The sequence below is a fragment of the Grampus griseus genome, assembly GCF_964374135.1.
Source record: "Grampus griseus genome assembly, chromosome: 9".
NCBI lineage: Eukaryota > Metazoa > Chordata > Mammalia > Artiodactyla > Delphinidae > Grampus > Grampus griseus.
Genome location: NC_139003.1, coordinates 1,796,379 through 1,868,467, shown reverse-complemented (window position 1 = coordinate 1,868,467; position 72,089 = coordinate 1,796,379). Strand labels below are relative to the sequence as shown.

The window sequence follows — 72,089 nt, the reverse complement described above, 5'->3', positions numbered from 1 at the left end:
AGCTGAAAATAAATGAGGTAACATAGAGAAAGAAATAATAAAGGGCTGAAATTAATGCGATAAAAACAAACATTCAATAAAGAAGATCAGGGCTTCCCTGGTGGCGCAGTGGTTGAGAGTCCGCCTGCCGATGCAGGGGACACGGGTTCGTGCCCTGGTCTGGGAAGATCCCACATGCCGCGGAGCGGCTGGGCCCGTGAGCCATGGCCGCTGAGCCTGCGCATCCGGAGCCTGTGCTCCGCAACAGGAGAGGTCACAGCAGTGAGAGGCCCGCGTACCGCAAAAAAAAAAAAAAAAAAAAAAAGATCAAAGGCCAAAATTTGCTTTTTGAAGTAATTAGTGAAGTTGATAAGTTTCTGACCTGAGCAAGGATTTAGAGAAGATGAACAAATAGCCAATATCAGGAGTGAAAAAAGGGACATCACTAGAGACACTTCAGGAATTATAAAGATAATGTTATGAACAACTTTATGCCTATAAAATTGAAAACTTAGAACAAAGTTTTTAATTCCTTGAAAAATATAACAAACTAACTCAAGAAATAAAGCAAAGCCTAAATCATTCTATAATAATTAATGAAATTAAATCAACAGCTTTTCCCACTAAAAGAATGCCATACTCCAGTGGTTTTATAAGTGACTTTTATCAAACTTTCAAGGAACAGATCACTAATCCCTTAACAAAATAGGAATAGAGGGAGAATGTTTGTCCAGATAAGGAGTATCTACGAAAATCTGCATCAAAGTTCACTTTAGTGGTGAAACATTAGAAGCATTTCTTTTACTATCACAAATGAGACAATGACACCACAGTCTCTTACAGTCAACATTGGACAAGAGGTATAGCTTGCACAGTAAGAAAAGAAAGAAATTAAAGGCATGAGAATTGGAAAGGAATGGATTTCATTATTTACAGATGATACAACTGTCCAGAAGACCCAAAGAATATTCAGACAAATTACTGAAAACAGAGTTTATCAAAATAGCTTACCATACAATCCATATACAATAATCAATATCATTTCTTGACAGTGACAGAAAAGAAAATCAAAAAATTTTAATACCATCCAAATAGCAAAAAAACCTTTATAAATCACAAGGTATGGGTCTGACATCAGATGGGTAAAACCTGCATGGGGACATTTTATAAAGTTTTGTTGAAAGGCATTTAAAAAGAACTACAAAACAAATGCAGAGCGATTCTCTGTTTATGCACAGAAAGACTCAATATCATGCTGAGTTCTGCCCCAACCAGATGTACCAGATGACTCCACATATATCTAGAGTATTTAAGGTGGTGGCACAGCTATAGACCACAAACCAATGGAAAAGAATAGAAGTTACAGAATTAAACCCATGTATATATGGAAAGTTGATATAAAACAGAGACAGTTCTGTATACCACTGAAGAAAGGATAGCTATTTATTAAGTGGTCCTGGGAAAATTAAGTGTCTTTAGTGAAAAAATATGTGTATATATCAGACTGGATCTCTACATTACATCATACACAGAACTCAGGTCCAGGTAAATCAAAGGCAGTACAGGTGAATATGATCCGAGGGTAGAGAAATTTCTCCTAAACAGAAGACAAAAAGCACTAACTATAAAGAGAAAGCTTGATAAATTGGCTACATTAAAATTAAGAGCTTCTCTTTGTCAAAAAAGAATATAAAGGAAATGAAAAATAAGCCCCGAACTGGGATATTAGCAACACATCTAACTGACAAGGGACCTATATTCAGAATATATAAAGTACTACATATGAACAGACTAGGTAAAGGTAAATGACACTAGGTAAATAGAAAAAGACATGATCAGGGATTTCACAGAAGAGGAAATAACAGAGTTATCATACGAAAAGTTGTTCTACCTGAGTAATCAGGAAAATTCAAACTAAGACTATGATGGGGTCACACGTTACACTTACTAGACTTAAGAAGCTTAACAATGCCAAATGTTAGAGACACTGGATTGAAGAGAACTTTACACCCCACTCTTGGGAATATACATTATTGTAACCACTACGAAATCACTATCAAAAGCATTTTGACATTGTTTAACAAAGTTGGACACTTACACACCTTACCTAGGAATTTTATTATTAGGAATATACCCTAGAAAAATTCTTGTCTCTCTATACCAGGGAACCTGTGTAGAAATGTTTAGAGCAGCCCTAAGTCTAATAAAAAATAAGCTAGGAGAACCCTGAATGTCCATTGACTGGAGAATGAATAAACAAATTGAGGTATAAACATGGCACAGTAGCAGTGAAGAAAAAAAACAGATGACCTACAACTGTAGGCAACAGTGTGGGTGAATCTAAAAAACATAACATTAAATGAAGAAAAGTCCTAGAAGATAATAGTAAGTATGAGACCATCTGTATAGAGCTGAAAATAAGGGGGGAAATGTAAACATATTGTTGAGGATACGAAACATATAGAATAAAACTGTATAAACAAAAGCAAGGCAATGATAAACACCAAATTCAGAATGGTGGGTTTCCTCTGTAAGAGAATCCCTGAGATAGAATGAAAAAGGGACAGAGGTACATGCAAGGCAGTGGTGATCTTCTAGTCCCTACATTAGGGTGTGGGTTCAAATATTACCTTATTAAACTTTCACATATATTCACATATAATATATAAGAGAAAGAAACTCTACCTTATCTAATACCAAGCCCAGGCAAACAGAGTACAAGAAAACCACACAAAAATATCCCTCATGAACATAGATGCAAAAATTCCCCACAAAATATTAGCAGATTGAATCTAGCAATACAAAGAAAAGAATAATACTCCATTGTCAGGCGGGGAGGCAGGGATTATTCCAGGAATGCAAGGCTGCTTCAACATTCAAAAATCAATCGATGTAATGCATCATATAAACAGACAAAAGAAGACAAACCACATGATCATATGAATTGGTGCGGGAAAGCACTTAACAAAATTCAACATCAACTCATGACAAAATACTCAGAAAACTGGGAATAAAGAGAAACCCCTTAATCTGATGAGGGGCATCTACCAAAAAAAAACCAAAAACCTAGAACTAACATTATATAAACATCATATTGCAGGTCCTAGCCAATTCAATGTGGCAAAAAAGAAAAATAAAACGCATACAGAAATTTTCCCTGTTCTCAGATGCCGTGATTACAGAAATCCCAAAGGTTCTACAAAACAAGCTTCTAAAACTAAGTGAGCTTAGCAAGTTTGTAGGATACAAAGTCAACCCACAAAAATCATGTTTCTGTATATAAGCAATGAAGAATTAGAAACATTTTTAAATAGTAACATTTATACTAGTTCCAAAAATCATACATTTAGGTATGAAAACTGTAAAACCTGTTTAAAGAAAGGAAGGAATATCTAATTAAAAGGGGAGACAGGGCTTCCCTGGTGGCACAGTGGTTGAGAGTCCGCCTGCCGATGCAGGGGACACGGGTTCGTGCCCCGGTCCGGGAAGATCCCACATGCCGCGGAGCGGCTGGGCCCGTGAGCCATGGCCTCTGAGCCTGCGCATCCGGAGCCTGTGCTCCGCAACGGGAGAGGCCACAGCAGTGAGAGGCCCGCGTACCGCAAAAGAAAAAAAAAGTGTGGGGGTGGGGGGAGACATAACAGTGTTCATGGATTGGAAGACTCTCCAATCAACCTACAGGTTTAATGCAATTCCAATCAAAATCCCAGCAGGGCTTCCCTGGTGGCGCAGTGGTTAAGAATCCACCTGCCAATGCAGGGCACATGGGTTCTGAGCCCTGGTCCGGGAAGATCCCACACGCCGCGGAGCAGCTAAGCCCATGCGCCACAACTACTGAGCCTGCGCACTTAGAGCCCGTGCTCCACAACAAGAGAAGCCACCGCAATGAGAAGCCCGTGCACCGTGTCGAACAGTAGACCCCGCTCGCTGCAACTAGAGAAAGCCTGCGCACAGCAACAAAGACCCAATGCGGCCAAAATAAACCAAAAGTAAATAAATTTTTTAAAAATCCCAGCAAAGGGCTTCCCTGGTGGCGCAGTGGTTGAGAGTCCGCCTGCCGATTCAGGGGACACGGGTTCGTGCCCCGGTTCGGGAAGATCCCACATGCCGCGGAGCGGCTAGGCCCGTGAGCCATGGCCGCTGAGCCTGCGCTTCCGGAGCCTGTGCTCTGCAATGGGAGAGGCCACAGCAGTGAGAGGCCCGCGTACCGCAAAAAAAAAAAAAAAAAAAAAAAAAAATCCCAGCAGAACTTCTGTGTATACATTCAAGCTGATTCAAAAATTGATAGGGAAAGACAAGGATCTAAAATAGCCAAACAACTGAAAAGAAGAGCAAACTTGGAGGACCTCCACTAACCGATTTCAAGAATTATTATAAAGGTACAGCAATCAAGACAGTATGGTATCGGCAAAGGAATAGAGGAAGCATATCAGTGGAACAGAACAGAGCGTTCAAAAACAGACCCGCACAAATACGGCCATTTGATCTCTGAAAGAGAGGCAAAGGCAATTAGTAGAAAATGGATAGTCTTTTCAACAAATGCTGCTGGAATAACTGGACATCTGTATGCAAAACAAAAACAAACAAACAAAATTCACCACCATCTAAACCTCACAGCTTATATAAAAATAAACCCAAAATGCATCACAGATCTAAATTTCAAATGTTAATCTATAAAACTTTTAGAAGAAATCATAGGAGCAGTCTTTGTGACCTGGAGTTAGGTAGAGATTTTTTAGACATGACACCAAAAGCACAATCCATGGAAATAAAAATTGATGAATTGGACTTCATCCAAATTAGAAATGTTTGCTCTGCAAAGGCACTGTTAAGAAAACAAAAAGATACGCTATAGACTAGGGGGCAATATTTGTAAATCACTTATCCACCAAAAGACTTGTATCCAGAAAATACAATGAATTCAAGCAACCCTTTTTTTTTTCCAACATCTTTATTGGAGTATAATTGCTTCACAATGCTGTTAGTTTCTGCTGTATAACAAAGTGAATCAGCTATACGTATACATATATCCCCATATCCCCTCCCTCTTGTGTCTCCCTCCCACCCTCCCTATCCCACCCCTCTAGGTGGTCACAGAGCACGGAACTGATCTCCCTGTGGCAACTCTTTTTTTTAATGGGCGAAAGAACAGACACTTCACCAAAGAGAATATGCAGATGGAAAATAAGCACCCGAAAAGATTCTCAACACCGTTCTCCATTTGGGGAAATTCAAACCACGATGAAGTGGTACCACCTGCATTATGAGGATGGCTACTAGGAGGAGGGGAAACTGACAGCAGCCCGGGCTGAAGAGGACGCGAAGCAACACGCCGACGGCATCGTGTGAAGTTAAACACACTTACATGGCACCCCCCACTCCTAGATACCTATCCAAGAAAAATGAAAACATATGATCACACAAAAACCAGTATATGAACGTTTATAGTGGCTTTATCCATAGTTGCCGGAAACGGAAATCAACCCAAATGCCCGTTAACCCGTGAATGGATTAACAAAGTGAGACACACCCACAAATCGGTACCTGTCTCAGCAATAAAAAGGAACTTGGGATGCATGTCACAACACGAACGAACCTCAACTGCATTATGTAAGGGGGAAAGCCAGACTCAAAAGGTCACATACGGCGTGATTTCATGTATATGACATTCCGGAGTAGGCAAAGCTGGGGGGACAGAAAGTAGATGAGTGGCTGCCAGGGGCTGGGGACAAAGGGAAGGGATTGATGACAAATGGACAGAAGGAAACATTCTGTGATGATAGGTGTGTTGTCCATCTTGATTTGGGTGGTGGTTACATGATTGTGTTTGTCAAAATGCACGGCACTGTACAGTCAAAAAGGGGTGTGAATTCTTTACTTCAATATACTTGACTTTAAAAATATTCTAGGTATAGAAATAGAAACGTAAAGGAAATTTATTGCTTCCAACAGGAAACAAAGGGGATGCCGATAAATAAAGGTATGCCTGGATAAACTCTGGTACCCCCATACCATGTATTATTTTGCAGCTATTAATAATATTTGTAATACGCAAGCTTGAATTTCCTACCAATCATTAAGTCTACAGATGCAGATTGAGCAGCAGAGCTGAACTTCTTTTAAGAGAATCTTAATGTAGGAGAGGGTTAAGTGCATCCAAATGTCCTACATCCCAAACCTCTTTCTTTTACCTTTTTATTGATCTGAGCCATTGCTCGTTAAAACCAGAGAGGAAATGGAAGTACAGAGCATCCCGGAAAACAATTAATTTACCTCCCAGTATAATCAACCCAAGCTCAATAAAAAGAATCTGAAACCAAATGTTCAGATGAAGATTATATGCCTTTGTTTTCCATCCAGTTTTTATGGTGTTTGAACAAGGATTTTTTTTTAAAGCCTTGACTTTCAAAAGGTCACATGCGCAACATTTCCCTAAATCTTTGTCTAGTCTCACAACAAGGCGAGTTTCCTTAATGCTGCCGCCAATCAGGTAAAAGCCACGCCGAGGGGAAAGTTAAATAAAAAGCTATCTCAAATAGCATTTTTAAAAGGCAAACATCAACCTTGTAAGTATTAAAAGCACGTTCTAAAATCCGCTCTGATGACAGTTTAAGAAAGCCGCTTTTATGTGCGGGGAGCCCTGCGGTGCAAGGTCTTTTAAATGCGAGTGTTTACCTAAAATACCGGCAAGGGCCAGATCTGTCCTTGAAGAGGCGCCTTCAGATGGCACCCAGGGAGCTCAGCCTTGAACTAATAAACTGTCCCACACCTTTGTCTCGCCCGAGAAAGACCCAGGTCTGCTCTCTCACAAGAACGTACAAGCCTCTTTAAAGGACTTGGGTTTTTCACTCTGCGTCTCTGTACTTGTTGATTTAGAGTTTCTATGAGTGACAATGCACATCACTGGAGTTTTTTTTAACTGTCATCTGTGCTACTGAGTGTACTTTGACTCAGATCAAAGTTGAAAGCTTCTAGAAAGATACACAAACCACAGTGTGACAAATAGCATGCTGTGTTTGACCCAGCAAACAATAAATTACTTTCATCAATCCAGGTAAAGAATCCCATGTTTTCAATGCTAATTCTGAGGTCTGAAATGATAGAACTCTACTACATTCTCCAAGCGCGAAGAGCTTTAAATAATAAGGAAAAGACATAAATAAAACTCACATACTACAAGCACTGAAATTTCCATTGTTCAGAGAACTGTGATTTCAATCTGCTGTTGTCTGAAACCCAGTTGTAAAGTTTAAACGAAGTAGCATAAGTTCAAATAAAACAAGTTAATTTGCCTCTATTTTCATAGTTGAAAAATAATTTGTAGTGTATCTGTGCCCAACCAGACGGTATAGAAGCAAGACTTCCATACGTCGGCAACACTACACAGCCTAGCTCTCTCCCGCGTGGACTTTTACCACAAGGGACGCTTTGATAAGGACCGGCCATCAAATTCATCGGGACAGAAACACCAGCTTTGCCTGGTTGTACATTACACCACCTGTAACCACTACTAATAGCAAAAACGCCAACCGTTTCCAAGCACATGCTACCTACTAGGCACCGGGTAAGTGCTTTACATGTATTTCCTCACTTAATCCTACAAAATCACCTAATTTAATTTACGTATACTACCTAACTTAATCCTACAAAAATCCCCGGAGGCAGATATTATTACTCCCATTTTCCAGGTGAGGAAACTAAGGCACAAAGAAGATCTTGGGCAGCTTGGCTAGATCTTGCCCAAGATCACACACACACCTAGTAAGAGACAGAGCCTGGATTTGAACCTGTCTTTTTACTTCTAAAACCCAAGCTTTATTGCACTGTGTTAAGAACAGTTTATCCTAATAAACATAGCAACTATAATGGTTTAAGAACTGACACACTGACCTTTTACTTCAAAACCCTTCCGGAATCAAAGAAAAAAAGTCCTCCTTTTTTATCCCTAACGGAGGGTTGGAGGGTTTAAATCATATGGGTATTCCAACACAGAAAAGGATGAATTCCACAAACGTTCGCTGGGTGTCTCCTATTGTTGGGGGTGGGCTGCAGAGCTGTGTGCTGGGAACACCGCAAATAAGAAAAACAAGCAAAACTATGTTCAATTCCATGAGACTGCTGGTTTTCATTTTTTTAGTATATTTTTGGATTCAGATGTCCTGCCAGAACCTGAAAATCAGTCAATTCAAAACTGAGCTAACATTTCAAAATCTGACTAATCCCTTCCCCCCACATAACGACCCAGAAAAATTAGGTGACGCAATTTGGGCAACAACTGATAGTCACAGAACAAAAATAGGGAAATTGCAGACTGCTGAATGAAAGCCGTGGGCCTTCCTCTGTGAGACCAGAGGTGACAAAATGGGCAAGAAGCACTGAGCTACGGCAACACCAGAAGTGACAGCAAAAGCTCCAGCGAAGGCTACCTGTACTCACGGGAAGGCCTTAGTGATGCTTAGTTTCATGGCTGTCGACATCTTTTTTTTAAGTTATTATGGAAATTCCTGCAGGGAAAAAAAAGTCTCAATTAGGAACCTAAAGCTTTCTTCTTTGCCACATTGAAACTATTTTTAATGAGTTGTGATTGTTTGAGGCCACTGAAACTATTTTTTTAACATCTTTATTGGAGTATAATTGCTTTACAATGGTGTGTTAGTTTCTGCTTTATAACAAAGTGAATCAGTTATACATATACGTATGTTCCCATATCTCTTTCCTCTTGCATCCCCCTCCCTCCCACCCTCCCTATCCCACCCCTCTAGGTGGTCACAAAGCACCGAGCTGATCTCCCTGTGCTATATTTTTGATGAGTTGTGATTGTTTGAGGCCACGTAGGTAAGTGCTGGCTCCGTGCACAGAACACTGTCTCCTGCGGCCTCCGAGCACCTGGTCCCCGAGTTCCGGGGCACCCTGACCGCGCCCCTGCCCGACCACCGGCCACCCCCTGCCCGCCCCCTTGCCCGCCCCCCCCTGCCCGCCCCCCCTGCCCGCCCTCCTGCCCGCCCTCCTGCCCGCCCGCATCCCTAATGCTGCTCCACCCCTCCCGGAAAGCTCTTCTGGCCCAGACTCTCCTCTCTCGGCTAGACTCCTGCCAGGTCAGGCTCCTCACAGCACAGTCCCGATGAGTCCTGCCCTCACTCAGCACCCCTGGTCCTTCCCACTTCCCACCGGCTCTCTGCAAACCTGTCCCCTCTCCCCTCCTTCCGCAGCCAAACCTGCTGTCACCTGGCCCCGAACACAGCTTCCCCACCTGCTCACCTGTGTGGCTCCTTCCAGGACACTTGCTCTGCGCCTCGTGCCCAGATCTCTTGGGCTCTCATGGTCCACCTTCTCCCGCAAGGCTTCTCTGATTCCAGCCTGTCACCCCAAAGCCAGAGGGCCGTCTCTCCCCCCACCTCACCCCCAGCTTACCCACGCTTCTCCACGAGTGGAGGGAAGCTCTTTTTACCTTAACTTCAGTTCTTCACACACTCGTTCTTCTCCTCCTTCGAAACTAAAGTCTCCTTGAGGGCAGGGAGGGCTCTGAACTGACTTAACTGTAACGTCTGTAGAGTTCTTGGCATCATACTTTCATAGAATAGACATTTAATAAATATGAGTTTAATGAATAAACAAATCAAACATATATTTAAAGATGTGGCCACATAAAGTAGTTATGCCGAGAATAACACAGAAACAAACTTCAATTAAAATATACATGAGAATATCCCAAACCAAGCCACTGAGAGAAGTATAACGTAATAGAACAGCTTGAGAAAAAGAGGACTAATATTTCATGTGTTATCTTTCATTTAGCAGTTTCTTTTTGTGTTCCTACTTACATAAAACTACCTCTTTTTCTGTTAAAGAAGTTTAAGCTTCGTAAAAGTTCTTAACGTGACATTTGTTCCAGTGCGGTGTTTATTTCCTATTCGACACCGTCACAACTGAGGCAGCTGGAGCCTTTCAGTATTCAACTTCATGCATTGCTGTGTACACAAAACGTGATGATTTCTTACAAAATTCACACACCTGCTGTACTTAAATATACTCCAAACTCACTTTCTTTATGAATCATTTTAAGGGTAATAAAGAGATAGTGACAGTTATTATAATAGGATTTAATATGAATGGAAAGTACAACCTATGTAAAAGACTGTTGCTACCTAAAGGCTCAGAGCTAAGAAACTGAGTGCAATTAAAAAAAAAAAAAATGGATACTTCATATGGAAACTTCTAGAGGATTTCAGTAACAGTGAAAATAAATACCATATGAATGACACGTATGACACAAAATTTTCACACATTTACTTCCAACTTACCTTTGAGCTGTGAAAAAAATACATAGGCAACTGCATAAAAGTAGTTTAATGGCCTCATTTTAAACAGTGTCTGGATGAGTTAATAAATTCTGGACCCATGAGCTAAGATCTCACTTAAAACGTAGTGATGATATGTTTCATATGTCAATGAAGTTGTCTTCTCATACCTGACAACTTCAGTTGTCCAGACAAAGCACGCGATGTGGCCACGCCCAGGCGCGAGGGGTGAACAAACACAAAGTCACAGGCCAAGAGCTCGCACGCCAGCTGGACCTGCCCCTTCTTCCTGTACCCAGACGCTCTCCGGTCCTTTGCGGTGCCGCCCCTCTGATTTGGGCTTCGCCCTGTGACTTGCGTTGACTGTCAGTATAGTAACACACGTGCCAACAAAGGCCAGAGTGGCCCCCTTGCACTTGGCCAGCCAGCCTGGAAATGCAAAGCTTGTGGGGCGCGACTGAGTGACCCCAGCTGCCCCAGCTAGCCCAGGTCCGCCGACGGCCTGCCAATGCCATTTGAATGATAGCTCTTTTTGGTTTCTTCCTTAGGGAGTTGGCTGTTCGTGTGAGAAGTCATCCCAGATGAGGCGAGAATAGCCTCCAGCTAAGCCCAGCCAAAATCGCCAACAGGTAGGCTCACGCATAAGTCAGATGAATCTTATGGTTTGCAACCCCCTGAGTCTGGGGTGGAGAGGGGCTGTAATAGGGCATTATTGTGACAACAGGCAACTGACACGGCATGGAAACATGGAGGGACTAAGTATACAAATGGACAACAGCCAGACCGTACGTGACAACAGAACGCTGACCCACAGTCTCTGCAGCAACCAGCCCAGGAAGCCAGACCACAGCCTACTGCAGCCATCGGCCAGGCAGTCAGGATTGGTCCATGCCAGCTTCCGTGTGTTTCACCCCTACTGTCAACTCAGGGCAAAGCAGAAGAGCTAAGTTGCCACCAGCCAGTCGTATAAGATGTCCCACTTCTGTTTAGCCCACCTCCAGCTTCCCTGTGCCGACAGCCTCCAGCAGGGCACACCTGAGCCTTCCCCTTTTTCACTGTGCAGCCCCCCACTCCCCTGCCTGCCTCCAAGGCTCTGCTGAAAACAAGTGCTGGTGGCCGACTCCCTTGCGATAGCAAGCCCTGAATCAACAGCCTGTGTGTTCTTGGCCGGTCTTTCTTTATTTCCACAACATGAAGGGAGTAGAGAACTGTAGACATCATTACAAGCTGTGACAGATGTATAACCAGAAGCCAAATGGATGGGTCATAATATGAATAAATAGTGCCAGATCTAAAAACTGCACTGCAACATCCCTTCACTTCAACTTCGCCTTTTAAAGCAGAGTCTCTTGTCACAGATGATTCAAGACATTCTTCAATGTGTTCCCAAGAGCTTCTCTTAATCCTTCCACCTCTAAACCTTTCTCTTTTGAAGCTCCTTCCTGGCCATCATCCTTGTCCTTTTCTCCTCTGAAATCACTACCTGGTCTAAATCTACCAGATCTTCAATCAGTGATAGCTTTACCTGTGAGGCTACCGTGTCATTTTCATCAACAACATTGTCTTGATTCTTTCACAAGATTTGTAATTTTAGCTTTGCGACTTCTTTGTCTCATATTCTTAAAAGTTCAGAGTGTCCTCTGTCTGTGAGAGACGGACAGAGAAGCTGAGGCATAGCTGATAGTGGAAGGTAGAAGGGATATTTCCAGAGAGCAAATTTTATAAATGTTTTGGTAGATAAATTTGATCATGAAACTGGATAGCACTATTTCACTGTTTTCATATATTTTAGAAAGATCTTTTAGAAACAAAATTATTGTAGTAAAATATTTTATCTAAAAATAACCTCAATACTTTATATTTTTAAAAAAGCATGTATAGTGGGATTCTCTTTATCTCAAATTTGCTTTCGTAATCTGTCTCTCTGTATATATGCATTGGAAATATGGCTAAATGATGTTCACCAAATGTTCATGATAATTACTCCTTGGTGGTGGGATTTTAAGTATGTCCGAATATGTTTATATGTGTGTGTATATGTTTACTTTCTTCTTTGTACAGTTATATATTGTAGAAATTTTATAACAAGGCTCTATGATTTTACAAAAACAGTAAAGGTTTTCTTTTTAAAACCCAACACTTGAAAATAAACAAATAAAGATCCAAATCTATTCATTCAGTAACTTACCAACAACTTATGAAAGTAAAAAAAATCTGGGAAAAGTTTAGAAATAATATATGCACCAAATAAAAAGTAGGTACTAGACAGCTAAAGGAATAAGTAAACAAAATTCTAGGATCATATAAAATAAAAATTTGAAAAACTAGAAGGACTGATAATGAGGGAGAAAGAAAAAATATGCAATGAAAGGGAATGAAAGGAAGTAACACAACAAGAAGACAGTTACAGAAAAAAAAAACTTATCTAGATTCACAAATTCTGCTTTTACTTTGATGTATAAATAGCTTGCAGCCATCACTCCCATCCTCACAACAAGAAAAAAGCTGAAAAAAATCAACAACTTTTCTTAGAATGACCAGAAGATTGAGGCCAGAGGGCCAACCATCACCAGAAAACCAGAGAGAAGTGAATGCAGAGACTCCCGGCTCACTGGCTGGGAAGCCTCTGCTCCAGCAGCAGCTGGCAGGCTCATTTAGAGGGTAATGGAGAATCTCTGGAGCCTGGGTGTGGACTAGCTTAAGATTTAAAAACCACTGGGGGCGGGTCTTCTGTGCGTTTTACCTACAGGAGCCTGAGCATGTTCTCATGGTGAATCTTGCAGGAAGACCTCCGGTGTCTGTGGCAGTGGGAGGGGACAGGCAAGGGAGGAGGTATTTTGAAATATACTCAGAGCTTTCCCTTCTTTGCCCAAGAACCAGCTCTCAGGAGAAACTTTCTTGTTGGAGACAGTGTGACCTGGGGAGAGGACAACTGGGTGAATCGAGCCCCCGCTGGTCTTCCTGTCTCACATGAGGGGATGGGGAGAAGGCTGAGGGACTCTTCTAAAGGTCACAGCCCAAGGACGCCAGCCCACTTAATTGTAAGATTATAGAATGCTTCTCCTCCCCAATACCTTGCTACACATCAGCAGGGCTCCAGGAGAATCAGAGTGGTTATAACTAAGAGCTGAAACACAGCATCTACCTAAGAGAGAGTTTCAGGGGAAATCCAAAGGCAGTAGAGGAGAGAAAAACAAAGACATCAGGGGAAATGGAAGCTTTGATACCTCCAGCTGCAGCAAAGATTAAACACAGCACAACTCCTTGCCAGATAAACATAAAACTTTACACTAAAGGCCTATTTACCTCAGTTCCTATTACCCAATACATACGCCTGACTTTCACCAAAAATAATGAGACATACAAAAGGCATTAAAAAACTGCTGTCTGAAGAAACAAAGCAAGCATGAGAACCAGACTCCAATATGGCAGAGATCTGAAATTATCAAATGGGGATTTTTTTAACTATGATTAATATAGTAATAGCGCCAATGGAAAAAGTGAACAACATGCAGGAACAGATGGGTAATGTAAGCAGAGATGGAAACTCCAAGGAAGATTCAGAAGGAAATGCTAGAAATCAAAAACGCTGTACAGAAATGAGTGCCTTTGAGGGCTCATCAGTGAACTGCATATAACTAAGGAAAGACTCAGTGAGCTTGAAGTGCAAACAAATTGAAGTGCAAAGAGAAAAAAGAATGAAAGAAAAGAAAAGAAAAGAAGCAAAGAGAATATCCAGGAATTGTGGGACAATTACTGAAGATTTAACATCCATGTAATGAGAATACCAGAGGAGAAGGAAAGAGAGAAGCAGAAGAAATATTTGAAATAATAATGGATAAGAATTTCCAAAATTAATGACAGACAGCAAACCACAGATCCAGGAGGCTCAGAGAACATGATGCAAGATAAACACCAAAAAGTGTACACCTGGGCATATCAAATACAAACTACAGAAAACCAAAGAAAAAGAGAAAATCTTGAAAGAAGTCAGAGAAGAAAAACACCCTACCTATAAAGGAATAAGGATAAGGTTTACATCAGACTTCTCCTCAGAAATCACACAAGCAAGAAGAGAGTGGAGTAAAATATTTAATGTGATGAAAGAAAAAACAACCCACTCACCTAGAATTCCGCATCTGGTGAAATTATCCTTCCAAAGTGAAAAAGACACTGGCAATGAACAATCTGAAAAGGAAATTAAGAAAACAATTCCATTTACAACAGCATCAAAAAGAATAAAGTATTTAGGAATAAATTTATCCAAGAAAGTGTAAGACTTTTACACTGAAAACTACAAAATGTTGCTGAAAGCAATGAAAGACCTTAGTAAATGGAAATCATCTTGTGTTCTTGGATTGGAAGGCTTAATACTGTTAAAATGACAGTGTTACCCAAAGCAGTACACAGATTCATTGCAATGAATCCCCTATCAAAATCCCAATGGCGTTTTTGAAGCAATGAAAAAATAAATTCTAAAATTCATATGGAATTTCAATCAAGGGACCCAGAATACCTAAAACAATCTTGAAAAAGAAGAGCAAAGTTGTAGTCTCATACTTCCCAATTTCAAAACTTACTATAAAGTACAGTAATCAAAACAATATGGCAGCAGCATAAGGACAGACACATAGACCAATGGAATAGAATTGAGATCCCAGAAATAAACTTTCACATCTATGGTTAATTGATTTTTGACAAAGATGCCAAGACCATTCAATGGGGAAAGGATGGTGTCTTCCCAAAAAATGGTGCTGGGAAAAGTAGATATCCACATGCAAAAGAACGAAGTTGTGCCCTTGCTTTACACCATATACAAATAGTAAGTCAAAATAGATCAAATAACCAAAGGTAAGAGCTAAAACTATAAAATTCTGAGAAGAAAACATAGGGGACAATCTTCATGACATTGGATTTGGTGATGATTTCTTGGGTGTGACACCAAGAACACAAGCAACCAAAGAAAAACATAGATAAATTGGGCTTCCCTGGTGGCGCAGTGGTTGGGAGTCCGCCTGCCGATGCAGGGGACGTGGGTTCATGCCCCGGTCCGGGAAGATCCCACATGCCGCAGAGCAGCTGGGCCCGTGAGCCATGGCCGCTGAGCCTGCGCGTCCGGAGCCTGTGCTCCGCAACGGGAGAGGCCACAGCAGTGAGAGGTCCGCGTACCGCAAAAAAAAAAAACATAGATAAATTGGACCCCATCAAAATTTAAAATTCTGCCTATCAAAGGAGACTATCAAGGGAGTGAAAATGGGAGAAAATATTTGCCAATATATCACACGTGATAAAAGTTTCACTTCCAGAATATATAAAGAACTCCTAAAACTCAACAACAAATAGACAAGACAATTAAAAATGAGCAAATGACTTGAATAGACATTTCTCCAAAGATGATACACAAATGGCCACCAAGCACATGAAAAGATGCTCAGTGTCATTAGTCCTTACGGAAATGCAAATCAAAAACACAGCGAGACACCACCTTACAACAATTAGGATGGCGATAGTTTTTCTAAGTCAAAAACAGCAAGTGTTGGAGATAATGTGGAGAAACTGGACCCTTTGTATGTTGCTGGTAGGAAGTAAAATGGCGCAGCTGCTATATAAAACAGTTTGGCAATCACATAGACTTACCGTATGACATCAATTTCACTCCTAGTATATACACAAAAGAATTGAAAACACATAGTTGAACAAATGCATTTACATGCATGTTCACTATAGTGTCAGTGACATTAGCCAAAATGTGGGAACAGCCCAAACGTCTTAACAACAGATGAATGGGTACACAAATTGTGGCGTGTACACAGTAGAATATTATTGAGCCATAGAAAGGAATAAAGTACCGATACATACTACACCATGGATGAACCTCGAAAACATTACGACAAGTGAAAGAGATGAGGCATAAGAAGTCACGCAATGCATGATTCTATGTACATGAAATATCCAGAACAGAGTTAGAATGCAGCCTGGTGATCGCCAGGGGCTGGAGGAGGAGGGAACGGGCGTGGGAGTTTGTTTTCACCATGGAGTTACAGGAGCGTTTTGGAACTAGATGGAGGTGGTTGTTGCACAACATTTTGAAGATATTAAATGCCACTGAATTGTTCACTTTAAAGTGGTTAATTTGGGACTTCCCTGGTTGTGCAGTGGTTAAGAATCCGCCTGCCAATGCAGGAGACACGGGTTCAATCCCTGGTCCAGAAAGATACCATATGCCACGGAGCAACTAAGACCACGCACCACAACTACTGAAGCCCATGCGCCTAGAGCCCATGCTCCGCAACGAGAAGCCAACACAATGAGAAGCCTGTGCACCACAACGAAGAGTAGCCCCCACTCGCCGCAACTAGAGAAAGCCCGCGTGCAGCAACGAAGACCCAATGCAGCCAAAAACAAATAAAATAAAGTGATTAATTTATTCTATGTGAATTTCACCTAAGTAGTTTTTTAAATGATGAAGAAATAAAGACCTTTACAGACAAAAAAAAAAGAACTGAAGGAATTTGCTACCAGTAGATTTGCCTTGCAAGAAATGTTGAAAGAATTTCCTCAGAAAGAAAGAAAATGATATAGATCAGAAATTCAAATATACTTAAAGAAAAAAAGATTGTTAGAGAAGGAATAGATGAAAGCAAAACAAAATCTTTCATGTTCTTAACTGATCTAATAGATTTACTGTTCATTCAATATAATCAACAAAGAGCAATATATTGGGTGATTTATAGCTTATAGATATGTGAAATGGATGACAGCAGTGTTATAGGGATGGGAGAGGGGGTGGGTCTACTCCTATCCATGAAGCAGTATAGTGTTATTTGAAATTGGATTTATATTAGTTGCAAATGTATATGGTAAACTTTAAGGCAACCACTAAAATAATTTTTTAAAGCAGCATAATTGATATACTGAGAAAGGAGAGAAAATGAAACAACATAAAATGTTCAAGTAAAACCACAGAAGGCAGAAAAAGAGGAAAAGATAAAAAAGAAATAAAGAACAAGTGCAAAAAATAGAAAACACATGATAAATATTAATCCAGCTATATAAGAATCACTTTATATGTGAATGGTCTAAATACATTAATTAAAACACAGAGACTCACAAAGTGGATTAGAAAGCAAGCGTCAACTACATGTTGTTTAAAAGACACACACTTTATATAATAAAGACAATGCTAGATTAACAGTAAAGGGATGGAGAAAGATACACCATACCAGCACTAATCAAAAGAAAGCTGGAGAGGCCGTACTAAGTTCAGACAAATCCAACGTAAGAACAAGGATAATTATCAAAGAGAAAGACAGGCGTTACATAATGATAAAGGGGTCAATTCTACATGGAGACATAACTATCTTTAATGCATATGTACCTAACAACAGCGTCAAAATATGTGAGGTAAAATCTTACATATCTGCAAGAAGAAAGAGGTAAATCCACTGTTATAGGTGGAAACTTCAACAGCCTGCCCTCAGTAACTGACAGATCCAGCCAGCAGATCATTAAGGACATGGTTGAGCTGATCAGCATCATCGATCAACTGGATTTAACTGACATTTAAAGAATACTTCATTCAACAACAGCACAGCGTACATTCTCAAGTTCACATGGAATATTCATCAAGACAGACAACATTCTGGAATGAAACTAGATATCAATAACTGAAACATAGCTGGAAAATGCCAAAATATTTGAGGAATAAAATACACATTTCTACATAAGACATGAATCAAAAAGTCTCAAGAGATTTTTTTAAATATTTTAAACTAAATGAATATGAAAATACAATTTATCAAAAATTGTGGGATGCAGCAAAAGCAGTGCTTAAAGAAAAATTTATAGCATTGACTGCATATGTTAGAAAATAAGAAAATTCTAAATCAGTAATCTCAGCTTCTGCATTAGGAAACTAGAGGAAGAAGAGCAATAGAAACGTAAACCAAACAGAAGAAAAGAAATAATAAAAATTAGAGCAGAGGGCCTTCCCTGGTGGCGCAGTGGTTAAGAATCCGCCTGCCAATGCAGGGGACACAGGTTTGAGCCCTTGTCCAGGAAGATACCACATGCCATGGAGCAACTAAGCCCGTGCGCCACAACTACTGAGCCTGCGCTCTAGAGCCCACGAGCCACAACTACTGAAGCCCACGTGCCACAACTACTGAAGCCCGAGCACCTAGAGCCCATGCTCCGCAGCAAGAGAAGCCACCGCAGTGAGAAGCCCACGCACCGCAACAAGGAGCAGCCCCTACTCGCCCCAACTGGAGAAAGCCCGAGTGCAGCAACGAAGACCCAACGCAGCCATAAATAAATTTATTTTAAAAAATTAGAGCAGAAATCAATGAAATTGAAAACAGGAAAACAATAGAGAAAAATCAACAAGACCAAAGCTGGTACTTTAAAAAGATCAATAAAATTTATAAACCTCTAACCAAGGAAAGGAGAGAGAAGACAGAAATTGCTAATCAGAAATTTAAATGGAATTACCAATGGATCACTAACGACCCACTGGACATAAAAAATAGTAAAGGAATATTCTGAACAACTCTACACCCACAAATTTGATAACTTAAATCTAATGGACCAATTCCTTAAAAGATACAATGTAACAGAACTCATAAAAAGAGAAATAGATCATCTGAATAGGCCTATATTCAAGACAGTACCTTAACAACTAAAAACCTGCCAAAGCAATCAAGCAGCAGGTCCAGAGTGTTTCACTACCAGACTTTTAAGAACTCAGACAAATTCTCTACAATCTCATCCAGAAAAACAGAAGCATTACCCTGATACCCAAACTAGGTAAAGACATGAGAAGAAAGGAAGACTACAAACCACTATCCCTGCTGAAAACAGAGGCCAGTTCCTCAACAAATTATTAGCCAATAGAATCCAACAATGTAGGAAAAGAATTACACACATGACCAAGTGAAAGTTATTCCAGGTAGGCAAGGCTGGTTCAACATTTAAAAATCAGTTAATGTAATCCATCACCTCAACAGGCATCAAAAGAAAAAAAATCATATGATCCCATCAATAGACGCAGATAAAGCATATGACAAAATTCAACACCGATTCATTATAAAAACTCTTAGGGAACTAGGGATAGAGGAGAACTTCCTCAACTTGATAAAGAACGTCTGTGTAAAACCTACAGCTAACATCAGACTTAATTGTGAGAAATAGACGCTTTACCTGTCTGATGGGGAAGAAAAGCAAGAATGTCTCCTCATTCCACACCTGTTCAACATCATACTGAAAGTCCTATCTAATGCAAAAAGACAATAAAAGTAAATAATAAAAGTATACAGACTGGGAAGGAAGAACTAAAACTATATTTGTTCTCAGAAGACATCATTGTCTATATAGAAAATCCCAAAGAACTAGCAAAAAGAAAAAGAAAAGTCCTGGAACTAATAAGCAATTATAGCAAGGTTGCAGGATACACGGTTAATACACAAAAGTCAATCACTTTTCTGTATACCAGCAATGAACCAGTGGAATTTGAAATTAAAAACAGAAAACCATTTACATTAGCTCCAATAAAAATGATATACTTAAGTATAGATCTAATAAAATATGTATAAGACCTATGTATGGAAAATTACAAGACTCTGATGAAAGAAATCAAAGATCTAAACAAATGGAGAGATATTCCATGTCCATGGAGAGGAAGACAGTACGTTTAAAATATCATTTCTTCCCCAATTAGATCTATGGATACAACACAATCAAAATCCCAGCAAATTATTTTGTGGCAACCAACAAACTGATTCTACAGTTCATTTGAGAAGGCACAAGACCCAGAATAGCCCACACAGTACTAAAAAAGGAGAACAAAGTTCAAGCACTACCCCTCCCAACTTAAAAGACATATTATAAAGCTACAGTAATCAAGACAATGGGGCACTGGTGAAAGAATGGACAGATGCATGGGACAGAATAGAGAGCCCAGGGGGAAAAAAAAAAAAAGGGAATCTAGACACAGACCTTGTATCTTTCACAAAAGTTAACTCCAAATGGATAATACACCTAAATGTAAAGTGCAGAAGTATAAAATTTGTAGACGATAACCTGTGAGAAAATCTAGGTGAGCTTGGCTTTGGCAATGACTTCTTAATAACAACACCAAAAGCACAGTCCATGAAAGGAAAAAGTTGTAAAAGATGGACTTCATTAAAATTCAAAACTCTGCTCTGTCAAAGGCACTGTTAAGGGAATGAAAAAGACAAGACACAGACTGGGGGGAAATCTTTGCAAAACACATATCTAATCATGGACTTATATTCAAAATATACAAAGAACTTTTACTACTCAACAATAAGGTAACCTATTTTTTTAAATGGACAAAAAATCTGAACAGACACCTCACCAAGGCAAATGTACAGATAGCAAATAGGAATACTAAAAGATGCTCAACATCACCTGTCATAAGAGAACTGCAAATTAAAACAAAAATGAGATGCCACCACACACCTATCAAAAGGCTAAAATTCAAATAACTTACAATATCAAGTACTGATGGGCATGTGGAGCTGGTGGGGATTCAAAAGGTACACTTTGCGGGCTTCCCTGGCAGCGCAGTGGTCGAGAGTCCGCCTGCCGATGCAGGGGACACGGGTTCATGCCCCGGTCCGGGAGGATCCCACATGCCGCGGAGCGGCTGGGCCCGTGAGCCATGGCCGCTGAGCCTGCGCGTCCGGAGCCTGTGCTCCGCAACGGGAGAGGCCACAGCCGTGAGAGGCCCGCGTACCGCAAAAAAAACACACAAAAACAAAAGGTCCACTTTGGAAGACTACCTGGCAGTTTCTTACGAAGCTACACATAGCCTTCATATAATCCAGCAAAACCCAAATGAGTTGAAAACTGAGGTCCACACGAAAACTTGCACAGAAATGTTTACATCAGCTTTACTCACAATCGCCGAAACCTGGAAGCTACCACAGTGTCCTTCAGTAGGTGAGCGGTAAACAAACTTGGTACATCCAAACAATGGAATATTACTCGGCAATAAAAAGAGATGAGCTATCAAGCTATAAAAAGACATGAAGGAAACTTAAATGCATATTGCTAGTAGTGAAAGAAGCCAATCTGAACAGGCTACATACTGTATGATTCCAACTCTGTGAAATTCTGGAAAAGGCAAAACCATAGACAGTACAAAGATCAGTGGTTGCCCGAGGTTCTGGGGGAAGGAAGGGAGAGATTTTTAGGGCAGGGAAATTCTGTGAATGATACTGTGATCGTGGACACCTGATGTTATGCGATTGTCAAAACATTTACGACTGTACAAAAAGAGGAGTGATTTCTTAAACTATACACTTCAGTTAATCAGAAGGTATCAACCCTGGTTGGTTGATTGGGACAAATACAGCATTACAAATGCAAGATGTTAATAACGGGCAGCTGTACAGAAATGCTCTGTATTACGCGCTTATAATATATTCAGCGTCAAGGACCGTGGTGAGACAGGCAGGAGTAAAATGTGCATCGAGTGGGACTCAGAACGTTCTCCAGGTAGATTGACATACTGAATATGTGAGGAGGAAGTGGAGGAGGTTACACTAGGAAGAACCGCTCTGACCCTGCCTCCAGCCTATCAGCACAGAGCTCAGAGCCTTGGCCGATGGGCAAACTCAATCCGTGTGGACCAAATGTATTAAGAAGCCATACGTTCCCACCGCTAGTCTCCAAGAATTTGTCTCTGCTGTAATAGTGGAAAAAACTCCTCCTCAACCAGGAGACAAACTCCAACTACCAGTTCTAGGTTTTGGACACTTTCCCTGTGCAGCAAAGAAGAACACACCTGACTCCATATTGAATCTAAACCTTGCGCCCAGTGGCCTGTGCTCGGTCATGCTGGCTCTGCACCTTTTGTAAAAGAAGGTTGCCTAGAGCCTGAAATATATATTGTACATAATAGCCCTTTCTCAATGCTCTGCCTCCCAGGCTTGACCTTTAAAGGTGTAACACTTTCCATTTATGTAGAGGTAAAAAGTGTCAGAACGGAAAATAACAATTCTCTTGCTGGAGGTTTAAAGGAACCCTGTGAACAAAGGATTCTGGCACCAAGAAGTCGTCAACAACCCCTCCTCTTTTAGCAAAACCGAAGCCTGAATGCTAACTTGGGTACAATGGTTCTTGGGACACGAGTCCGCCATCTTCTCAGTCTGCTGGCTTTCTGAATAGTCACCATTCCTGGCCCCAAGACCTTGTCTCTGGATTTATTGGTCTGCTGTGCGGGGAGCAGTATGCGCTTGGACTCAGTAGCACCTGCATTGCTCCTACACAGACAAAATATAGTATAAGATTTCCCCCCTCATATAAGTGTTTCCCGTTAAATAGCCGGCCCTTCCTGTCTTTGGCTGCCCCTCCTTTGAGATGTGTGGGCACCATCACCCTCCTTGTCACAATGTTGATGCCTGGATCTCTAAACTATAGCACCACACAGGAGGCTTCTTTCTTCAGCACCGTGGAGAACAGAACACGGCGTGCTAGTTCCAGGCACACCTGTGTCCTCTGTGCAACTCGGCAAAGCAGCCAGACCCAGCTTGTCCTCTCCATGTGCATCTAATTTCCTCTCAGTTCCTTTTGTAAGGCCAACTGGCCCGAGGCAGGGGAACACAATCAGATTCACAGGTTGCATCAGACCGAAATTCTCCGGACCACCCAGTTCCAGAAACTGCCCTGGAGACATTCCGGACCACCCAGTTCCAGGAACTGACCTGGGGACTTTGAACCCAGCCCAGCCTTCCCGCCTTTCGAGGGGCGGGACTAACGGTCCCCCGGGATACCCGAAAAGACCACCAAATAAGGAATACCCTGCACCCTCCCAGATTCACCCACACCCCTTTCCCTTCTTCCCCTATAAAATCTTGCCCAACCCTCGCCCGGGCGCGACTTCTCTGGCCCCTTTCTCTCGGACCAGTGAACCTCGCCCGGGAGCGCTCCCTAATAAAGCTCACTTGAAGCTTTCCTGTTTCGCGGTGCCGTTTGTTAAGATCCGACCTTACACCTTTCTCTTCAGACCATTCCCAGAACATCCAATGCATGTTTCTGAAATTCTAAAATATATTAATCATGCAAGTGTAAGCAGATAGGGTAGGGGGACCCCAGAGAAAGGGAACAGGCATCGTTTTCTAGACATAAGAGAAGCCACTTTGGGCCTGAGCCATTTTGTGATCTAAGCCTGGCCACAATGCTTGCCTTTGAACAGGTCTCAGTAATGACTGACCTTAAGGGAAGTGAGGGCCAAAGGAAAAGCAGTCAAGAAACAATAGTTCACGGCTTCCCTGGTGGCGCAGTGGTTGAGAGTCCGCCTGCCGATGCGGGGGACACGGGTTCGTGCCCCGGTCCGGGAGGATCCCACATGCCGCGGAGCGGCTGGGCCCGTGAGCCATGGCCGCTGAGCCTGCGCGTCCGGAGCCTGTGCTCTGCAACGGGAGAGGCCACAGCAGTGAGAGGCCCGCGTACCGCCAAAAAAGTTTAAAAATTTTTTAAAAAAAGAAACAATAGTTCAGCCATAAAACAGAGCTCCTCCTCGAGGGACGTACATAACAATGTGATACAGTCATCGAGTTCTGCAGAAATTAAGGCCCCCACCAGGTACAGGATGGGATGATGACACTGACGCTCAAAGAGCATGACTCTGATAAACTAAAGCTTGGACTCTGTCAACCTTCGCCCCAATTCAGTGCTGACTTCTCCTCTGCTCAAGCCCCTTCATGAATATGCAAGTACCCTTAGCTTAAAACTTCCCCAACTTTGCTGTTTGGGGAGACACCACTTTGGAAAAGATCCCCAGCGTTCTCCTTACTTGCTGCAAGTACAGGAAGTCCCCTACATATGAAACTTCAAGTTGCGAACTTTCAAAGATGCAGACATGCGTTCACATGTCCAATCACGTAAGTTAGTTCACGTGTCTGGCATTATCTGTAAACGTTGGGTACCTAGGCTAACTTCGTTGGACTTACAAATTGGAACTCATTCGTATGCAGGAGACTTTCTGGAATAAGTCCTTTCTTCTCCTGCTCTTTGGCTTGGTTGTGTCTTTTGGCTCAAGACCCACCGAGAGGTGAACCCAGTTTTCAGGTGACATGAGTGCTTCCATAAAGGGCACTGGACAGTACTTTGGAAAATGCACTCGGGATTTTCAGAGGATGCAAACACACTCTACATACGGCAATCTCTTAAGCCCATCTTGAAACAAACAAACAAAAACGCTAGAAGCGTAACTACACATCACTGACAGCATGCTTTTGGGAGTGAGACAGGTGGGTTACACAAGTTATTGAACCCTTCCCATCCAAGAATGTCACACTCTGATGATGGACAGAACACTCTATCTGGAGGAGGGTGAGGAACATGGTCCTCATAACATCTTCAAATAACAATCATGTCAGCTATGCTTTCTGTCAAGAATTACAAAGTAATAATTGCAAGACTAAGTTTTTAAGCAAATGCCTGCAGAAAAATATTCTGTGTAGCTAAGAAGAAAGACCCATTTCTTTAGGATAGAAAACATGCAGGTAGTAAAACTGTCCTGAAATTTTAAACACGTGGACAGAGGGAAGGAATTTTTAAAATGGGAATTTTTCTTAGATGCTTACGTTCAATAAAAATACCTTAAAATGGATACAAAGATTAGCAGGCCCTGGGCTAAGCAGGTCACATGCGTATGCCGTCTTAAGCCCACCAGAGCCTTAAGGTGGTAATAATATACCTATTTGTCATTTGAATTCTTCCCATTACAAGTAACAGAAAACCAGACTTCAACTGGCTGAAGCATAAAGGGAATTTATTCACTCAGGTAAGTGGAAAGACTCAGAGCTGGGCTACCTTCAGGGCTTAAACTATCTCACCAGGGCTTGGACTCTGTCCAAATCTCTGCCACTTCCTGTATAATCCTCCTTCGGAGGTTCACGATGGCCCCCAACAGCTTCAGGCTCTCACCTTGTAATGACAAGATAGCCAGCACAGCTGCAGTTTCACGTCTTTTCTTGTTTCTACATTCAGTAGGAAGAATTAAAGGAATTTTCCAGTAGCTGCCACAAATATACTGAGTCCATCTGATCCGCCCCACTAGGTCCTATGCTCATTCCAATTACAGTAAGTCCTCTACATACGAACCTTCAAGTTTCGAACTTTCAGAGATGCGAACGTGCGTTCACACGTCCAATCACGTAAGGTAGTTCACGTGTCTGGTGGACGTGGTCACATGCGTGCATCCTCTACAAGGGGCTGTGCTTTTGTGTACGTCACTGTACAGTACTGTATAGAGTAGAGCAGTACAGTACCTTTATTTCTAGCCCAGGATGTCCAGAAGCAAGCGTAAAAGCAGCGGTGATGTAGCTGGTACTGCTAAGAAGAGATTCGCGACGCAGGAAATGGCAAGGGGATTTTCTTTATTTGAGGAGGCACTGTGAGTTTTTGAGGGACAGGACCCAAACGTAGAACGGCACACGAAGGTTGCAGCAGCCCTTCAGAATGCAATCCAGTGCTACCGCGTCACCTATGACGAGAAAAACAGAGCTACTACCCAGACATCACTGGATCGTTTTTTCAGGAGGGTAGATAGAATTGAATCCAGCAAGGAACCAGAACCTGTGCCATCAGCATCCAGCGTGAGCGACACTGCAGCTGCCGTCCGTCCCCTATTGATGATCCTTCAGCTCTACCGTCTCCCACCTCCTCTCCCTCCTCCAGTCAGTAACTCTTCTTGCCTGTTCACTGGATGCCAGCCCCTGTGTGTCACCTGTTGTTCTGTACTACTGTACTTTTCAAGGTATTGTACTATAAGATTGAAAACATTTTCTTCATTCTTTGTTTTTTATGTATTCTTTATGTGAAAAGTATTATAAACCTATTACAGTACTATATAGCCGATTGTGTTAGTTGAGTACCTAGGCTAGCTCTGTTGGACTTACACACTGGACTTATGAACACACTCTCAGAATGGATCTCGTTCATATGTAGGGGACTTACTGTGAGTCACTATGGCCAGGGCACTGAGATTTTCTGATGAGCTGAAGCTGGGCATATGTTCCATCCCAGGACTGAAGCATCCCCAGGACAACTGGTGGAGAAGGGCTCGTGGATACTGAGGGGAGAAGTAAGAAATGTCCCCTTTACACATAGAACCCAAAAGTAAGATCTACCTATCTGAATCCAAAGCTTTCCCACTCTTTCCTCTGTGCTGAGTCACAAAACAAAAGGTCCTGAGGACTAGTGACCCTTACTTGTCTCCTAGACCCATCACCAACTGGAATGTAAATCAAGATTACAATATTTGTCGGAAAAGTTTGAAATATTATGTGAAAGATTATGAACTTCATTATGAATTTAATTTGGCTTTATCAAAAAATTTTACCTTGTTTTTAGTCTGTTTCAACAAACTTCCAAATAGGAGTGGCCATCTTAGAAAATTTAATTCCATTAGGAAAAAAATTATCTTCAATAAAGCTTCAGATTATCTTGTTTCATCAGTGTATCATTTACTCCAATGTACATCAAAAACTTTAACTTCTAGGCCTTTAACAATCAATGACCTATTTCCAATCAACATGGTAACTTCTTTAGACCTCACTTTCAGAGAAGTGAAAAAAAAAAGAACTATTTGCATTTTGTATTTTTTCTCTGTACTTTCAGCTGAACTTCATTTCAATAAAAGTTTAAATAGCACAGCTGAGTCACTGTCTCAACAAACTTCTATTGGCCTCTGCGTTGTGCCGCGATGAAGCGTTAGCGACTGGATTTAAGCTTACCTCCGTCAACTAAAAAATTCAAATATAGGAAACAATGGTTTTCGGACACTGGACAACGGGCAGTGCAGGATGTGATGCTTAAAGAAGGGAAAGGAAGTGGGCCAGGCGTGTCCAGGCTACACCCGAGGCAGGGCCAGCGGCCTGGCTTTCTGGGCAGTCAGGGCTCCAGGACCCGCAGCAGGGCGCGCTCCGGGCGCCGAAATCTGGCGAGCGCTAAGCGAAGGAAACCACGGAGCCGGGGAACTCGACGACGCGCCCCACGTGCGTCCGCACCCCACGTGCGTCCCACCCCGCACTCCACACTCCGCCCCCGACACTTGCGCGAGCGCGCGCGGCGGCGAGCATGCGCGGCGCGGCCCTGTGCGGCGCGCAGCAGATGAGCATGCGCGGTGTAAAAGCACCGCCCAAGCGATAGAGGCTTCTGCACTATGGTCAGGGCAGAGCCGGTGAGCATGCGCAGTGTGGCTGCACGAAGGGCGGGACCTGCGAGCATGCGCACTGTGGCAGAGCCGCAGCGGGCTTCCGGAAAATGGTGCTCAGCGTGGGGCAGGACTGGGCCGTTGAGCATGCGCGCTGGCGTGTGACCGGAGCGGCGGCGGTTGCTAGGCAACAGCGAGCCGCAGAGGTGGAGGGCGTCGGCCGCGGTGTGTGTGCAGAGGGCGGGGTCGGTTCCGCTGCGGTGGAACCGCAGGTGGAGGGTGCGGCCCCGGGTGGAGTAGGGTGGAGAGGTGGGATGGGTTGGGGAGGGCAGGGGAGGGGGCGCCCTGGAGGCGGGAGCGGCCGGGACTGTCCTGTGCAGACCCAAAGGTCCTCGGGTCCCCAGGGCAGCCCGCCTACTCCGTGGCCATCCCTTGGGAGGGCCTAGAACGGTCACTGAGAACCACAACCAGCCCGTTACTGAAAGGGGGCCCACGGTTAACATATGCAGTTGACCCTTGAACGAGGATGTGAACTGCGGGGCCCACCTGCAGGCCATACCCGGATTTTCTTCAGTAAATACGTACCGCAGTGCTACACTCTCCCTGGCGGAGGACGGGGGTCGGGTGGAGGCTGATTCTGGGACTTGAGCATCCGGGGGTTTTGGTGAAAACCGGCGGGTCCTGGAACCAGTCCCACGGATACCCAGGGACAGGAGGACTGTCATTCTACAACTGTTTCTGTGCTTCTGGCCAACCTGGGTGGAATCTCATCAAAAATGTAAAACAAGGAATTCCTAAGTTATAAAACCTGGCAACACAGTGTGTCCAATTGTCTTTTAAAAACTTTCTCTGGTGTTCCTGTGTTTTTAACTAGCATGTTTATAAATTAGCTTAAAGTCACTTAGACAAATCGGTAACAATTTTGCCACCACAGTGGTATCTTTTTACCAAGCACTACCTCTTTTAACTGTTAACAATGGAATTTACGAAGAAAAAATATTCCTGTTAATTTTAGCTCTTAATACTGGGTAAGGATTAAGTTTCTAACCGTACTGCTGCCACAGACTAATTATATAATTTTGGAGGAGTCAGTAATCTCTGGATATGTTTTCTCCTTTTAAAATGAAGTTGGACTAAATAGTTGAAAATAGTTTCTAATGTTGAAATTTAACGACACTATAGGACTTACAAGGGGCACAGTTTTTAAAAGCTCTTGATGTTAAGCCCAGTGGCTTACAGTGTAGACACTTGAGATAAAATTGTCGACTGCAGATAGCTAGCTATGATTATTAAACAATTTTTAGGATGATGCAAACTATATTCTGCCAGGTTGTAGGCATTTTGAAAGTAGAAGATTCTGTTAGTGATCTTTCAGCATTTTAAATACCTTCTACCATTTCTTCAGCCTAGACTGTTGTGATGAAATATTAGATGGAAACTCCTTCATTCTCCTCTTGATGCCAGAATTGAAGGGGAACGGGGTTGCCGTAGAAGCTGTCACCTCACTGCTAAGGGGTCTTGGGGATCTCACAGACTCCTTTCCACTGTGCTTGCTTTCCTCATTCTGCACTCACCCCTTAGGAAGCTCATTCTGTGGGACTAACTGAATGTAGGTGTTGATCCTGAGATACATGTTTGGGATTAATTTGTCTCTTGTCTTACAATCAAGCCCTCAGCAGTACTCCCTAATTACTCCAGCAGTTTACTGTTCCTCCCTATCCCAATATATTTTGTACTCTTGTCTTCATAAGATATACCCTTGTCTAAAAACTAAAAGGGCCAATTCCAAATTCTTCCACCAGCTTTGTGTGTGTGTGTGTGGCTGCGTTGGGTCTCCATTGCTGCGCGCAGGCTTTTCCCTAGTTGCGGCGAGCGGGGGCTACTCTTTGTTGCGGTGCGTGGGCTCCTCATTGCAGCGGCTTCTCTTGTTGCGGAGCACAGGCTCTAGGCGTGCGGGCTTCAGAAGTTGTGACACGTGGACTCAGTAGTTGTGGCTCGTGGGCTCTAGAGCGCAGGCTCAGTAGTTGTGGCACGTGGGCTTAGTTGCACCACTGCATGTGGGATCTTTCCAGACCAGGGCTTGAACCCGTGTCCCCTGCATTGGCAGGAGGATTCTTAACCACTGCGCCAGCAGGGAAGCGCCTTTCCATCAGCTCTGAAGGGAACTGGATCAAGCGTAACTGTTTACAGAGTGTCTTCCGTGTAGAAGGACCTATTTTAGATACTTTACAAAGGTTGTCTCATTTAATCCTAGCAGTAACCCTGCAAGGAGAGCGTTATTATATCTGTCTTGAGGTGGGGGAACAGACTCAGATATGCTGCGTATCTTGTATAAACAGGTAGAGCAAGATTAGAAGCCATGTATGTCTCTGTTGTGGACAGAGTGAAGTCAGACAGTATTCCTCTTACATCCCAGAGCATCCACTGTTCCCTTCTCTAAAACATAAACACCTGCTGAGTTCTGGAGTGCCTGTGCTTTTCTTGTACCTGTGGGGTAGCATGTTCATTGCCTGCTCTCTGTCCTTCAAATCCCTGTTTTAATCTTATCCCTTTAAGAGGTATTTCACTTACATTCTCTGATCTTTGTAGTCTGAAATTTTGTTGTATTCACGTATAGGCACATTATATTTAGCAACAGATTGTTCTCATTCATATTAATAGGTTCCCTCCAACTATCAGGAGACCTGCTTGAGGACAGGTGAATCGAGTCACGACCGGCTTGAGTTCCTCTGGGATCAGAGCAGAGAGCTGAGTGCTGTGCTGGTGCGCACTCATCATCATCAGTTAGACTCTCCATATCGCTCTTCCCCGTAAACGTCATCGGAGATTTTAGGTACACCCTAACGTTGGCTTTCTGTTGGCTTTATTACAGTACAAGAATCAAAAGACTGGGATATGAAATGATGATACACTTTGATATAGCCAAGAAACCACTTCTCCTGGGCCAGCATGTCAAAAAATAAGGTACAAAATCCTTTTTAAAACATACACATTGTTTTACTCATGAATATAGATAGATAGATAGATAGATAGATTTTTTTTTTTTTGTGGTACGCGGGCCTCTCACTGCTGTGGCCTCTCGTGCTGCGGAGCGCAGGCTCTGGACGCGCAGGCTCAGCGGCCAAGGCTCACCGGCCCAGCCGCTCCGCGGCACGTGGGATCTTCCCGGACCGGGGCACGAACCCGCGTCCCCTGCATCGGCAGGCGGACTCTCAACCACTGCGCCACCAGGGAAGCCCCACTCATGAATATATTTTAATTCAGCTATTTGAAAGTATAAAAAATAGTTTGCAAACCTTGCTTCAGTGAGGAACTGTCAGCTGTAGTACTTGGTGTAAGCATCTCTTAGCTGCATGGAAATTGTATTTTGTATAAGTTTTCACTAAAAAAGCATACACGTAAATGCAAGTTTCTCTTTAGTGTAACAGAAGTAAGCTTTGCCTGGAGTCTAATTATAGTGAAACAGAATGTGCTCAGGCACGCACAGCTTATATACGTCAGAATACATTTATTCATATTACGATTAAGGCCTTAGTAATTAAGTGAAAAGATGTTACTATGTCGTTAGCATAAATGGTGAGACTGGGCTTTGCTCCCCTGACCTGGGTAATGCTGGGTGAAGCATCCTTTACTACTGGATTTGGTCTGGTGTGGCATCCAGGTTGACTGTTAGAGCATAAGCTTTCCTGTAAATGGTACATTCGATAATGTTCTGCATGTAAGGCTTTTTTCCCCACTTTCTAGGGTCATTCATCTAAACAGGATAACTTAGCAGTCACTGCAGTGGCTTTACAAGATCACATGTTACGTGATCTTCAACTTGGAAATCTTTCAATAGCAGATCATTCTAAGACAAAGGACAAATGTACAAATGTACATTCTTGGACAGAGAACAGATCCAAGTCTCTAAAAAGAAATACAAAAGCAACAATAGATACTGGACTTAAAAAAACCACACAAGGCCCTAAAGCGGAAGATCCAGAAAAAGAATACGTTCTTGATCCAAAACCACCACCACTAACTTTAGGTAAGCGAATCTTCATTCATATTTTGACTTATTAGACCTAAAGAATCTGGTTGAGATTAATAGTACCATTTTCTCTGGTACAGAAATTATTTTAACTTATGATCTTACAGAAAGATATGTCTGTACTGAAGTTTAAAAGTGATAATGGGGCCAATTTGAGTAAGAAAATGAAGATAGTAATGATAAGTAGAGTAAGAATCAGTAAAACAGAATAAAGTAGATATCCATTAATCTACAGTGACATAAATAAATAACTGAAGAAATAAATAAGTAATGGGAAAGGCTCTTTCTTACAGTAGAATGACAAATATAAGTATAGTAGACCAGAACTAGAAATAGAAAATCACCATGTGGTAAAGAGCACACTGATAACAACCATCTGAGGACGCTGGAACTAGCAGGGGAGTCGCGTTGAGACACAGGTCGGGGCACAGCCTCATGGCATTACCCCGGGGACCAGCTCACCACAGGAGAAGCGCCAGCACCTTTACCAAGTGACAAAGTCCAACGCCAGGCTCTCAGAAAGACGCAGATCCCTCCTAGGGCGTTCTCGCCAAAGATGCATCTCCAAATGTAACTCTGAGGAAAACTTAGATGACCCAGGTGGAAGGACATTCTACACAGTTCCTGGCCAGTGCTCTGCAAAAGCGTCAAGAGAAGCAAATAAAGACTGAGGTGCTGTCCCAGATCCTGGGAGGCCAAGGGGACAGGCCAACTGAGCCCTGTGAGTGATCAGGGTCAGAACAAAACGACGTCAGTGAGACAAGAACGACATCCTGCGGGGAGTATAGATTAACCAAGAGCGTTGGATCAACACAAATCGCTAGATTGGACCACTGCACTCAGGGCGTGTAAACTGTGAGCGTCTGGGGAGGCCGAGTGCAAGGCACATGAGGGTTCTTTACACGGTTTTACAACCGTTTACAAGTCCGAGATTATTTTAAACTGCAAAGTTAGGAAAAGAAAAGGTTTTGATTTTTATTTCTTATTTTTTTTTTTAGCAAGGGAGGCTGGGAAGTAAGGTCCAGCTGTGTGCCCAGGAGGAGGGGAACAGGCTGGTGAACATGAGCTAGCTTCTGCCATAGATTCAAAGGATAAAAAGTGTTTATCCCTGTGAAGAACAGAGGAAGAATGTTCTTGATGGAGGAGAAGACAGAGGCAGGGCTCTGAGGCAAGAGACCTGGGGCACTTGAGGAGCTGAAATACTGAAATAAGAACAGAGTGGCGGAGCCTGGTGAGCCGGGGTGGAGGAGACCGGGAGAGCAGGGAAGAAACGCGAGGGGTCGGATGAGGAGAGGGGCTTGAGGTTTTAAAATTTTTCTTGTGGTAAAATATACATTACATCTGCCCACTCTCACCACTATTATTCAACATATGTTTGGAAGTCTTAGCCACAGCAATCAGAGAAGAAAAATAAAACGAATCCAAATCGGAAAAGAAGAAGTAAAGCTGTCACTGTTTCCAGATGACATGATACTATACATAGAGAATCCTAAAGATGCTACCAGAAAACAACTAGAGCTAATCAATGAATTTGGTAAAGTAGCAGGATACAAAATTAATGCACGGAAATCCCTTGCATTCATATACACTAAGGATGAAAAATCTGAGAGTGAAATTATGGAAACTCTACCATTTACCATTGCAATAAAAATAATAAAATACCTAGGAATAAACCTACCTAAGGAGACAAAAGATCTGTATGCAGAAAATTATAAGACATTGATGAAAGACATTAAAGATGATACAAATAGTTGGAGAGATATACCATGTTCTTGGACTGGAAGAATCAACATTGTGAAAATGACTATACTACCCAAAGCAATCTACAGAGTCAATGCAACCCCTATCAAATTACCAATGGCATTTTTCACAGACTAGAGCAAAAAATTTCAGAATTTGTATGGAAACACAAAAGACCCTGAATAGCCAAAGCAATCTTGAGAAAGAAAAATGGAGCTGGAGGAATCAGGCTCCTGGACTTCAGACTATACTACAAAGCTACAGTCATCAAGACAGTATGGTACTGGCACAAAAACAGAACTATATATCAATGGAACAGGATAGAAAGTCCAGAGATAAACCCACGCACATATGGTCACCTTATCTTTGATAAAAGAGGCAAGAATATACAGTGGAGAAAAGACAGCCTCTTCAATAAGTGGTGCTGGGAAAACTGGACAGATACATATAAAAGAATGAAATCAGAACACTCCCTAACACCATACACAAAAATAAACTCAAAATGGATTAAAGACCTAAATGTAAGGGCAGGCACTATCAAACTCTTAGAGGAAAACATAGGCAGAACACTCTATGACATAAATCACAACAAGATCCTTTTTGACCCACCTCCTAGAGAAATGGAAATAAAAACAAAAATAAACAAATGGGACCTAATGAAACTTCAAAGCTTTTGCACAGAAAAGGAAACCATAAACAAGATGAAAAGACAACCCTCAGAATGGGAGAAAATATTTGCAAATGAAGCAACTGACAAAGGATTAATCTCCAAAATTTATAAGCAGCTCATGCAGCTCAATAACAAAAAAACAAACAACCCAATCCAAAAATGGGCAGAAGACCTAAACAGACATTTCTCTAAAGAAGATATACAGACTGCCAACAAACACATGAAAGAATGCTCAACATCATTAATCATTAGAGAAATGCAAATCAAAACTACAATGAGATATCATCTCACACCAGTCAGAATGGCCATCATCAAAAATCTAGAAACAATAAATGCTGGACAGGGTGTGGAGAAAAGGGAACACTCTTGCACTGCTGGTGGGAATGTGAATTGGCACAGCCACTATGGAGAACAGTATGGAGGTTCCTTAAGAAACTAAAAATAGAACTACCATATGACCCAGCAATCCCACTACTGGACATATACCCTGAGAAAACCATAATTCAAAAAGAGTCATGTACCAAAATGTTCATTGCAGCTCTATTTACAATAGCCAGGAGATGGAAACAACCTAAGTGTCCATCATCGGATGAATGGATAAAGATGTGGCACATATATACAATGGAATATTATTCAACCATAAAAAGAAACGAAATTGAGCTATTTGTAATGAGGTGGATGGACCTAGAGTCTGTCATACAGAGTGAAGTAAGTCAGAAAGAGAAAGAAAAATACCATATGCTAACACATATATATGGAATTTAAGAGAAAAAAAATGTCATGAATAACCTAGGGGTTAGACAGCAATAAAGACACAGACCTACTGGAGAATGGACTTGAGGATATGGGGAGGGGGAAGGGTAAGCTGTGACAAAGCGAGAGAGTGGCATGGACATATATACACTACCAAGTGTAATACTGATAGCTAGTGGGAAGCAGCCGCATAGCACAGGGAGACCAGCTCCGTGCTTTGTGACCACCTAGAGGGGTGGGATAGGGATGGTGGGAGGGAGGGAGGTGCAAGAGGGAGGAGATATGGGGATGTACGTATATGTATAACTGATTCACTTTGTTATAAAGCAGAAACTAACACACCATTGTAAAGCAATTATACTCCAATAAAGATGTTAAAAAAAAAAGAGAAAAAAAATATACATAACATCAAATTTACCATTTCAACCATTTTTAAGCACACAGTTGAGTAGCATTAAGCGCATTCCCACTGTTGAGCGACCATCGCCGCTGTCCGGCTCCAGGACGTTTTCATCTTCCCAAACTCTGTCCCCGCCCCCAGCCTTGGGCAACCGCGAATTCACTTTGTGTCTCTACGAATCTGACTGCTTTAGGAGCCGCGTATAAGAGCAGTCATACGATACTTGTGCTTTTGTGCTTATTGCTTTTAGCATAACATCTCCAAGGTCCGTTCATGTTGTAGCACTATCAGAATTTCATTCTTGTTTAGGATGGAATACCATTCCATTACCTGCATATAGCACATTTGGTTTATCCATTCCATCAATGGACACTTGTTTCTCCCTTTCGGTTACTGTGAATAATGCTGCTGTGAACATTGGTGTAGAAATATCTGCTTGAGTTCCTGCTTTCAGTTCTTTGGCGAATACACCAAGAGGAGGAGTTGCTGGATCATATGGTAATTCTATATTTAATTTTTTGATGAAGCACCATGAAGTTTTCAGTGATGCTGGGTATGGAAAGTAAGTTTGGCTGGGACTTGCGTCCGAAGCCAGGTGATGGATGGCAGAGGAGCTGAAGGCCTGTGGGCAGGAGCTGAACCACGAAGAGGGAGCCTGAGGTTGCTGCAGTGCCCAGTGGACACTTTATCATTCTCCCCAGAACTGCTAACAGTGCTAGTTCTGTCCTAGACACGGCATCTCACAGGAGAGGCACAGGCTTGGAGAATGTGACAGTGATTTAGTGACTGTCTTCCATGTGCAGGTACAGTTTACAGAAATGATCGAGCAGCCTTGGAACAGTCACCTGAGCAGGGTAGATGCAAATTAGACATCAGGAAGAGAATCCCAATTTGGAGTAAATGAGTCATTCTTTCAGGAGCTCTTATTTTAAAAATCTAATTATTATGCATATTAGTTACTAATGAGGTTGGACCACATGCTCTTTTTTTTTTTAATGTCTTTATTGGAGTATAACTGCTTTACAATGGTGTCTTAGTTCCTGCTTTATAAAAAAGTGAATCAGCTATACATATATCCCCATATATCCTCCCTCTTGCATGGTCACAAAGCACTGAGATGGTCTCCCTGTGCTACGCAGCTGCTTCCCACTAGCTATCCACTTTACATTTGGTAGTGTATATATGTCCATGCCACTCTCGCACTTCGTCCCAGCTTACCTTTCCCCCTCCCCATGTCCTCAAGTCCATTCTCTACGTCTGCATCTTTATTGCTGTCCTGCCCCTAGGTTCTTCAGAACCTTTTTTTTTTTAATTCCATATATATGTGTTAGCATACAGTATTACTCAATTTCATTTCTTTTTATGGCTGAGTAATATTCCATTGTATATATGTGCCACATCTTCTTTATCCATTCATCTGTCATGGACACTTAGGTTGCTTCCATGTCCTGGCTATTGTAAACAGAGCTGCAATGAACATTTTGGTACATGACTCTTTTTGAATTATGGTTTTCTCAGGGTATATGCCCAGTAGTGGGATTGCTGGGTCATATGGTAGTTCTGTTTTTAGTTTTTTAAGGAACCTCCATACTGTTCTCCATAGTGGCTGTATCAATTTACAGTCCCACCAACAGTGCAAGAGGGTTCCCTTTTCTCCACACCCTGTCCAGCATTTATTGTTTGTAGATTTTTTGATGATGGCCATTCTGACTGGTGTGAGATGATATCTCATTGTAGTTTTGATTTGCATTTCTCTAATGATTAATGATGTTGAGCATTCTTTCATGTGTTTGTTGGCAGTCTGTATATCTTCTTTGGAGAAATGTCTGTTTAGGTCCTCTGCCCATTTTTGGATTGCGCCGTTTGTTTTTTTGATATTGAGGTGCATGAGCTGCTTATAAATTTTGGAGATTAATCCTTTGTCAGTTGCTTCATTTGCAAATATTTTCTCCCATTCTGAGGGTTGTCTTTTCATCTTGTTTTTGGTTTCCTTTGCTGTGCAAAAGCTTTTAAATTTCGTTAGGTCCCATTTGTTCATTTGTTCATTTTTTGCTTTTATTTCCCTTACTCTAGAAGGTGGGTCAAAAAGGATCTTGCTATGATTTATGTCATAGAGTGCTCTGCCTATGTTTTCCTCTAAGAGTTTGATAGTGCCTGCCCTTACATTTAGGTCTTTAATCCATTTTGAGTTTATTTTTGTGTATGGTGTTAGGGAGTGTTCTAATTTCATTCTTTTTTTTTTTTTTTTTTTTTTTTCTTTTTGCGGTACGCAGGCCTCTCACTGTGGTGGACTCTCCCGTTGCGGAGCACAGGCTCGGAACACGCAGGCTCAGCAGCCATGGCTCACAGGCCCACCCGCTCCATGGCATGTGGGATCTTTCTGGACCGAGGCACGAACCCATGTCCCCTGCACCGGCAGGCGGACTCTCAACCACTGCACCATCATTCTTTTACATGTAGTTGTCCAGTCTTCCCAGCACCGCTTATTGAAGAGGCTGTCTTTTTTCCATTGTATATTCTTGTGTCCTTTATCAAAGATAAGGTGACCATATGTGTGTGGGTTTATCTCTGGGCTTTCTATCCTGTCCCATTGATCTATATTTCTGTTTTTTGTGCCACTACCATACTGTCTTGATGACTGTAGCTTTGTAGTATAGTCTGAAGTCCAGGAGCTTGATCCCTCCAGCTCTGTTTTTCTTTCTCAAGATTGCTTTGGCTATTCAGGGTCTTCTGTGTTTCCATACAAATCATGAAATGTTTTGTTCTAGTTCTGTGAAAAATGCCATTGGTAATTTGATAGGGATTTCATTGAATCTGTAGATTGCGTTGGGTAGTATAGTCATTTTCACAATGTTGATTCTTCCAATCCAAAAACATGGTATATCTCTCCATCTGCTTGTATCATCTTTAATTTATTTTATCAGTGTCTAATAGTTTTCTGTATACAGGTCTTTTGTCTCCTTAGGTAGGTTTATTCCAAGGTATTTTATTCTTTTTTTGCAATGGTAAATGGGAGTGTTTCCTTAATTTCTCCTTCAGATTTTTCATCATTAGTGTATAGGAATGTCAGAGATTTCTGTGCATTACTTTTGTATCCTGCTGCTTTACCAAATTCATTGATTAGCTCTAGTATTTTTCTGGTAGCATCTTTAGGATTCTCTATGTATAGTGTCATGTCATCTGCTAACAGTGACAGCTTTACTTCTTCTTTTCCGATATAGATTCCTTTTAGTTCTTTTTTCTTTTCTGATTCCTGTGGCTAAAACTTACAAAATTATGTCAAATAATAGTGGTGAGAGTGGACAGCCTTGTCCTGTTCCTGATCTTAGAGGAAATGGTTTCAGTTTTTCACCATTGAGAATGATGTATCATGTCTCATTTAAAGCTTGTGTTTCCTTATTTATTTTCATTTTGCATGATCTGTCCTTTGGTGAAAGTGAGGTGTTAAAGTCCCCTACTGTGATTGTGTTACTGCCGATTTCCCCTTTTATAGCTGTTACCATTTGCCTTATGTATTGAGGTGCTTCTATGTTGGGTACATAAATATTTACAATTGTTATATCTTCTTCTTGGATTCCCTTGATCATTATGTAGTGTCCTTCTTTGTCTCTTGTAATAGTCTTTATTTTAAAGGCTATTTTGTCTGATATGAGAATTGCTACCCCAGCATTCTTTTGATTTCCATTTGCATGGAATATCTTTTTCCATCCCCTCACTTTCAGTCTGTATGTGTCCCTCGGTCTAAAGTAGGTCTCTTGTAGACAGCATATATACGGGTCTTGTTTTTGTATGCATTCAGCCAGTCTATGTCTTTTGGTTGGAGCATTTAATCCATTTACATTTAAGGTAGTTATTGATATGTATGTTCCTATTACCATTTTCTTAATTGTTTTGGGTTTGTTATTGTAGATCTTTTCCTTCTCTTGTGTTTCCTGCCTAGAAAAGTTCCTTTTGCATTTGTTGTAAAGCTGGTTTGGTGGTGCTGAATTCCCTTAGCTTTTGCTTGTCTGTAAAGGTTTTGATTTCTGTGTCGAATCTGAATGAGATCCTTGCTGGGTAGAGTAATCTTGGTTGTAGGTTTTTCCCTTTCATCACTTTAAATATGTCCTGCCATTCCCTTCTGGCTTGCAGAGTTTCTGCTGAAAGATCAGCTGTGAACCTTATGGGGATTCCCTTGTATGTTATTTGTTGTTTTTCCCTTGCTGCTTTTAATATTTTTTTCTTTGTATTTAATTTTTGATAGTTTTATTAATATGTGTCTTGGCATGTTTCTCCTTGGATTTATCCTGTACGGGACTCTCTGTGCTTCCTGGACTTGATTAACTATTTTCTTTCCCATATTAGGGAAGTTTTCAACTATAATCTCTTCAAATATTTTCTCAGTCCCTTTCTTTTTCTCTTCTTCTTCTGGGACCCCCATAATTCGAATGTTGGTGCGTTTAATGTTGTCCCAGAGGTCTGTAAGATTGCCCTCAATTCTTTTCATTCTTTTTTCTTTATTCTGCTCTGCAGTAGTTATTTCCACTATTTTATCTTCCCCATCACTTGTCCGTTCTCCTGCCTCAGTTATTCTGCTATTGATTCTTTCTAGAGAATTTTTAATTTCATTTATTGTGGTGTTCATCATTGTTTGTTTGCTCTTTAGTTCTTCTAGGTCCTTGTTAAATATTTCTTGCATTTTGTCTATTCTATTTCCAAGATTTTGGATCATCTTTACTATCATTATTCTGAATTCTTTTTCAGGTAGACTGCCTATTTCCTCTTCATTTGTTTGGTCTGGTGGGTTTTTACCTTGCTCCTTCATCTGCTGTGTGTTTCTTTGTCTTCTCATTTTGCTTAACTTACTGTGTTTGGGGTCTCCTTTTCACAGGCTGCAGTTTCGTAGTTCCTATTGTTTTCGGTGTCTGCCTCCAGTGGCTAAGGTTGGTTCAGTGGCTTGTGGAGGCTTCCTGATGGAGGGGACTGGTGCCTGTGTTCTGGTGGATGAGGCTGGATCTTATCTTTCTGGTGGGCAGGACTGTGTCTGGTGGTGTGTTTTGGGGTGTCTGTGAACTTCTTATGATTTTCGGCAGCCTCTCTGCTAATGGGTGGGGTTGTGTTCCTGTCTTGCTAGTTGTTTGACATAGGGTGTCCAGCACTGTAGCTTGCTGGTCATTGAGTGGAGCTAGGTCTTAGCGTTGAGATGGAGATCTCTGGGAGGTTTTCACCCTTTGATATTACGTGAAGCTGGGAGGTCTCTGGTGGACCAATGTCCTGAACTCAGCTCTCCCACCTCAGAGGCTCAGGCCTGACACCTGGCCAGATCACCAAGACCCTGTCAGCCACATGGCTCAGAAGAAAACGGAGGAAAAAAAAAAGAAAGTTATCAAAATAAAAAATAATTCTTAAAAATAAAAAAATTACAAAGTAATTTTGAAAAGAAAAAAAAAGAAAGAAGAGAGCAGCCAAAGCAAATCCACCAATGATAACAAGCACTATAAACTATACTAAAGGCCTTCCCTGGTGGCGCAGTGGTTGAGAGTCCGCCTGCCGATGTAGGGGACACGGGTTCGTGCCCCGGTCCGGGAGGATCCCACATGCCGTGGAGCGGCTGGGCCCGTGAGCCATGGCCGCTGGGCCTGTGCGTCCGGAGCCTGTGCTCCGCAACGGGAGGGGCCACAACAGTGAGAGGCCCGCGTACCGCAAAAAAAAAAGTGATATCAGTCCGGCCTACCTTATAGAATCATGAAAATGAAATAGATATGGGGAATTCTTTGTAAATAAAAGCCTAAAGCATAAATGTAAGATAGTATTCTCCTTGACTTCTGTGCACCCGTAAAAAAGCAGCATTCTAAATATGGTGGAATAAAGTATGCAATGGAAGTGTTTTGCTTTAATATTTGCAAAATAATGTCATTAAAATTATGCATGAGTTACCATATTCTAGAAGAGATTTAACTCATATTTCATATTGTTTTAACTTCAGCACAGAAGCTGGGCCTCTTTGAGCCTCCCCCATTGCCACTGTCATCAGACGAATGGGAAAAAGTGAAGCAAAGATCCATCCTGCAAGGGGAGTCCATGCAGCCGTGCCCAATATGCAAAGAAGAATTCGAACTTCGCCCGCAGGTGTTTAGCGTGAGCTTAGATAAGCAGGCCCGTGGGGCATTCTCTAGTGACTGGACTCTGAACTGGGGCTAAGGGAGTCCATGCTTCATTTTCCAGTCTCTTCCTCCTATGTGACCCTCAAAGACTTACATTTTGTTTCCATTAATTAAAGTATGTGTGTGAGAAAGAGCTAAACACCCTCATTAAACAGACTTATTTACTGAATACTGTTAGTTCTCAAGTACAGAGTTTGTACAAAAGGAATGTTCCCATTCCGCTGGCTGTGAGCAGCTGGGGGTGAGCGGGGACGCTGCCGGGAGGGCACTGAGGGCAGAAGGGTGGGGAACTTTTAAGTTGTTTTGTGACTTGAAACCATAAAAGAAAAACGAAGACTGAATCTCTCCAAAGAACCTGTGGAAGGATCTTCAAGTAAAATCTTTTAACAATCTTTATTCATGAAAGTTTACCATAGTAAGATTGATGATAATATGCATAATATACAATCAATCTATGTCATAGGGGTTTTTTCTATACACACTTTGTCTGCCTAATTAAATTTTAATCTCCTGAAAGTTAGGGACTTTGCTATTCTTAGATTTTTTTTTTTTTTTGAGCTAATGGCCACCGTGTAGTGATTTCTCACATGCATAGCATTATGCTTCCTACACAGAGGCACTTGGAAATTTGCTTTAAAAAATACAGCAAATACAGTTAAAGGCAGGCTTAAAATTCACAGCCTAGGAACCCCAGCTTTACTTAACTATACTGGCACGTAAACCCTCAAACTTAATTTGCTTTAATAAGTTTCACTGTTAATGAGTTAGTTCACAGTCATACAATTTTGTTCTTTACTAATTTGAACTCACACGTTATTTTAAACATACTTATTATGTTCTAGTTCTCTATCAGAACCTAATCTTACATATATGAAAGTTGGATATTTCAGAAAGATATTAGCCCTTAAAGCACAGAAATACCTCTAGGATGATTTAGCATTTTAGTAGCAAAAGAGCTAATAAAGCCACAAGGAATCTTTCTGGCCCCAGCAACCTCTTTCGTAATTATGCTATAAATATCTAGCCTGACTGTGGTATGAAGAATGAAAGTTTGAAGTTGAATATCTTAAGGGGGAATCAGGATGCAACATGCCCACCATTTCTTCCATGTTGTTTTTTATAAATTTCTCACTATAGCATTTTTGGTTATAGATATAGACACGTGTTTATTTTGCATTTCTATTTATTGTTCTCATGTTTAGCTTTTTCCTTAGTTATAAACAATAGTTGGCATTTTCCCGACATTTAATGATTTGAGAAGGCTTCAGTTAATCTCGTATGTCTCGGAGGTAGGCATTATACCCCTTTAACAGATGAGGACATAAACAATTCACGTGATCCACAGTAGGCCAGCTCAGGAAGTGTGCTTGGGACAGCTAGAATCTAATCTGAACTTCTGGGACATTTTTAGTGTATTCACCAAGGCTGAATCGTTTATTTTTGTTATCTCAGAGAGTGTTTGCCAATAACAAATGTTTATGGACATTTAAAAGTATATATATATATATTTATTTATATATATATATAAATATATATTTTTGTTTGTTTTTTGCGGTACGCGGGCCTCTCACTGCTGCGGCCTCTCCCGTTGCGGAGCACAGGCTCCGGACGCGCAGGCTCAGCGGCCATGGCTCACGGGCCCAGCCGCTCTGCGGCATGTGGGATCCTCCCGGACCAGGGCACGAACCCGTGTCCCCTGCATCAGCAGGCGGACTCCCAACCACTACGCCACCAGGGAAGCCCTGAAAGTATATTTTAAATATACAGAGTAAAATATTATTCAATATAGATCATCAAATGTCTGTTGATAGATGAAACACTCTGAAAGATGATTCTATTGACAATGAGCAATTGAATGCACGAAAGGCTGCTGTTAGATTCAAGGCTGGTAATTAAAAAGGACCTCATTACTGAGTTTTTCCAATTTAGGGTTATTGGTGGCATGCAGTAAGTTTCAAGGAAAGGTTTTAGATCTTTCTAAGTTCTATTTGTTCTGATATTTCTTCCATTCTTCCCATTAAAGAAGAAAAGTGTAGACCAGACGAAGGCACGGTGGGGGGGGGGGGGGCGGTGGTCACTTTGAAACTGGAAAGTTTCACCAGGATCACGTGGCCCTGGGAAGGTGGAAGCCTGCACTGCTGGTGAAATGCCTCTGCCGCCTGTCTCCGTCCCACACATTCGGAGAGAGGCCGCGGGCGCCTGAGTCGCTTCGTGCTGGCTGTCCTGGTCTCACCCCTCCCTGGCCTTTCCTTCCAGAAGAGCCAGCTACCTTTTTCTTCGTTCAGTCCAAGCTCCTTTGTCACAGCCCAGAATGTCATCACTTGGTGGAGAATTTGGGTCACAGGAAGGTGGAATTTTCTGGAGACCACACTTCCCTGCATTTAAAAAAGAAAAAGTGATTCATATGTCTCTAGGGTGTATTGCTAATTAAATTCAAGAGTGCAGTTGAGTTGAACAAAGCCCTAAGGAAAGATATTTGTTTTCCTTTCTCTGCTCCCCGCCCCCCAGCCTGGGTCCTCACCAGCGTGCTCTCTCTCTTTGGATCTGCCCAGAAATACTTCTCTTTTGTAATTGTTTCCGTTTTAAATATACACTCATTCTACAGCAAACTTCATGTGTTCGTTTGATGTTTCAGATTGTTGTTAAGTTAGTTTTTCTTGTTGAGATTATATACCTGTGCTATGCTAAACTTAAACGCTAAATATTGTAAATATCAAAGTTGTTAATCTGCTTTGTAAATTTGTCAAAGAAACAACACAGCCTACTTTTTAAATAGTCAGAATTTTTCTTTTAATTAATGCATTGATGCTGCTTCTCTTTTAAACTAATTTAAACTTCAAACATCTCTGTCTTCTCGTGAACAGGTGCTGCTTTCATGTTCCCATGTGTTCCACAGGGTGAGTAACCCACGTCTGTCCCATCCTGAACTGCTCGCAGCATCCTTGTAGCTCAGAGGGGTGGAGCCTCGTCTCTCTCACTTAAAGGCTCCTCAAAGGAACCATTTATTTTATCCATAACCACCATTTATGCTTAGAAATATGACTTTAGGCTAGAGTACAATTCATCCTGTTTTGAAAAAGGTGAATTTTCTGTGGCAGAAGAGCCACCGATGTTTGTATGAGAGAGTGTGGCTGGTACGGTACGCCAGAGTGGGTGACAGCTCTCGCCCTCGGAGCTCACTGTGCAGTCGCCCGTATGCAGGGACCATCCGCCTTCACGTGAGGTGTTCCCAGAAGTTTTTGATGTATCTGCATGTATATTCTTATAAAATACCATTTTTGGAGCAAGTTTCAGGAGGAAGGTGTTAACATCTGATGAAACCTCTTCCCTTCATAATCTGAATTGGACTGTCTCATAATTACGAGAGAAAAGAACACTATAATTACATTAGAAGTAAAAATGTTGTTTATAAGTAATTACTCGTAAAATTTTAAGCGAAATGTTTTTCTTCAGGCATGCCTTCAGGCTTTTGAAAAGTTCGGAAATAAAAAAACCTGTCCTCTCTGTAGAAAGAACCAGTATCAAACCAGAGTGATTCACGACGGGGCCCGACTCTTCAGAATAAAGTGTGCGACCAGGTGAGGGGTCCCCGAGCCGCAGGAACGTGCCTGCCCATCTGAGAGGGTGCTCGGAGGCCTTTGGAAGCTGCTGGGGGGTCTTCCCTGTGGCCTGGCCGCGTCCCGGGGCTGGCACGGCGGGGCTGATGGGGTTCTGTGCTCCAGGATCCAGGCCTTCTGGAGGGGACACGTGGTCAGGAAGTGGTACCGGGAGCTGAGGAGGACGGTGCCGCCCACGGACGCCAAGTTGAGGAGAAAGTTCTTTGAAGCAAAGGTGGGTGTGACCCTCGACGCTCCGGGCCGGGTCCCTGCCAGTGACTCATGGGTCATGGAGGCCAGCGAGGCCGTGAAACCCTGAGCCTTACTTCAGTTTGGGGCTTTTTACAAATGGTTGAGATGCGGGCACCTTAAACTGGCTTTCTAATCCAGTCGGTCCATACTTTCAGATTTCCTCTTCTAGTCAACTCATAAATTCATAAAATTGGAATAAGGTTAAATTCAAAGCAACTTCTGTTTGGCCATTTTATGACAGTTGTTTAAATAAACATCCCCTGAGAAATGGAAGCGAACTTAAAAAAAAAAAAGAAAGAAAGGCCCACAGTGCAACCATTTTATTGAGGACCTCCTGGGGTCACCAAAATGCGAGCGTTTTAGAAATAAATAACTTCAGTTTCTACCCTTTCTTTTAACCATTCTTATCTGTACTTTCCGGCTTGTTTGACAACTTTCTGTTATGCGCCTCATACAAAATGGCCGGGCCCAGAGGAAGGAGCGGCTACCCGGGCCGCAGTCCCCGGTCTTCCCTCCCCAGCTCAGCGGCTTCAGGCCAACAGCTGCAGCTGTGGCCTCAGAGTCCGTGCCTGTGCTGTGAAGGCAGTAACCCCTCCCCGCAGAGCTGCTCCAGCCCTGACCCATAGCACACAGTAGGCACCGGAAATTTTGTATTTATTACTAATGTTAACATACTGTTCAAGTTAGTCTTTATGCTGTTTCAGATTTAGTGCTATAGGCCACGTTTCTTTAGGACAGCACGGTATGAGAGTATGCTATTCTGACGATGTGACCCTCAAATCACTAAGATAAAACTCACGGTCACACTTCCCTGTTACACTTATTTGTGGAAGCATCACTCACACATTTATTTCGATCTTTTCTAAACGTACCTATTTTGGGGGCTGCACTCCCACGTGGAACAATGAGTGATAGAAAATTACCCTTCACTGTGTGCGGGATCCCCTTTCTTCCGCTGTATGACTTCCGTGGGCGTGTGAAGCGTAAGGACCTTGGCCCCGTGCAGCTGCCATCAACACGTCAACCCCGTGCTGTCGTCCGACCCCCCGCCTGACCTCAGGCCGCCGGGCTGCTGTCTGTGCGTCTCCTTCTCTGGCGTCTTGCAACTTCGCCCACCTTCTGTGTGCCGGGGTGGGAGGTGTGAGGGGCTTCTTCACAGCGTCCCAGGACTGCGCGGGAATCGGAAGCGTAAGAGGATTTAGGCTCGACTCTAAAGCAGTGCGATAATAGATTTTTTTTTCTAATACCCTTCCTGATCGCTTAGGTAACTGTTCCAAGCAAGGAACAGTATGTGCAAAAAATCAGAATCATGGCTTATGTGATGTCTGTGCCTCAGACTTACCAAGAAAATATACTTGATTTGCCCTCAGGAGTAGGAGACCATTAAAGGCAGTATGTGAGCAAATGGCCTTAAAATATTGTGGATCTCGATGACGGAGGTTGAACAGTGGCTTCTGTGGCGCCGGCCGGCTGGAGATGCCCACGATGCTGTCCCCTGTCCTGGCTCTAGGAGGCGCCCCTCTGGCAGGGTGGGCAGTTCCTGCAGCCGCTCTGGCCTTTGGAGAAGTCGGGGGCAGAAGCAGGGGGGTGAGAGGCTGTGATCGAGAATCTGGGATTCTACCTTGTTTTCTCCTAGTCATTCACACCCCTTCCAGCAGGACAGGGTGCGGAGGACATCTGGGACAGGGGATGGGGTCCTGTTCTGTTGCACTTCTGTTTAGGAAATGACTCTTGCAATCTGATGATTTTTCCTACCTTTTCCTACTTGATGGAACTCACATGCTGAGCTATAGGCATGATCTAGGAAGCGTTAATCCACAACTTTAAAATGCCAGTGTGCTTCAATGGAATTTGAAAGGTGATTGAACTAGGTCACCGAATTTCATTTTACCCAGGATTCTACAGATATATCCAGACTGTATAGATGCACACAAATGATAGTTTGAGAACTATGTCAGTAAATTACTATAAGCTATTGGGTGAACAACTGTCGAGGAACTGGATTTTCACACAATCTCAAAGAATCATCCCACACATCAGTGAGAATTTATACAAAGAATGAGAAGTCTGTACCCTGGAAAGGTCTGGTAGACATCTTTGCAGCCCAGTGACCGCCACTAGCTGCACAGAGTGACCCACGGGTCCCTAATGTGCACGGGGAGCACCGGGACCGAACACTGCCTTTGCACTTTCATACCAAAGCTGCTTCACCTGAACCCAGTCGTGAGGACACATGCAACCAGGCAAATCCGAAGTGAGGAATATTCTGCAAAACAGCTGACTTCAATTGTAAAGTGTTATAAAGAAAAGAAGAGGAATGTTCTAGAACAAAGATGTCTGAGAGATATAACATTTAAATGTAATGAGAGGTCTTTGGTTGGATCCTGGATCAAAACTAAATGTAAAACCAGTGCTATAATTGGGATATGTGGGGATATGAACATGGACCATATATTATACAGTAGTCATGTGTCAGTTGTGTGTTCACTGCAGTGTCACTGTCAGGTACAGTGTCCTGGTCCTCAGGAGTCACATGCTGAAGGATTTAGGGGTGAAGTATTGTGATGTCTGCATCTAACCCTTAAATAGATCACACACCCACATATACACATGTACATCCGAAGAGAGAATACAAATGCAGTGAAATGTTAACAATTAAAATGTAAAGATAGGGCTTCCCTGGTGGCGCAGTGGTTGAGAGTCCACCTGCCGATGCAGGGGACACGGGTTCGTGCCCTGGTCCGGGAAGATCCCACATTCTGCGGAGCGGCTGGGCCCGTGAGCCATGGCCATTGACCCTGCGCATCCGCAGCCTGTGCTCCACAACAGGAGAGGCCACAACAGTGAGAGGCCCACATACCGCAAAAAAAAAAAAAAAATGTAAAGATAAACTCTATATGAAATGTAGAACTAGTGTACAGTTTCTAAATCCCAAGGAGTTGGGCTTGAGTCAGACATGAGAAGGAAGTGGGGGGGTTGGAGGGGAGGAGGAGAGGGTATAAACAAAAATGGAATTCACTCCTTACACCAGAATATATTCCATACAGAACAAAGAGTTAAACATGAAAACTTAAACAGAGTAATTTTAGAAGAAGGCATTAAAAATAAATTCCTCATGTGGGAGTGAGAAGGACCTCTCTGGTAGGATCTGTAAAACGATAAACACACACAAACCATAACAGAAAGGATTGGTAACTACATAAAACTTCAAAACATATGTATAGGGAGAAAAAATTGAAAGACCAATGACAAATCAGGAAAACATATTTGCAATTCAAAGGACTAGAAGCAAATTTCCTTAATATGTGACAAGCAGTTTACAGGACTACGGATACGTGATTACTATATAAAAAGACGCTCAACCTTACTCATAATTAGAGAAAACTAAACTAAAGCAAGAATAAGAACCTATTTCACCTATTAGATTGGCAAGAATTGAAAATTTTGATAATTATCTAGAGCTGATAAGAAGGAGGGGGAAATAGTCTTATAAGCCATTGGTAGAACTAAGAATGTACCATCCTGCTGGCTGACAGTTCCCTTTGATCCCTTCTCTAGAAATTTACCCCCCAGATATGCTCATAATGTTTTCTAAGATACATTCATGAGTATGTTAACTATAGCAATGATTATAAAAGAGGAAGAACGATAAACAACCCAAGACCCTGCCACCAAGGAAGCATGCATACAATGATTTCTTCATAGCAATTATGAAGACCAAAGTGGATATATATGTGGTGATATAAAAAGATTTCCTACAGGGACTTCCCTTGTGGTCCAGTGGTTAGGGCTCCACGTTTCCACTGCAGGGGGCACGGGTTCGATCCCTGGTCAGGGAAATAAAATCCCGAATGCCACGCAGCATGGCCAAAAAATAAAAAAAAAAAAGATTCCGTACAAGTCAGGAAAAGGCAACAAGAAAGGATAATGTGTAGAAAACGTAAGATGATAGGATAACAGTTACAACAAACAACAATTGAGATAAATTTCTGTATTAACAGATTCTTGAATTACATTGAAAAAAATCTGCTAGTAGCTGCTTATGGGAGATTTGAACCAAATGAAACAAAAATGTTCTACACAAAGACATGCTCAAGAATAAATGAGGAATGCACAAACAAAAGAAATAAAATAGAAAATCACAATAAAATAAATGAATTTTAAAGTGTATTTGGGAATCTAACATACACTATTCTGGTGTTCATGACACTGCTATTCTGTGGTACATAGCTAAAGCTTTACTTAGAGGACAGTAGTGTCAAATACATTTATTATTGAACAAGAAAGATGAAAGAATAATGAACCAACCATTCAAATCTTTAAATGTAGGAAGTAGAAAGTATAAAAATAAAATAAGTAATTTATTAGGATAAAAGTAAAACTGGTAAATGAAGCCAATAGCTGGTACTTTGGAAAAGAGAAACTATAAGATAAACAGCTCATCAGAGTTTAAAAAACATTAACAGTGAGGTGGATGGACCTAGAATCTGTCATACAGAGTGAAGTAAGCCAGAAAGAGAAAAACAAATGCCGTGTGCTAACACATATATATGGAATCTAAAAAAAAGAAAAAGTGGTTCTGATGAACCTAGGAGCAGGACAGGAATAAAGACGCAGATGGAGAGAATGGACTTGAGGACACGGGGAGGCGGAAGGGTAAGCTGGGACGAAGTGAGAGAGTGGCATTGACATATATACACTACCAAATGTAAAACAGATAGCTAGTGGGAAGCAGCCACATAGCACAGGGAGATCAGCTCGGTGCTTTGTGACCACCTAGAGGGGTGGGATAGGGAGGGTGGGAGGGAGAGGCAAGAGAGAGGGGATATGGGGATATATGTATACATATAGCTGATTCACTTTGTTATACAGCAGAAACTAACACAACATTGTAAAGCAATTACACTCCAATAAAGCTGTTAAAAAAGAAAAAAAAGCTCTTCCAAAAAAAAAAAAAAAAAAACAGGTACAACTACGAGGTAAAGTCTCACCAGGGTTAAAACAAATTAGATAAAGCAGAATGCAGATACACAGAATGGGAGGCATAATCACATATGTGGAAATTATCTCTAAATTATAAAAGACTATTGTATACAACTTTGTGCTGTTAAATCTGAAAATATAATTGAAATTACCTCCTATAAAAATAGCAAACATAGAAAGAAATATAAAATATAAAAATGACTGAGAAAGGGGCTTCCCTGGTGGCGCAGTGGTTATGAGTCCACCTGCCAATGCAGGGGACTCTGGTGGGTATGAGCCCTGGTCCAGGAAGATCCCCCATGCCTTGGAGCACCTAAGCCCGTGAGCCACAACTACTGAGCCTACACTCTAGAGCCTGTGACCCACAACTACTGAAGCTCACACACCTAGAGCTCATGCTCCACAACAAGAGAAGCCACCACAATGAGAAGTCCATGCACCGCAACGAAGAGCAGCCCCTGCTCGCTGCAACTAGAGAAAGCCCGCGCGCAGCAATGAAGACCTAATGCAGCCAAAAATAAAATAAATTTTAAGAAAATGACAGAAAAATGATACTAAAGCATCTCAATCTTTACTGAAAATATATTAAATTTAACAGCCATTCCTAATAATGACAGCGAACTAGAACTAAATGAAATTTCCTTGTCTCAATAAAGACTATATATCAGAAACTAAAAACACATTATTTTAGATAGTGAAACCCTAAAGATGCTAAATAGGTTACCCACAATCACACTTTGGCCATTCCTTGCCAATGCAATAATACAAGAAAACAAAAATACAATGTGTGTGCATTATATAATCCATATTTACTGTCTATACACATGGATTTTAAATCTATAAAATCATTTGAAAAATTATTAGAACTAAACCATTAGATGTTCAAATTCAAGATAAATATGCAATAATAATTGCATCCTGTATAGCAACAATAATCAGATATAAAATGCAATGGAAAAGGATCCCTTTCATAATAGTTAATACCTAAAAATAAACTTACAAGAAATATATAAATACTGATAAGGAAAAGTTTTTCTGAGGATGACATTGGCAATATGGCCAAATAAGTTGTCCCTCACTTGTATTCCCCCTAACCAGCAACATAGCTTGGCATTCATCCACGGACAAAACTGCCTTAGTGGGAGCTGTGGGATCCAGCTCCATAAGCCAAGGGACCCGGGAGGAGTCTCACCCACCCAAGCGTCGAGTCACAGGCACACACATCTTGGTCCAGGCTGTGGACCCTGAAGTGGCCCTTGAACCTGCTCCAGGCTGCCGCAGCCCCTCTCACCTGCAGCCTGGGTGCCCCTGGAGAGCACTGCCTTAGACAATCACCTACCAACAAGAAAGCCTTTGTGGAAGCCCACGTTTCCAAAGGCAAAGTTCCAGCACACTGTTGGAACAACAAAAAGAAATACAAGTTTGGACACATTGGAGAGGGAAAGAATAGCCTGACTTTACCCACGTCACCCTCCCCCCAAGGAAGCACAGCTCAGGGCCAAGTGATTTCCCCCACAGGGGAAAATGAGGGCATGTGAGTAAGTGCCTGGCTTCCCCAGCCATGTGGGACACTGCCAAAGAGGCTCATCTTTCCCTCACCCCATCCAGAGTACTGAATTATGAGCCACATGACTGGGGATGGAAAAGACTGGGGAAGCAGTAAATAGGACTCTCAGAGGACATTAAAGGGATATGGATCCTACCAACAGTGTTGAGGACTCCATCAAGAAGCCCCCTCAGGAGCCACTGGGGATGCCTCTCCTGTAGCTCCCTCTCCTGGCCCCAGCACTCCACATGCCTCGCCCACACCACGTGGCTGGCTCCCTGGGTGCACCCCTGATAGTGAGAGCCAGCTTTGGCAGATAGCTAGTGAGCATGTGCAGAAAGCCAGCCCGGGTCTGCAGGCAGGGAGGCACCACCGACTCGAGCTCCAGCCTCACCTTGGGAAAGCAAAGGAGGCTGTCAGCACCTAGCCTGATGTGTTGCAGGATTGAGAGAAGGCACACATGCTTGGAATTCTGCCACAGAGGGAGCAAGGAGCGTGGAGCAGGCATATCCACAGACCGTCTGAGAAGCCTCAGTATCCCAGCAGGGCTGGTGGAAGGGATTTCTCTCCTGAAGCCAGTCAGTAACGACTGGGGGAGGTGACTGCTTCCTCAGATGCAAAGACAGCAACACAAGACTTCAAGGAACATGAAAATCAAGGAAATATGACAACACCAAAGGATCACACTAATCTTCCAATAACTGACCTCAAAGACATGGAGATCTGTGATTTACGTGATAAAGAATTCAAAATAAATGTTTTGAGGAAGCTCGATGAGCTACAAGAAAATACAGAAAAACCACTCAACGAAATCAGGAAAACAATACAGGAACAAAATGAGAAGTTTAACAGAGGGACAGAAAAAATTAAAAAGAACCAAGCAAATTCTGGAGCTGAAGTATACAATGAATGAAATGGAAAATTCAGTAGAAAGCATCAACATTAGAACGGATCAACCAGAAGAATAAGCCTGTGAATTAGAAGACAAAACCTTTGAAATTATTCAGTAGGAGGAGAACAAAGAAAAAAGAAAGAAAAAGAGTGAAGAAAGCATATGTGATCTTTGGGATACAGCAGAAGAAACAATTTGTAAATTATTAGAGTCCCAGGAGAAGAGAGGAAGAAGGAGGCAGAAAGGATATAAAGAAATAATGGCTGAGAACTTCCCAGATGGGGGAGAGATTTAGATATCCAAGTGTATGAAGCTCATAGGTCACCAAACAAACTCAACTTAAAGAGATCTTCTCCAAGACACATTACAATAAAACTCAAAAATCAAAGACAAAGAGAGAATCTTAAAAGCAGCAAGAGACAATAAGCTTGTAACTAACTTAACAAGAAAATGCCCATAGGCTAACTGGATTTCTCAGCAGAAACCTCAGAAGATGCCCAAGTGCTAAAAGGAAAACACTGCCAACCAAGAATACTCTATCTGGCAAAGATGTCCTTCAGAAATGAAGGAGAGATTAAAGACTTTCACAGACAAACAAAAGCTGAGGGAGTTCATCACTAGACCTGCCTCACGAGAAACGCTGAAAGGAGTTTTTCAAGCTTAAAAGAAAGGAGGCTAATTAGTAACATGAAAACATATGAATATATATATCACACTTGTAAAAGAAAGTACATAGTCAAATTCAGAATATTCTAATATTGTAGTATTATGGTGTATTAACCACTTAACTCTCTTATAAAGGTTAAAGGACAAAAGTATTAAAAATAACTATAGCTACAATAATTTGTTAATGAATATACACTATAAAAAAGATGTAAATTGTGACATCAAAAACACAAAAGGGGGGAGTAAGAGGGTAAAGTTTTTGTATGCAGTCAAAGTTATCAGTGTGAAATACACTTATACCTGTACGATGTTTTATATAAGCCTCACGGTAACCACAAAGCAAAACCCTACAGTAGATACCCTAAGATCAAGAGAAAGGATGAGTGTGTACCACCCTGCAAAGTCATCAGTTCACAGTGGAGTGCAGCAAGTGAGGAAGAAAGGAACAAGGGAACTACAAAACAGCCAGAAGACAATAAGGTGGCATTAGTAAGTCCTCATCTATCAGTAATTACTCTTAATGCAAATGAATTAATTTCTCCAATCAAAAGGCATAGAATGACTGGATAGATAAAAAACAAAACTCATATGCTGCCGACAAGAGACTCACTCCACCATTAAGGGCACAAATAGGCTCAAAGTGCAGGGACAGAAAAAGATATTCTACTCATGTGGAACCCAAAAGAGAGCAGGGGTAGCTATGCTTCTGTTAGACAAAATGGACTTTAAAGCTGTAACAGACAGAAAAGGTCATTATATAATTATAAAGTGATTAATTCATCAAGAGGATATAACAAAAATTAACTCAAAATGCATCAAAGACTTAAACCTAAAGCCTGAAACCACAAAACTCCTAGAAGAAAGCACAGGGGCAGGGAATTCCCTGCCAGTCCAGTGGTTAAGACTTCGCCTTCCAGTGCAGGGGCCGTGGGTTCGATTCCTGGTCAGGGAACTAAGATCCCACACCACGGGGCAAATAAGCCCGCGTGCCACAACTACTGAGCTCACACGCCTCAACGAGAGAGCCCGTGTGCCGCAAACTACAGAGCCCACGTGCTCTGGAGCCCTCGTGCCACAACTAGAGAGAAACTTGCGCACCACAACTAAGAGCCTCCGTGCTACAACTAAGACCCGATGCAGCCAAAAAAAGAAAAATAAATTAATTAAATTAAATAAATATTTAAAAAAAGAAAGAAAGCACAGGGGAAAATCTTGACAATGGTCTCAGCAATGATTTTTTGGATATAACACCAAAAACACAAGCAACAAAAGCAAAAATAAATAAAGGGACTACATCAAACTTAATAGCTTCTGCACATCACTGGAAACAGTCTACAAAATGAAAAAAGACAACTTACAAATTGGGAGAAAATATTTGCAAATCATATATCTCATAAGGGGTTTTTATCCAAAATATATAAAGAACACATACAACTCAATAGCCAAAAAACCCAAATGTCTGATTAAAAAACTGGGCAGAGGAGGTGAATAGGCATTTTTCTGAAGACATAACAAATGGCCAACAGGTACATGAAAAAGGTCTTCAGTATCACTAATCATCAGGGAAATGCAAATCAACACCACAATGAGATATCACCTCACACCTCTTAGAATGACTGTCATCAAAAAGACAACAAATACCAAGTGTTGGTGATGTGGAGAAAAGGGAGCCCTCCTGCACTGTTGGTGGGAATGTAAATTGGTGCAGCCTCTATGGAGAACAGTATGGAGGTTCCTCAAAAAATTAAAAGTAGGACTACCATATGACCCAGCAATCCCACTCCTGGGCATCTGTCCTTCCAAAGGAAATGAAACCGAGATCTCACAGAGATCTCTGCACTTCCCTGTTCATGGCAGCATTAGGCACAGCAGCCCAGACACGGAAACAACCTAAGTGTCCGTCAACAGATAAATGGATAAGAAGATGTGGTACATCTACAATGGAATTCAGCCAGGAGAAAGAAAGAAATCCTACCATTTGCAACAACATGAATGAACCTTGAGGACGTTATGCTAAATGAAATAAATCAGGCAGAGAAAGACAAATATGGTATGATTCCGCTTATGTGTAGAATCTAAAAAAGTCGAACTCAAAGAAACAGAGCAGATGGTTGTGGCCAGGGGCTTGGGGAGAGGGGTGGGGGGAATGGGGAGATGCCGGTCAGAGAGCAAGCTTCCAGTTAGATGTCCTAATGCACAGCATGGTGCCTACAGTTGCCAGTATGGTATTAGAGCCTTGAAAGTTGCCAAGAGATCTGAAACGTTCTCACCACAAAAAAGAAATGGCAACTGTGTGAGATGATGGGGGTGTTAACTGACCTTCCAGTGGTCATCGCTTCCCAACATATAAATGCATCACATCATCACACTGTACACCTTAAACTTACACCATGGTGTACATCAGTTATATCCCAATAAGGCTGTAATGAGGTAGAACATCCTTGTTAAATATCAAAAGATATATAAAATTTTGGTAACTAAGATTCTTGTGAAATGTTAGATGAACAGGTGATGAACCAGCAGAAAGTCACCCACCTCAGTGCACAGGGATTCTAAGTCTACAGTAAAGGACACATATGAGATCAGTGAAGAAAAAGATTGAGAAAATCAATTAATTTATGCATTCATGTGAAGGAGAAAAATAGACATTACTTCATACCTTATCCTCAAAAAAGTTCCACATGGATTAATTATGTAAATACTTTTTAAGTGAATAAATAAAATTAGTAGAATACAACATAGATGTCATACTGGGCACTGAGCTCTGCCCGCACTCTGGCAGGGGGAACGGCCTGGTGACCCCAGTGTGAGGTAGAAGCTTCGACGCTGACGCTGCAGGTGGAGCGAGGGGTCAGCGGCCCCCACCTCGCCAGGCCGCTGTGCAGAAAAGCACTGGACACACTGACGGTCGACAAGGCAAAGTGACCGCCTTCACTTGGATTTTTAGTAACAGTGGAGCATTGGCTTATACATACATTAAGACACATATATTCTTTAGGGGTTTCGGCTATTTTCTTGTGGTTTTTAAAAGATGTAATCCTGTGAGTAGAATAAGTATTTCACAGTGCAATACTAGAACAGCCTGATGACAAAGAATGTTAGACATGAAACAACCATGCACCCTGAGTTAGTAAAGAGAGAAATCATCATCCAGAGGTGCCTTTAGGAAAGACTTTTATCTTAGTTTAATAGTGTACCCCATTTTACAAAAGAATTAAATAGCATTTTTCTAATGATAGAAACTAAATTTATTCAGTTCATCAAGGAACAAACGTGTGTTTCAGTAACAAAATAAGTTTGAACTGATCATTTTCCTTTAAATACCTGTAAAAATACTTTAACTTAAGCTTGTCAGTATAATGAGGCTTTAAAGTCTAGAAATCACAGGTGAAGATATTTAAAATAAAAATATAACTCTTGGTCCTGGATTCTCATTATATTCATCTTTACAGTTTTTCAGAGCTAAACATGTACCCTGAAGCCCAGCCTCAGAAGAATTGGGGTCTGTAGGTTTCCTAGTAATAGATGCAGTGAAAGATAAATTCCAAAGCCAAAGTGAACAGTGAGTTCATCAAGGCTCCTTGGGGCCGGAGACAAGCTCTGTGACAGGGACATTCCAGGAGTGCCAGGTTTCCTGCACAGGCCTGCCTTTCAGCTCTGCAGTTTGACACCCGTGTCTTCACCCCGTCACCCTCCTCACAACCTAAATGTGCACAGAACTTTAGATCAGTGTGCTATGAGGGATCCAGTGTTTGAATTTTAGAAATCGGAGCGTTTACAAAGCAAAATGTGCAGTGACCACAGGATCAGATACGGTAAAATTCTTCATTACCTGTGGAACAACAGTTCTTGAATCTGGGGTGTCGTGCAACCAACAGCCACATTTCTAAGCTGAATTTCCATACTCACCACTGGTGACAGTTACAGTAATGCAAATTCGTCTTATGTTTACTCTACACAATTGAAATTGCAAATTTCATGCGATACATCCCGCTGCCCAAGGCAGACAGATAAATGTCGGGTCTACCACCTCATCGGTCAGTCAGACCAAGACACTGCAGCAGCTTCTGCCTTCTCCCCCCGCAGCCTGCTGCAATTCTGTACCCCAGCGGTCTCCAGACCTTTGGAGTCTACCGATGGTCAAAGAGAGACTCGGGGCTCCAACAAGGTCACTGCCAACTTTCAAAACCTTTCTATTTTGCCAAGTAAGAGTTAAAACCAAGCATCATACACCATCAGAATCATCTCATAAAAGGAGGACTATTTTTCAACACCAGGAAAGTTGGAAATACTTGACCACACACTAAAGGATATGCCTTTACACTGAACCGTTTAGCTTTAAGAAATTTCACTCCACTGAATTCACTTATTTTCTTTTCTGGCAGATGGGTGAAAACTTCTTTGTCATACTTGGGAACCACTGGTTTAATTACCTTCAGGGAAAAGAAGTCTAATCAACAGAAAAGAAAGGCAAAGAGGGATAATAATGTGATATTTTTAGGCACAATGAATGAGGAAGTGCTTGTTTCCTTTAAAGTTTCAAGATCTCACCAAGATGGATATGTTTTTAATACTCTAGATTAGATTAGCTCAGGCCATTCTATTTTTATAAATTAATCTATCTTACTTGCAAAAGAACTGTGGCCTTGCATTTTCACTCTTCTGTTGCAGAGGGGATTAATGAAGTCTTTTCTTACCTTAGTCTTCCTGCATCTACTGGGTCTTAACTAATTAGTAGAATACAGAGGTCATCTTTCTACAAATAGTCATGCTTCCATATGCTGAGGATTTCTCTCCGCAGATCTGCCTTGCTCTGAAATATCACTGGCACATTCCTAACAAGACTGAAACAGAGCAAAGTGAAGTTGTGTCACACTGTAGGTTCTTTTAAATAGATGGCAGTCCCGTGGTAAGAACTGTGCGGGTCAAATGTTGCGTTTTGTACCCACAAGTAAGTGTCAGAAAGTAACCTTGAGTCAGCAGCGCCTTTGTCATGGAGGGCGCTGGGGCCGTAGGGATGATCCAGGAGGCCTGGTGCGCTCTTGCGTCGTCTGGTGAACTCAGATCAAAGCCGCCTGGAGAGGTCACTAGAGCTGCTGTGCTCATACCTGTCACCAGTGTGTACAGAAAGCCCAAGTGTTGCCCAGAATGCAGTGGTTGGTCCTTGAATGCCTTTGATCCTTATCTAGAAATTCTGCTAGCATATGTCATATAATTGAGGTATGGCCTTTTATTGCTGCAATTAAAACTTTTCAAATGCATTATACTATCTCAACCCAAGCTAAAAGTCCTGACCATTGTTTAAAAAGTGAGGTTAGGGATTTGTCAGATGCTGTGGTTGACTTTAGGGGCTGCCGCTCCCACACCCTCCCGCAGGAGATTTCTCTTACTTTTTTTCATTTACATCTCGCCAAACAGCATAATGGTCTTAAAGTTTGTTTAGTCCTTTGGCTTCCTTTATCACATAGAGATGGCAAACATTCTGTTGCTAACTTGAAGTGGCTCCAAGCAGCAAGACGGGGAGGATATTAAACCAGTAAAAGCTTATCAACTGATTCATTGATATGCTGTAAATTCCAGGCTTTTCACTTGGCTTTTGAGGGCGGCCGTAAGTCAACACATTAGTAAGCAATTGCTGACATCAAGATGGATGCTGAGAGGGGCCTCCTGGGCAGACAGAGTTCACCTGGGCACTTTTGTTAGGATATTTTTTTTACTGTTTAGCCAGGATGTACTTGTAAATGACCAGTAATTGCTTTATATATCAATAACCTGAATTTGTAATGACTTAATTTATCAAATATCTGAAATGTGAGACTTAAAAAGAAAAATATAAGAAGATATTCATTTTTTTAATTGAAAAATGTATGTATTTTGTCCATAGAATTAATATTAACCCCTAGTTTGAAAACTAGACCTCGATCGTCTTTGCATGTGTGGTGCTTGCCTTTTCAATCAGGGAAGGCCTCTGACCCGTGTGACAGTGAGGCAGTAAACAGGAGAAGAAGGATGCTAATCACACAGGAATTCGACATTTAAGAAATATTTCATAATAGCTACACTTAGGACACTGCTCTGACCTGGCCACGATAGGTAGTCCGTAAATATATAATGATTTAAGTTTTTAAAATATTACCCTTGCTAACTTTCCAATACTTGAAGCACAAGAATAAAGACAGTCACATCAGTTCACGTTTAGAAATTTGCCATAAATATAAACTGAAGGATTTTCGGTATGTTTATTAACAAGCTAACGTCAATGTTATAATTAGAAGCCAAACGTTGATGCCTCACTGAATCTTGACACGGCAGGTTCCTTCAGCATCATTCCACGCAGACACTGTCCTTTTTTTTAATCCCCACAAAGGAACTTGTACTGCAGTCCTTTAGAATATGCACATTAGGGCATGTATGTGTCTCCATTTCTAATCTATTGCAAACTTAAAGTCGACATTTTTTATTGAACGCTAAGGGCCTCACCAAGATGAATCTAAAGAACGAGGAGATAAGAAATACACACAGGAAAAAGGTATGAGCATCCAGCCGGTGACAAGTGTCAAGCGAAGGGGCCAAAAGTGCTCTCTGGGCGTCCGGAGAGAGCGCACGTCCAGCCCAGGCGCGGGGGACGCACGGCCGTGCAGAGGTCGCAGAGACGGAGGAGCATGACGGTCATTCGTGGGCTGAGTGAGTCTGGCCAGACCGGAAGATCCCTACGGCAAAGTAGTGCCTTTCCTGAGGAGAGGCGGGGGCGAGGCTGGGGAGAAGCTGGCATCAGCGATGGAGGGCGAGGTGGGGACGGCAGTGTCCCCTGCAGGCGGTGAGGGTGAGGGAGCAGCTGGGGTCGCCTGGCCTACGCCTGCCCGCTCCTCCTCTGCCCCTGCACCTCGCTGTCAGACCCTCTCTTCCGCACCCTCTCCCGGCCCCACCCCGCCTTCCTGCTGGGTTGGGCGCCCTGTCGTTAAAGGAACAAGATGTGCCCCAGCCCGGCCCGGCCCAGGCTCCTCTGGGACCCATCTATGCTTTCTATCCCTCACCCTGCCACAGCTAAACGGCAGGGTAAAGGCAAAATTACTTAGCTTAGGTTGAATAACCTGCATTTTAAGTCTTTAACCACCACTGCATATAAAGGGGATTGTTATTTTTCTCATTTACGACATGCTTTCCATTTAAGCCGAGGAAGAAAGCATGGTCGTTAACGAGTGTGAAAGTGATGCCAGGTGTGGCGGACAGGAAAATACAAAGGAGCACACCTGCGTCCGGCACTGACCCTGCACCTCGCCCGTTCAGAACGTGGTTCCAGGTGGGGAGCGGCTGTTTTCAAGCGGCCTCTGCAGACCCGAGCATCGCCCCGGAGCCCCTGCCTGCTTCCCCACCAGACTCACGGCCTCCTCTGGGTGCGCCCCACCTTCCTGGAGGGAAAGAGGCAGGAAACACTCTTTGACAACGGTATCAGTTTCAACCAGCCGTGTCATGGAGAAACCCCGAAGAGACGAAGGGGCAGGGAGCAGACTAAGGTCGGAGGCCAGCGTGGCCGGCCGGGCGCATTAAGACCCGCCCTCCACAGAGGCACTAGCTGCATCTGCGAAACTGACGAGCCCATTTCTTCAGCAAGTGTTTCTGCTGTGTCCCCCGTAACTGGCATACAGAGCGACCCACAAACAGAGGCGGGAACCCGGGGACCCAGGGAGAATTCTGCACGGTGGGCCAGCGTTGAGCGCAGCACTCCCAGCGCCTGAGCTGACAGTGAGAAGGAATGGAGGCGGCCTGCAGCGCAGGGAGGCGACATCAGGGACTGTCCCCACTGGGGCCACGTGGGACCCAGCGGCGTGCACACCAGCTCCAACTCAAGCCGTGAGAACTCACTTAACGTGTAGGAAGAGCACCACAGAGATACCTCGCCACACACGTGACATTAACATATATATACAGAGAGGGATATATAAATACTCGTGGCCTCCACATTTACTCCGTTGCTCTCTTAAGTGACCTTTGAAAGCTCACGGGGACACCTCACACTTGGGAGTTGGGTGGTTACGTCTCCAGGAATGATGACTAAAGCTGTGTTAAATAACTTTGACTCAAAAATTAATCGGGAAACTTCTATGATGGCAGTTCTCAAGCATGAGTGAGCATCAGAACCCCGTGGGGGTTGTTCAACCACAGACGGCTGCTTCCTACCTGCAGGTTCTGACCCAGGAGGGCTGGGCTGGCCCGGGAGTTGGCATTGCTAACAAGTTACCAGGTGATGCAGATGCTGCGGGTCCAGGGACCTCACCTGAGAAGAAGCATCGTGATCCTTTCACACCAACCTGTCTGCTCCAAGTAGCACTTCTGTTCAGAACTAATTTGAGAACATACCTCACAATCTGAGACACTCTGGAACAGAACGTGATCCTTTTTATTCTGAGGTATCATTTTGGAGGAAGAAAAGACCTTACCTTACAGGTCTAAATGGGAAATATCTCACACTTCAAGAAAACCCAATTTACAGAAAACGTGAGTTATAAAACATTAATTGGAAGGCAGCTGTATGCATTTCCAAGTAATTCTTCCTTTTATAAAGTATCGGGAACTCTCCTACTTTCAATAATTTATCTGGAGATTATCAGGTATTTGAAAGGCTGAGGAACAGAGAAAATGAAACACTGCCAGCTGGAGCCCATAAGTTAGGGTCCAGCTGCCAGGCAAGTGTAATTAGAATCAGCAAGAAACAGAACTGGATTCATAGATGGAAAAGCTTCTTCCTCCAGACCTCCAAGTATGGCTGAAAATCAACTGCATGCAAAACCCCAAAACACAGGTGCCTGGATTCAAAGCCCGTGGGCCGCCTGCCGTGTTACAGCACGGCCTTTCCCTGAAACCCAGCACGCATCCTGGTTAACACCCAGGGACCAAGGCTGGGCAGGCTCACTCACCACAGCCGCTGCCCGCTGCCCGCTGCCCGCTGCCCGTGCAGGCTCGAGTCTTCTTGCAGGACAGATGGGAATTGGAAGGGAACACCAGGTCCGTGAAGGCAACTTCTAATGGAGGTGACTTACACAGACATGGCATCCCACCAGGTTATCCACATAAAAACAAATGAACAGACAAACCACGCACACCGGATGTCCAGTAGAGTAGGATACTTGAAATGGGAAAGTCCCCCACGTCCATGGAGAACACGTTCCACGCATCACGCTCCTAAATGACTGCCAGGTTCGATGGGCTGAGTTCCTTTCATCCTGCCCAGTTCCGTGAAAGAGCCACAATCTCTCAACCAGGACACTGCTAATTGCTGAAACAAATAAACCCCTAATTTCAGCGACTGAAAATAGAAGCTTCAGTGACCTGAGTCACAGCATGCCACCCTGTGAGACACAGATACTGTCCCCCCACCATCCTTTTGCCCTACCACCCCCTGGGCCTCAGAGCCCTGTGTGTCCAGCCCAGAGACCCCATTCCCATTGGAAATGCTGTGTCACGTGGCCCCACCTAGCACAGGGGGAATGGGGAATGTCGTTTCTGGATGGGACACCAACTTCTGCAGACTGCTCTGTGCTGGGGAAGGACGAGCAAGACAGCCATCAGGTGACAGCCACCACTGCCACACCCTTTAAACAACAGATCACCCCTACCACTTACATCAGTCTTGAAACGTTTAACAAAGGAGCTATCGGAGTGGCCCTGGCTTGGCTACCTCTCTGTGCCCAGACATGACGGTCACTCCTTTCTAGTGTATGTCTTTCTGAGCCACGAGGCCACGCCGTCCAGTGCAGGGAGCCACAAGCCACCTGTGGCCGTCCAGTCCAGATGGAGATGGGATGCGCGTGCACAACACGCTCGGATTTCAAAGCCTTTCAGGGAGGAAAGAATATAAAGATCTCAGTAGCTTATTCAACTGATACATTTTGAAGTGATAAATATTTTGGATACGTTGGGTTACGTAAAATATTAAATTTAATTCCACCTATTTAGAAACTTTTCTTAATGTGGCTCCTATAAATTTTAAGATTAGACATGGCTCACGTGACATTTCTTGCGGACGGTGTTGATCTAGACTAGCTGGTGAAGCCTTACATTTCAGAAAGTTCTAAAAACAATTATACTAAAAGGGTTTTTTCCAAGTATATCATACAGCACTTTGAGAAGACCAGGGAGAGAAAAAAAATAAGACCAAATACATCCCTATCCCCAAATCTCTTTAATAAAAACCATTTACTCCTGTGCCCCAGCTGTTCACAGGCCTTTTTCTTTTCTTTAACTTTTTATTGGAGTATAGTTGATTCACAATGTTGTGTTAGTTTCAGGTGAAAAGCAAAGTGAATCAGTTATACATATACATACATCCACTCTTTTTTAGGTTCTTCTCCCATATGGGTCATTACAGAGTACTGAGTAGAGTTCCCTGTGCTATGCAGTAGGTCCTTATTAGTTACCTATTTTATATGTAGTAGTGTGTATATGTCAATCCCAGTCTTCCAATTTATCCCTCTCCCCTCACCCCCGGTAACCGTAAGTTTGTTTTCTAAATCTGTGACTATTTCCGTTTTGTAGATAAATTCATACTGAGTGAAGTAAGTCAGGCAGAGAAAGACAAATATCATATGATAGCGCTTGTATGTGGAATTAAAAAGAAAAGGGAGGGGGTACAAATGAACTTGCCCAGTCTTTTCTCATAAGATTCCCTCAACAGCGAACGTAACTTGCCCAAGGTCACTCAGCTAGTAACTGAGAATCTGGATTTGAACCCACAGTGATAATCCAGGTCTTTACAATGTAACTGAAATCCATGAAACTCTTTTTCCTTCCCAGCCCATCTAAGGAGACCAACTTCTGGAATCTTGAAGCCCTTTGGAATCACAATAACACTCACCCATCTAGGCATCCCTGCTAATGTGTATGTTCCTGAAAAATCATGCAGGACTTATGGGAAAATGGGCAAGCCATCTAAAACCTGCGCAACTGTAACCAAAACACTAACAAAAACCCTAAAAAGTTTAAGACGTTAAATTTCTAATAAACCAATAACTATACGACCTTGTCTCTTTTAAAAAGGAGTGGATGGCATCTTGATGGAAGGGTATACACAGAAGACTTAAAGATTCCTAATTTGGGAGATTACAATTCACAGAGATCAGAGAGACTCACACAGTAAATATTTCCAAAGGCCAGACTGAGTCCAGAGTAGGGAGGCTGGAGGCTATCACAGTTTCACTACTTTGCAGTGAGCAACTGTTACCACTGAACGGACCAAAAATGCACACACTTTGGTCCATCTGGGGGAAGTCACGCGAGTCCACGTGCCTCCCACGTGATCTAGGCGTGTTGCATTTTACGAATCACAGGTGAGGGAACTTGCACTGCCAATGCGTGCATCCCCCTGGCCACTCTGGTTCGCTGCCGTCGGGAGGCCGCAGCCAGCAACTCACTCATTTGTCCTGCGAGCACTGTGCTTTTCTAAATCGTTTTGTATCAAAATACAGACTTTTATAAAAGGACTGAGCTTGGAACATTGGAGACTGTATTTAAGGCTAATACTTCTAAAGCAGAACCGAAGTTTGAGATAAAATGTAACGCGCCGTCTCCATATCGACGCTCGCGGTGAAAACAGGATTTTAAGGTAAATCCTGAAGGCGTGTTCTGTAGCAAGGGGACAAACAATTGTCCACAAACTGATTAACTCAGCTTATTTTTTAAGGTCCTTAGGCAAGTGGTGGGGTTCAAAGTTATGATTTTAGAGCTTGGTGAGAAAAGCAGAATGAGTAACCGGTTTGAAAGAAAGAGATAATCTTTCTCTTGGAAAGATTTTCTAAATGTTTTTTAAAACTTTTTTTAAAGTTTTTTAAAACTTTTTTTTTCTAACTTTCTAAATGTTTTTTAAAAAACATATTTTCAAACGTTCACACTAAAATGATCATTCACAATCTGCAACCACAGGGGAAGATGCTGTGGAGCAAGGGGAAGCGACGCAGCTCTCATTAGCGATGGCCTGGTGGTGCCCCAGGAAAGCGGCACTGTGCAGTGACCATCCCTGTGAAGACTAGAGTAACTGGTACCAGACCAGGATGACCATGTGACTACTTGTGCAAAATTCTAATCCTTTCTCCTCTCATCTTCTCATCAATGTATTCCCTGCTAACAAGCAAGGCTTACAACCAGGTGCCCCGTTCTGGTAAAATCTCTGCACCAATTCTCTGGACTTGGAGTGATTAAGGAAATCGCCGTGTGTCTATTTCCCCAAGAAATACTATTCAGAGGCAGGGCCTTAGGGAAATTAGCAGGAAGGGTGGTCGGGACTCAAGAAGGGGCTTCCCTTCAACCTACCTCCAGAACTTCTCACTGCCTGTGAGTAAGTGTGCCCCCGCCGTGTCCCCAGTTCACAGAAATCAGCCACCGCCTGCTGTGCTCTTACCACACGGACATAGACGAGCTCTTCTCAGAGATCGACCGCTGCCTGGCCCTCAACCGCAGCGTGCTGCAGCAGCTGGAGTACACATGTGGCCACGAGCTCACGGAAGAGGACTGGGGGAAGATCCAGACACAGGTAGGCTGTGCCCAGGACAGGACTGCCCGCGGCTCTGCAGTGCTGCTTGGGGGGGGACCCACCAGGAGGGGGGGGCCCGGCCTGTGCCCACAGCACGTGGGGCCCCAGGACCTTCACCACCCACTCTGGGGTGAGCGCCAAGGCCCTTGAGTGTGAAATTCCGCTTTGATGATGGCATTTTGTGAAAGCGCCGAGGGAAAAGGCCTCCCCACATGCTCCTCCCCCGCCCCCCGGAGCTTCCCCGCAGGTCCCAGCCTGCCCTCCTCTTGCATCTGTAGGAGCCGTGAAAGAACGACACTCCAAATCCCACAGAGGAAACACTTGCTTAGAAAATCACAGAAAGAGGAAAATGTGTAAAGAAGTTTAGCAGCTACACAGTATCAAGAATTTTGAAAAAGACTACTCTTCCTTGCCTAATTAAAAGAAAATCTATATTATTAATGTTCAGCATTTTATAAACTATTTGTGTTTCAAAATGGGTTATCCCAGGTGGGTTTCTACCCTTTCCATTTTTCATAAGACTAGCAGAGTACGTATATAATGAATGCCATTTTAACACAGAATGAAGTGTCTTCATTTTTAGAAGATCCACGTCTGTCAGTATACAGCTCTCACTCAAATTTCCGGAACTTCCTATCATGATGAAACTAACAACCTGCGTGACCAACTCCCGCGTCCTTCTGTGTTGCAGGCCCTGCCGGGGACAGCCCCAAGCGCTCGTCTGCCTCAGCCCGCTCTCCGTGGGCAGCCAGGCTCACCCGGCGCCCTCGTCACGGCACACGGTCCTCCTGTCCTGCTCACACGTGTTTCACCACACGTGTCTCCTTGCTCTGGAGGAGTTCTCCTTGGGGGACAGTTCTCCCTTCCACGTGTGTCCTCTCTGCCGCTCTTGCTATCCAAAGAAAATCCTTGAATGTTGAATTCACAGGAATAAAATTATATAATTCGGGGGGAAAGGTTTACCTTAATTTTGGTGGTTGTACTTAGGAAAGCTAACGATATTTTAAAAGCTGACAACCCATCCAATTTTAGTCTTTATAAAAAGAAAACTTCAGATTCATGAGTTTAATCAGTTGAAGTAAGTGAGGCACGGACTAAAACCTTCTGTCTCAGAGGTTCTGTAATTTGCTGATTTGCTCTGCGTCTAGTGGGCCAGCTGGAATTGCTCGTAACGGTAAAGGGACTCCCTTCTGACACAGTAGCCTGGCTCACTGGCCCATTTCCACAGCGGTTCTGATTGGCCCGCAGGGGGGCTGCCGGTAGGGTTACAATACTCTGTCTTCCCAGGCCTGGCCCCTGCGCGGCTGGGTACTTACCTACAGCTAGTGTCGACCACAAGCTAGTAACCTAAAGGTCCTCTGCCGCTCCTAACTCTTGCTTTACTGTTGTACTTCAGCACTTTGAATATATAAACCCAAGATATGAAAATAAAATATCCAGTGGTTTCAACATGAGAAAATAGTAAATCACATAGTAATGACTTAGAGCCACATACACTGTTCTAGTTCATACGTGAAGAAATCCACGAAATCTTCCTGGGAGCCCGGTCACTTACAAGAATGAAGCGCAGCTGTGATGGTGAGGTGCCCCAGCTGCTGGAACAGATGAGGCCCAAGCCTCAGGGACGGACAAAGCGGCCTGTTCTTTTGAACCGCAGCCCTTCGGCAGCGGGTGAGGGCTGAGGGGCTTCTCTAAGTGGACCCTGGCTCGTGGCCCGTGGCTTGTGGCTCTGCCCGGGCTCCCCAGTGACTCTCCCATGTGCTGAGGCAGAGACGTTTGTGGCCACGCCGGGGCACCTGGCACACAAGACTGCAGCCACAGCTAACTGCAGGCAAGGAGACAGGAAGCCCGGCCTGGGAGGAAAAAGACAGACAGGTTGCCAAGGCCAGGAGCAGGCCTGCCAAGGGTGCAGAACAGCCCCAGTGTCGTGTGGGAGGAAATACTAAATGTATGTTCCTATTTATTTTTTACCCCATCCTTTTAAAACACTCATCTGATATGTTTTACTTATATATAGCCATACACATGTACGTCACTTAAATGAGTAAATCCACATATACTGGCGTGTGCTCACTTTTCAATGGTGGAGTTACAGGGGGCATGGACGTCAGGCTGGCTGGTTATCAGGGAAACTATCACAGTGGAGCTGTTCTGATCTGATGTGACTTTTACAAAATTTGGAGACTAACGTGGAGAATGATTTAAAGAGTGAGCGAACACTTCTGTTGTGAGACAGCAGAGGGAGGCTGGATCCCAGACCTCACTTTTCCGTTCAGAAGGCCCACGAGGCAGAGCACAGCCATGCGGTGAAGGCTGGGTCAGGCTGATTCCAGGCCCCAAACTGGAATCTGTGGGGAGAGTCCGGGGATGCCCAGGTCACTCAGTAAGAGGCCCCTCAGGGCCATGTGTGACCATGTCCCTGCACTCCTGTCCCTGGGCACGATGGCTGGGTGTGGCTGCCCAGACGCCCGGCAGTCCTGCCTGCTTTAGGAACCCATTTCTCAAGCCTTCCCACTGAATCTGTGAGCTGTCAAAAGTCCTTCCAGCAAACTCTTTTCCTGCTTAAGTGAGCACAGCCCGTCTCTGCTCTTTGCAACCAAGTACTCTACTGACTAGGCCTTAGTTAACTGTAGAAAGCGGGCGCACAGGGAAAATCAGTGAGGATGGAAATCTGGGATTGGTCAACACTGGGGAACATGGCAGTGAAAACCCCATGAGTGTTCAGGGGTGAGTCTCACACAGCTGTGAAAGTCTATGGCACATCAGGTAATTCTCTTATTGACAAGTCTTCTGGAACAGCATGCCCAACAAAGCCTTGGGGAGACCAAGTTACAAGCACAGAACAGTAAAAAAAAAAAAAAAAAAAAAAAAAAAAGCACTTCAGTGGAGTAGCTGCTTCTCTGGACGGTTTGAAGACGACAGCACATTCTCAGGTCAAGCCACAAACACCACGCGGACTTTTCTACGATTACATCACAGCCTCTTCAGGTCTCATTTGAAAATGGGTCGTTGTCCAAGAAAGAGTTGGGGCCCTAAGCAGCATGCGTTTGGTGGAGGACTCACTTGGGAGAGGGAAAGTCTGTGATGCTATTTAAATCCGTGTATAATCCATAAATTTCTGGAATTATTTACAAATACCATTTTTACCTTTCCAAGTGGTTGGGTATTTAGTTTATTATCATTTTGATTAGTAAATCCCGGTTTTGTTTCATTTTATCAGGGAGTATGATTTTATCGTCCCACTGCTGTAAAAATGCTTAGGACAAGCAGCGTTTATTACTTATCTGTTGGATGGGGGCCGCCTGCTCTGTGGTGGCTCAGCTGGGCTTGGCTGCAAACTGCCTTAGATCCAGATGTGCTCCCTGAGCTTGGTGAACTTGGCTTCTGGCACCTGCAACCAAAGAGCTCTGATGAGCACAAGATAGCACAAACTAAGGTGGAACCAGAGAAGAGAAAGAAACAAGAGGACTTCCCTGGCGGTCCAGTGCTTGAGACTCCTTGCTTCCACTGCAGGCGGCACAGGTTCGATCCCTGGTCGGGGAGCTGGCGTCCTGCATGCCGCGTGGTGCAGCCAAAAAAAAAACAAAGAAAGAAAGAAAGAAAGAAACAAGCGGTAGCAAAAGAAGGCAAGAAGGAGGCTGAGCTCCACTGGAGGAACACCCCGCACACCTGAGCTAGCAGTGGCCCCAAACAGGAAAACCATGTGTTATGCGATTCCTCCCGTCCGGGAGTTAAAGAGAGTTCAGGGAGAAAATGGCTGCCCTCTCTCTCTCTTCAGGAAAAGTGCCTCCTCTCTCTCATTTTTTGACTTGGTAACTGGGGTGGCTGTGGAGTACGGCTCGGATCTCCTTTCAAGAACACCGGCCGTGGGGAGCCAGCTGGCTGACGTTCTCCAGCCGCTGTCCCTCGACGTCAGACTCGGAGCTCAAGCCAAGGCCACGCGCCCCCCAGGCTGCTCCCGAGCACTTGGGGTCCAGACAACCCACACCAACAGTCCTCCCATCTCACAGACCACCATTCCCCATGCTCACCTCAGACAGGGCTTTTCCCACAAAAAGGCGGCTGCATGACATCATAAACAGATGGTGTTCACTTTGAGGTCCCAAGATGCAGTGGTGAGTTTCATGGGACAGATATTGTAAAGTATTCCTCATACAGGCTGATGACCTCACACCGAGGTCAACGTGTACTGATACACCTCAACGGACAACAGGGTGTGGACAGGTAACTTCCTCCCGGGGAAGCTGAGAGCCCGCAGAGGACACGCGAAGACGAGGCCCCGAGTCTGCCCTGAAGTGAGCGCTAACGGCTCCAGAGTGCCATGGGGATCGCAGCTCTTATTCTAGTGGCGCAAACTCAGATGCCTTCTGCGGCCAAGCGACGACAGATAAGCGGGAAAGCAGCTGGTTACTGATTAGGATCCATGATCCTGAAACACGGAACTTAACGTTGCCAGATTATCTCATTTTTAAAGACACTATCTCTCACTCAAAAGACATTGAGGATTTTGACTCTGATGACAATATGGTACTGGCATAAAAAGACAAATAGATCAGTGGAGCAGAACAGAGAGCCCAGCAATAAACCCACGCATATATGATCGAGAGCAAAGGATATACAGTGAAGAAAGGAAAGTCTCTTTAATAAATGGTGCTGGGAAAACTGGACAGCTACACGCAAAAGAGTGATGCTGGACCCCAGTCTTAAACTATATACAAAAATCAACTCAAAATGTACTTAAGGACTTGAACGTAAGAACTGAAACCATAAAACTTCTAGAATACACAGGTGGTAAGCTCCTTGACATAAATCTCAGCAATTATTTTTTGGATCTGACACCAAAAGCAATACAACAAAAGCAAAAATAAATAAACAAAAAATATAAAATAAACAAGCTTCTGCAAAACAAATAATCAACAAAATGAAAAGGCAACAACCTACAGAATGGGAGAAAATATCTGCAAATCATATATCTGTTAAGGGGTTAATATCCAAAAATACACAAAGAACTTATACAGCTCAATAGCAAAAAAACCCCCAAATAATCTGATTAGAAAACAGACAGAAGATCTGAATAAACATTTTTCCAAATAAGACATACAGGTGGCCAACAGGTACATGAAAAGATGCTCAACATCAGTAATCAACAGGAAAATACAAATCAAAACCACAATGAGATATCACCTCACAACTGCTAGAACGACTACTATCAAAAAGACAAGAAACAAGTGCTGGTGAGGGTGTGGAGAAAAGGGAGCCCTCCTGCACTGTTGGTGGGAATGTAAATTGGCATAGCCACCATGGAGAGCAGTATGATGGTTCCTCAAAAAACTAAAAATAGAACTACCAAATGATTTAGCAATTCCACTTCTGGGTATGTATCCAGAAGAAATGAAATCAGGATCTCCAAGAGATGTCTGCATCCCCATATTCACTGCAGCATTATTTCCAATAACCAAGTCATGAAGACAATTTTAAGCGTCCATCACTGGATGGTTAGAGAACATGTGGTATGTAAAATATTATTCCTCTGTAAAAAGGAAATTCTGCCATTTGTGACAACATGGATGGAACTTAAAGCCATCACACTAAGTGAAATAAGAGAAAGACAAATACCAATATGATCTCACTCGTATGTGGAATCTAAAAAACCAAAAACCAAACTCATAGATACAGAGGACAAATTGGCGGTGGCCAGTGGAAGGGGGGTGGAGGTGGTGAGCAAAATGGGTGAAGGGGGTCAAAAGGTACAAACTCACAGTTATAAAATAAGTCCTGGGGATGTAACGTGCAGCATGGGGACGAGGGTTAACAACACTCTACTGGAACCATCAAATGCTTACTTTATGCTTTCTGCAGGGAGTGTGGATGTACATCTAACTTACCTAAAATGGTGTAAGACTTTTTAAAAACTTTATCCCTGGTTCTCATGGTAGTGTTAGGGGATGAAGTTTTCTGTAAGCCCCAATACCCAGTTGTAATATTGAATTCATGAGCCCAGGCCAATAACCTATCTCTGCCCAGAGAGTGAAAGGCCTAAGAAGATTAAAGATTACACTTTGGCAAAATTCTTTGTTACATGATATTTCTGAAATTTTGAAATAATCTAGATGTACAAAAAAGTTATAACAATAGAATTCCCATGTAGCCTTCACCCAGCTTCCCCTCATGTTAACATGCCATAGTAAAATTGTCTAAACCAGAAACTAACATTGATACAACAGTGTTAACTAATCTACAAATCTGATCAGTTGTCTCTGAGTTGTTTTGTGAACAAGAATTTTCTTCGCCAACAAGAATGCTAATGTCTAAAAGAATGTACCTTCCAAAGTATAAGCCAAGTGTATACAAGAGCCCCATGAAATGAAGAGTACGTCTAAGTATTCATAATTCCGAACACAAGGTTAGTGTTTGCTACATTGAAAGAGGCGAA

At 42.9% G+C, this 72,089-nt stretch overlaps 1 protein-coding gene across 1 annotated transcript; it reads left to right on the top strand.

The window, feature by feature from the left end:
* Nucleotides 1–27,567: 27,567 nt before the first annotated feature.
* On the top strand, nt 27,568–66,576 carry RNF32 (ring finger protein 32; the record flags this gene model as incomplete). Its single annotated transcript, XM_082661883.1, is given in 10 exon segments — nt 27,568–27,689; nt 30,335–30,426; nt 31,207–31,489; nt 41,021–41,163; nt 44,063–44,095; nt 44,652–44,776; nt 44,921–45,029; nt 65,489–65,656; nt 66,348–66,352; nt 66,354–66,576. Coding segments are annotated over 9 exon segments (1,104 nt in total). The 5' UTR covers nt 27,568–27,689; nt 30,335–30,411.
* Nucleotides 66,577–72,089: the final 5,513 nt, after the last annotated feature.